This window comes from Vicia villosa, linkage group LG4 (genome assembly GCF_029867415.1).
Source record: "Vicia villosa cultivar HV-30 ecotype Madison, WI linkage group LG4, Vvil1.0, whole genome shotgun sequence".
Lineage (NCBI taxonomy): Eukaryota > Viridiplantae > Streptophyta > Magnoliopsida > Fabales > Fabaceae > Vicia > Vicia villosa.
The window spans coordinates 21599338-21671426 of NC_081183.1; the positions used below are offsets into that span (position 1 = coordinate 21599338).

Sequence of the window (72089 nt, forward strand, 5' to 3'; positions counted from 1 at the left end):
GATGGAGGTAAGGGGTGCTAATACCTTCCCCTTGCTTAACCGACTCCCGAACCCGAATTTGGTTACGAAGACCATCTTCATCCATTTCATTTCATTTGTGGGTTTTATCAATATTTTCCCATTCCCATTGGAATAAATAAAATTTGGTGGCGACTCTGTTTGTTACAATTTCGTGGCGATCATTTTTTGACCCGCGACAGCTGGCGACTCTGCTGGGGATTGAGGTATGTCCACCCTAATTTAGTTGTTGTTTATTTCATTTGTTAGCTTTGTCTACTTTTTCAATTTCCTGTATATATTTCCTTTATCTTGTTTATTTACTTGTGAGATTTGGGAGTATTACTTTTTGAGTGAAGCTCTCAACCCGAGCTTGGAAAAACAAGAGAGAAACATAAGTTAGGAGGTGGTTGTGTAGTGCTAGTCCCCAAGGTGAACACCTTGAATGGCTAATACGAAAACCCCACTTGGAGGAGACTTATTCATGAAATTTTTCATAAGATGGCTAGCCCATCGCATGACGAAAATCTGATTTCGTCGTTAACTCCAAGGACCTTTAGAACCCTTTCCACCTATGGTGATGTAGACATCTCTACTATCAAAAACCTTAGAACCATCATGTGAGGGGATTTTTGGGTAAAATAACTTTGAACTATCCCATCATAAAGAGCCTTCCTCATTAGGTTGTGTTTTTTCCAGATTACATCCATCTATTTTATAGCATCGTATTGCATTTCATAATGTATGTATGCCATTGCATCTCATAAGTATCACTCTTGCATAAACAATCATCATGCATTTGCATTCATTAAACATGCATTTCCCAGAATCCAGTATTCATACCTTTCATCCTCCAACACAATTCACAAGGCAAGTTTGATTACCCGACACTGTATTGGACTTAGAGCATGTCTCAGAAGATGTTGAGTGAACTCCAAAGAGACAAGAAATGAATTCAGAAGATCAGTGGTCATTATCATGGAAATTCTTCAAAGCATTAAACACCAAGAAGGGTCAACCTCATGCCCTGAAAGGTGCCAAGACACTGAAGACATGCCTAAATCCAGTTATCAAATGAGAAAGTTCATCCTTGTTTGTATTGTGTTGTATTGCATTTGAATTCTGTCATCTTAAATCGTAATTTTAATGAAATGAGCATTGCATCTGTTTTGAATCAATCATGACATGTTCTCTTGCTTTACTTCCGTATCACTTACACAAATTCAAAAATACAAAAAAAAATTGCTTTTTCCACTTCATTTCCTTTATCAGCTCTTGTAAGCAAAGATTGGAGGGAGGATGACGATAAACGAAATACCCAATTTGCATCAGTGTGCTTTCAAATAAAACTTTGTTGATGATGTACAGGCATTCTTTCAAATCCCCAAACACTGGAGATATAAGGATGATAATCCCTCGTTAACCCATTTGAGCCTTAGAAGTAGGTGTTTTCTTTCTGCACGAAATCGAAACCCTTAATCAAAAACCTGGGGCAGGGTAGTTCTTCAGTTAAAGTGATTAATACATCAGATTTCCAAGAGAATCAATTCATGGGAACCATTCCCGACCATAGGTTCAACCACATCCTCTCTTCGTACACAATGTCGAAGTAGTAGTGAACATCCAAAGCTTACAACAGTTGTTTCCCTTGAAACATCAATATGGCAGTCACAATTCTCAAATTCTCATGTCGTTGTAAAAATGTCATACAAGTTTGTTAAAAAAAAAATCAAGGAAAATCCCGCTAAGTCAAAACCTAAAAAGGAGACTTAGGAAAAATTAGGGACACAAAAGTCAAAATAAAAAGAGATCAAAAGATCATTGTAAAAAAAAAAAGAGAAAGCAAGAACAAACTTGTGTGACTTCCAAAGAAGAATAGGTGACTGCCACCTTAGAATCCATTGGTCCTCAAACATCGTATGCAATTACTTTTGGAAGTCGATAGTTAACTGAACTTAGGATTGGAGTACATCACGAAGAATGGGTGGGTTAAAATCAAATTTTGAGCCTATATCCTTTGTTTCTTAAACCGTGAACCTGGCCACGTTACAACCTTCAAAAGTCCTAATTGAAGCAAGGTTTCTTTTGAAAGCATACTAAAGCAAGGTTGCGTAAACCTGACTCCTGAATCTTTGCTAATCATTTTGTTTTGATACCACGCTATCACATCATCTTTCACACCTTGAATTTCAAACTTCCATTGCATCCTCATAAGGATTCGTCCATTGTGTACCACAATTTCGTTTCAATAAATAATTTGTTTTCAAAACTTGCATGCACGTCGCATTAAAATTACCATTTTGAATTGAATAGTTTCATCTGCAAATCTGCACTTTCCATCAAGGAAGTTCCAAAAATGGAAATTATTTGAAGATCCCATAGTGGAACCATCAAGGTTGCATCACTTCACGAGCCCTTCACTGGGGCAATTCATTTCAAAGTTCCCAAGGAATGGGGCATGTCATCTTAGGATCATCAGTTTGAATCCAAAACTTTGTTGAAGCAAATTTCTCCATAGACTCAGCATTCTGGGGCAAGTCAAGGCCAAGACCTTTCATTCAAGCATTCCAAGCAGACTATGCCATACCAAGTAGTCCTCAAACTCAGAATTGGTGTCGGGAATTATGCTTGCACAAACTTCCTACCGCAAGACCTTTTCCACTTCACAAAAAAAAATCATGACCCTCCACTAGGACACGTGTCAAAACACTCCAACCATATATTTCATTCATTGCATGCATTCATTAATCATGCATATCATTCATGGGGAAACCTCCCACAAAATCAAATCAAAATTTCAATCTTGCTCGGTCTTTTCCATTGAAAACCAAGCCTGGTCCACCATGGATACCCAAAAAAATTCACTGCCCATTGGCACCCATTCAGGAAATTCATTACTTGCATTGATTAATCATCATTTCACGTGCATCAATTTGCACAAAAGAAAAGAAAAATAAAAAATGTCTCATACATCAGCACAAAGCATGCATAGGGGATCATTATCTTCTTGTTATCTTGAGTCAACCCATTGGTTGAGAATAATCCGTCTCTTATTGTCAGCTCATTGGTTGAAATTTATCATTTGCCTCCTCAACTCATTGGTTGAATTTAGGTCTTTAATTTTCCAGCTAAATCGAGTCAACTCATTGGTTGAAATCAATTTCTTCATACCCTCGTCAGCTCATTGGTTGATAGCAACTTTATTTTTGTTCTGATCGCACTCAACTCATTAGTTGCGGACGACGTGTCGATTTTCATCAGCTCATTGGTTGATGTCAGTTATGTCTTTTAAAGTCAACTCATTGGTTGATACCGAATTGTTGTTTACCTACATTAGCTCATTGGTCGATGTTGGTTGTTTCCTTGTTTTAGTCAACCCATTGGTTGATAACAAATTGTTGTTTACTTACATTAACTTAGTGGTTGATGTTAGTTATGTCGTTTTTTCAACTCATTGGTTGATAACGAATTGTTGTTTACTTACATTAACTTATAGTGGTTGATGTTAGTTATGTCTTTTTTTCAACTCATTGGTTGATAACGAATTGTTGTTTACTTACATTAACTTAGTGGTTGATGCTAGTTATGTCTTTTTCAACTCAATGGTTGATAACGAATTGTTGTTTACCTTCATTAACTCGTTGGTTGATGTTGGTGTTTCCTGTTTTTAATCGTACTCGACTCATTAGTTGAGAATGATGTGTCGACTTTCATCAGCTTAGTGGTTGATGTCAGTTTTGTCTTTAGTCAACTCATTGGTTGATAACGAATTGTTGTTTACCTACATTAGCTCATTGGTCGATGTTGGTTGTTTCCTTGTTTTAGTCAACTCATTGGTTGATAACGAATTGTTGTTTACCTACATTAACTCATTGGTTGATGTTGGCGTTTCTTGTTCTAATCATACTCGACTCATTGGTTGAGAACGATGTGTCGACTTTCATCAGCTTAGTGGTTGATGTTAGTTTTGTCTTTTTTTCAACTCATTGGTTGATAATGAATTGTTGTTTACCTTCATTAACTCGTTGGTTAATGTTGGTTGTTCCCTTATTTTAATCAAATCAACTCATTGGTTGAGAACGATTTTTGGTGCCATTGCATTTCCCCAACAAGTTGCTCTCGTTGGAACTCCTTCGCACGATCATTTAACAATCCCCACATAATTTTCATTTCATCTTCATGCATCCATGCGTTCATGACATTTCATCGCATCAAAGGGCAAAATTCAGGTCACTTAGTATTTAATTACCTTTAGCCTTTGATATCTCGAAGATCAAAGTCGTTCGAGCTATCTGGCTAAAGATAATTAAATAGGGGCATCTGTCAACCCCAATTTTTGCCCCTTCTCATTTTTAGTTCATATTCCGATTCTATATTTTCTTGTTTACTTCTTAAGTTATCCTGTTCATTAAATATTTCGTTTTAAGCAAGAATTTTGGTTTCACTTGTTTCAATTGCATCTAAGTTCATATTTTTTCCTGATACTTTTGTTTTGACTTTTGACTTGTTGCATTGGTTAACTAATTCCATTTTTTATTTATTATTTTTATTTTTAAATTAGTTTTAGTGATGTATTACTACCAATTTCAAATAGATTTAATAGGAATCATTTAAGATAAAAAAAAATAATAGTAATGATAATAACCTTTTACTCTTTTAGTACAAGGACAAAAATATACATAGTTTTAATTACATTTCAATCATCAATAGAAAAATCAATAAAAAGATAAAATAGAAGAGAGGGGCCCATTGTTGTTCTTCAACGTATACATTTCCACCGAGCATCTTCAATTGGCACATCACTATCATCCCTGCATAGAACAACAAAAGAAAACTGTAAGCTGATGCTCTGCTCCACAAACTCGCTGCATAACCAGTCCAAATGTTACACTCAAATACCACAACAAGAGCCTGCACTCAAAAAGCAACAAAACAGTTAACCAAAAGTGTTCAAATCCTATCACAATTTCCCCCCAAAAGCATTGGGATCCTCTATATAAAAAAGAACAGAAGTAACAGAAGGGGGGGCACGAACGATAACATAAGAAAACTCTGCCCAGAAAATTACTTCCTCACCGCCCTTAACCTTCATTCACACCATCCTCACAGCAAATAACCCTTCAACAACCTTTACCGAACCAACTTGAACACCACTCACCATTGTGAGTTTCACCTTCTCAAAACCTTAACACACCTCACAACATTCATAAACCTCTCACCCACCTTCAACTATCGACCTTACTCACATTTGTTCAGCAAACCAACACAGCGGCCTTTAATCCTCACACCTAACCTAAATTTCAGCCCAGAATCAAAGCAAACAACCAAACAGAATCAGAATCATAATTCACAGCACAAACAACAAACTTCATTCATCATCGAACAACAACAACAATTAAACACACAGAAGCTCAGAAGAAGAAGACTTGAGCAGAGTAAAGCGAGTGAGACGAGAGAGATTGAAGAAGAGATAGAATCGGTTAAAGCGTAGAGGTATACCTGGAATTCTTGTTCTTGCTCCTATTTTTTATTCTCGCATTCCATGTAACTGTAATCGAAACATAATGAGAAATTAGGGCTTAGGGTTTATGATTGTCTGTGTTTGATCGTTGTCGAACCGATAGCGATTGAGTGAATCGAGAAAAAAAAGAAAAATCTGAGAGAGAGATCGAGAAAGCAGAGAGATTGAGTGAATCGCGAGAGAGATGAAGAGATGTCTTTGTTGTTTGTTCACCGCGAGAGGGAGAGATTAGTTTTTTTTCCACGTTTATCAATGAACAAAAGCAAGTGAGAGTAGAAAGATTGGAAAGGGTCAGCAACTTTTTTTAATTTTTATTTCAGGGTTTGAGGCCATCTTGGGCCTAACCCGAACCGTTTCCATGGGTCAGCCTGGTTTCTATAGAATCAGCTCACCACCATTCCTTTATTTGAACCCCTGCGCCTTGGGTTCTCATCAGGCCCGTTTGCTTGATTTTTGCTAAAAAAACTCTTATTACCTCTTTCTTTCTTGGATTAATTAATTAAAATTTGTTTGTTAATTAATTCTTTTAATTGAATATTAACTATCTTAATTGATTAATTAAATTTATTTAATTAATTAATTTTATTGGTTAATCCTTAATTATTTTGATTAATTATATCGAATGCTTTTAGTTAATTAATCAATCTTTCAATTCAAAAATAAACAAAACCTTAGTCCAATGCCGAGTTGTTTCAAATTCCAAATCTTATCAAAATAATTTTCATTCAAATAAACACTCGATTCAATGTCGAGTCCTTTTCAAAACTTTTCACAAGAAAAACTTCAAAAAATAATTTAAATTTCTTATTTCATTTTTCGCCCAAGCGCGAAGTCTTTTCATTGCCCAAGTGCAAATTTCACCCAAGTGTGAATCTCATTTCAAAAATTGTCTTTTCCGCTCAAGTGCGATTAGACCAATTTCATAAACCCTAAAACGCTTGATCCAACGTCAAGTTGTTAATCTTCTTTTTTTTAACTACATCAAAGTGATCAAGTGACAAGAAGTGAACACCTCTTGAATACCTTCGATCCTTTGAATCAAACATTAAAATTCCTTTCTTAATCAAAGAGATCAAGTGACAAGAAGTGAACACCTCTTGAATACCTTGATCTTTTGAATAAAAATACATTAATCAAATCAAGAGAACAAGTGACAAGAAGTGAACACCTCTTGAATACCTTGATCTTTTGAATAAAAATACATTAATCAAATCAAGAGAACAAGTGACAAGAAGTGAACACCTCTTGAATACCTTGATCTTTTGAATAAAGATACATTAATCAAATCAAGAGAACAAGTGACAAGAAGTGAACACCTCTTGAATACCTTGATCTTTTGAATAAAAATACATTAATCAAATCAAGAGAACAAGTGACAAGAAGTGAACACCTCTTGAATACCTTGATCTTTTGAATAAAAATACATCAATCAAATCAATAGATCAAGTGACAAGTGTTGCACCCCAAAATTTGCCCTCTTTCTCCGTGCTTTTAGTTATCAAGGACGTTTATTTCGTCGCTTAAAAATCAAGAAAAATTAAAGAGTTTCCATTGGTTTGAGACTATTAAGTCAAGAGGTTTGTGAGGTGAATTGCAAATGAAATGAATCATGGTACAAGGTTGTGAACTTAAAGAGAGCATCGTGTTCAAGGCGCCATTATGCTTTCAATTTATTGGTGGTTTATAGTACAAGTTTGAGTGAGATTGATGAATTGAATTGGATTAGAGGTTCATTGAGGTTTGCGAGTGGATCAAAGGTTATTCATTGAAAAATATTCATTCAAGTTTCGATTACATCATTTATTCAAAGTCAAGATTAAGTCAAGATGCTAGACCATTAGGTTGAAGTTCAATATTCAAATTCAAGTGTTAATTCCATGTCCATTCCATTACAAGAAATATTCAAATATACCATATTCAAAAATCCACATAAAATTACAATACATTTCAATACAGCCCATTGACACAAAATCCATACATCCATGATCCAATATTCAAGTCCATCCATTACCAATTAAATTGAATTACAAAAGAAAAGCCCAATGGATGTTGAAAAAACTTGCGGCTGCATCAGAAAGCCAATGAACCGATTCCATTTTCTTTGAACATTCAACCAACCTGCAGCAAGAGAGAACAAAAAAATCGATAACAGAATAACAGAACAAAAACCAATTCAGAACCTTTCCAATTCAATCGCAAGAAATCAGAACAGAAATTCACCACCAGAAAGCTCTCTCGGATTCATTCATCAACCATTCAATCTTCATCTGTAACAAAACTTTGAAATTCATCATCTTCACATTCAGAATTCTCCGGCATAACAAAAAGAGAAAAACCAGTTGGAACTCACCGCTAACCGAAGGTAACTAATCTCTTGAACCTTCATCCTCTTCATCGAGATTCACCTTCATCTTCATCCAATGCTTCAACCTTCAAGAAACCTTCATATGCATCAACGACATCCTTGCAACTTTCACTTCTCCTTCGATCTTCCTTCCAACAGAACTGCACAATCATCACCTCTTCGCCAATATCCACCTTCGCAACAATCAACAACTATCATACATCATCATCGCCAATAACAGAGGAAACTGAGAAGAGAACAAATTGGAATCGAAAACTGATAATAGAAATATCGGTTAACAAACCTTGCAGTTTCGTCATCTTCACCACTGCGATTCGCTTCGGTAACTGCAATGATTTCTACAATACAACTCGTTCATCTTCATCTTCATCGCATCATCAATGAGCAAGAACGAACAACGATATAATCTTTGAATCGCTCGTCATCTCGACCTTCACCACACTTCAATCCTCATCACGCTTCAATTTCAGTCATTACCATCGGTGTTCATCATCACTGTTCTCTGCTACGAACAACACGCATCAACACAACGACGTCACCACGAGTACGAGAGATGACCGGGAAGAGAGATAAGAGTTTGAAGATGGACGCTGTTAGAGTCTCGATCGAAGACGGGGGAAACGAGAGAGGGCGCCGGAGATTTGAACGGAGATGGGAGTTCCGGCCGCCGTTGAGTGTCATTCGTGGGAGAGGAGCTATCAGGTTGCCCTAATCCCTTTTCAATTCTCCTTTTGATTAATGTGTGATTAAGTGAAATTAATTGAAATGATCTGAGTATTATTTGATGAAAATCTGATTAGTGAAATAATAAAAATTGGAATAAAGATTTGATGACAATAATCAATGTGGATCTGAACCATACAATTGGGCTTCTGAACATTCATGCAATTCGCACCCCCCTTAAGCCCATAGCGCCTCCATTTTTGGTGCTGATCTGAACAAAAAAAACATTCTTCGGGCCACTTCTGATTGGGCCCTGCGCCCTTATTGCTATTCATGACATCTGTTTTCACAATAAACCTCCCTGTGTACATATTTTCCACATTATATTTCATTGTTTTTCATAGTTTTGTTTCTTATTTCTTTTTAAGTGATAAAAACATGAAAATCATATATTTTGTTGTTAGTTTTTGCATGATAAAAAGATAATAAAAACATGTATTCTTTTCTAGTTAGAATTAGATTTTTGTTTCCTATATTTGTTTTAGATGATAAAAAATAACCAAAAACATGTATTATTTTCTTGTTAGAATTTAGATGCTTTGTTACCTAGTTTCATTCTAATTCTTTGATAAAAATGTTACAAAAAACAATTTAAACTTTTTAGACTTTTGTTTAGGATTTGTTTAGAATTTAATTTCTCTTATTTTTTATGCCTGGCGGATGTCTACTTCCTTGTTATTACTGATTTGGTTGTTGAGATGTGCGAGGTGCTTCGAGAAAGCCTTTGATTGCGATTCGACTTGCTTCGTGTTCCACTTTATTTGTGGGACACAAATTCGCTTCCAGTGCGATTGATTTGAGTCGTGTTCCACTTTATTTGTGGGGCACGAACCTATTCCCGATGCGATTCACCTGATCTCTCATTCATTGAGATGTATATTCCTGTATTGTCTGGATTGTATTTCTTGCAGGTTGCTTGTGTGGTTGTGTTTGATACGCACCACATAGCGGTGGTGATTTATTTTCACACCGCATCGCTTTGATGCTTATGCTGGACTCCTGGCTTTGATGGATGTTAGATTACGTGAAGTTTCTTCTCTGCTTACGCTTGCTAGCTCACTGCGGATTTGCTATCCGCTCGGTATCTCCTTGCCCCTTTTATCGCTTTCTCGCATCATCCTTTAACATGAGAAGTAGGACTTAGACATGCATCTGGCCAAGCCCTCGAAAGAGGCTCTATTTTTGTTGGTGTGTTTATATTTGTGCTTTGCGGCAGGGAGTCACGGTGTAATAAGTCCTATACGGCACTCCGTTAAGTCCTCATGGAAGGCACGCGGAAAGGGTTAGCAATCAACCCCCGCCTAGTCTCATCGAGTCTGCTCAATATGCGCACGCTACGCGTTGCTCGCTTCTGAACCTGCACAAGATCTTGTTATCGAGTATGTCAGGAAAAGGGTTCATGCAATCGGACCCCCGCCTTTCTCATAGCTCGCGTTGCTCGACGTTGATGCTCGATGTACGCACGCACCGTTTTCCTTTATGATCCGTGACGGCTTGGTTGCTGAGAGGGGTCCGCCCTCTTGTCTATGGCCCGATCATTTTCGCGAGGTCTAATGCTTGGTTGACTTGGGTTGAGCTGCTCCCCTTGGCTATGGCGGGACCGCTTTTCTACCATTCGGTCAGTACCGTTGGTTTGTTTGCTTTACGAGCGGATGCTCGTTTGTGTGCTTATTGTGTGCTTTCCCTTTTCCCCCGTAGGTTGCTAGTTTAGTTTAGACTTGTACCCTTTGTATGATAACATTAGGTAGCAAGCTTTCCCCCTTAGCTTAGGTCTTCCTCATGCATTCTTTAAAACACAAACCACACTCTTTGATTTTCTTTTCTTAAGAGCTTGTTATTACCGCTCCATTCCCAAGCGTAAGCCTCCAAAGGTCGAGCAGCGGAGTGTGAATGTAACTTGTTCACCTAAAAAATATAAAACAAACAGAACTAGTTAGCCGAGCTACGGTAGCTCTGATTCTGCAAAACAGATACGTAGGCAGCGGGGTAGGGCCCGTGCGAGCATAATCCTTTCTTTTCCCTACATTCTGCATTCATTTTAGTCCAGATTAGCGTAGATTTGTTACACACCCATAGATTTAGACACTAGCGTGGATACCATCGAGTACGATGGGCGCGAGGGGTGCTAATACCTTCCCCTCGCGTAACCGACTCCCTTACCTTTTTTCTCTGGTCGTGAGACCGTTGTTTTGTTTTGTGGTTTGCTGACATTCCCTTCCTTTTCAGGATAAATATGTTAGTGGCGACTCTGTTAATTTTCGCGGTAGCGACAGCTGGCGACTCTGCTGGGGACGTCTCGACCTGTTGCTGGTCCGGACCTAGCGAGTCGATCCTAGCGCTTGTGTGTTTATCTTTGGGTGTTTTTACTGCTTTGCATATTTACCTGTTTGCATTGCATTCTATGTGCGCTTTTACTTTTCTGCATCATATTCTGGACTGTCTGGATTTCTATCTGTGGGTGGGTGTTTCAAGAGGTAAAAGGCCCAATACCCAGGCTATGAGTGATACCATAGGAACTAGGACTAGAGTGGCCGTGACGGACAGAAGGCGTATGCCTGATTGATCTGATCACGTATCCACGGGCAGAGCTTGGTGGAATGAGGCAATATCGTATGATAGCGCCTACATTCGATCCTCTGTTGGCTTTTTGACCTACCTTGGCCTAGATTTACCCGTGAGTGGGGCGGGAATCAATCATTGCTTAACAGGTACATTGATGGTGACTTTGGATCTTGTTCGTGGGTTACCGCTGATCTGGTTCGTGGGTTACCGCTGTTCTTGTTCGAGGGTTACCGCTGTTCTCGTTCGAGTGTTCTATTGGTTCCTGTTCGTGGGGTACTATGGTTCTTGTTCGAGTGGTAATCTATGTTCTATTCCAGCGTGATGGTGACTATGGTTTTGATTCTACTGGTTATGTTCCGTGATCTACGGGGTGTTCCGAAATGGTGCCGAACTTTTGAACCTAGATCGTGTAACTTTGAGGAGATCCAGACATGTCCGGTGGGAGACATCAAAAGTCCTACCACTTTGCATCATTGCATATTTACTTTTGAAAAATGATGTACAAAAAATAACTGGCATACATGTTCCTTCTATTTCAAAGGAATCATATCTTTAAGCCTCGTGTCGAGCTCTTCCATGTTTTGCTTGCTAAAAAATCAAAACACGAGGATTCCTTGGAAATTGAATGAACATGGCATTGCACGCATATCATGCATCTCATACATTTCATGCATAACAGGTGTTCAGGATTGAGGATTTCTTATTCAGACTTGGTATTCTCACCAAACTCAGAGACTTGACTTGTTCTTACTATGTGTTCAAAGATCAGTCATGAAACAACTTTGTGGGGATTTTGCCAAGATGAAAGCTTAGTTGGGGTTCTTTTTGAAGACTTGTCTTATGCTCATTTGCTTCCATGATTGCTTTATTTGCAACTGGTTAAACTCCATACTGTGTGGATGTCTACAAATTCTATGCTTGATGACGATGACACTAGGTGTGAGTTCTATTCTGGGGAACCTGGTCGTGATGTTAGGATCTGCAAGTCTTTGAAGTTGTTTGGGGCTCCCGCACGAGGGATAAGCAAGACATTGTCTATCTTGAGCATTGCACCATTTGCATTGCTCGAATCCCTAAAGCACTTACAAATTCCGCATGACTTCGCCAGAATCTCCTGCCAGATAGTAATCAAGAGTGATCTACCGAGACGCCTCTCATTCTCAAGGATCTGCTTCACATCCTGAGTCACCTCCTCTTCCTGGAGTTTCCTTGTCTGTAGCCTTCACTTGTCAACCGAGACGGAAAGAGTAAGAGAAACAAGCTGATGTACTCCCAGTGCCTTGTATCCAAGTTACTTCCTTGCTTGTTGGAATTTCAGTTGATTAAGATTCATGCTTTGGATCTTTCCCACTACAGATAGCTCTCTTGGTTTCGATGACAATACTCGGTGTGTTCCATGCTGGGGCACTTGATCATAATGTCAAGCCTTACAAGGTGTTGAGGTACAAAGATTCTAGGACTTGCTCGATGCAAAGATGTTTGAGTTTATTCATCATGGTTGCTACTGGTCAATCCCATTTCATATGCCACAAGTAGGATGATTGATCCTCCTCAATGAATAACTCATGAGAATCACTTGCAACTTGTACTGCCAGAGGCTTCCTTCCCAACAACTCTTGTGTGTTCCAAGTAACGACTTTGATGACCAAGCGCAGAGATTATTGTTGTTCACTGATAGCAATACAAAGATCCTCCATTCGTGATGATGTTTTCTCTTTCAGCAGCCATATTTGGGGCTCCCGACCGAGGGATAAGCAAGACTCCGTGTTCTTGAGTTCGCATCTTTGGCAACTCAAATCCCTAAAGCATTCACAAACTTCAGTCGCTGTTTTTTGGGGCTCCCGACCGAGGGATAAGCAAGACGCCTTGTATCTTGAGTTTGTGCACCACTTGCATGACTCAAATCCCTAAAGCTGAGCACTTGCAACTATTATATAGCCTCGCCAAAATCTTCTTCTAGGAAGTAATCTGAAGTGTTCTACAGGAACATATGTTGATGTTTGGTGTGTTCTCCATGCTGGGGCTCCTGGTTATCTGATTGAGGATTGTCATCCGTTCAAAGACAAGGTTCAAGACCTGATTGATTCAAAGGCTGTCACATTCGCACCTGAAGGCCAGAATTGAAATTCTCCTCTATCTCACTGGATCTTCTGAAGCAATAAGTCAATACGGAGAGGATCTCCTCAACATTGGCAATTCCTAATTCATCACGCATGTTCATGTTTAAGCTTTCTTGCTTTGTTCAATACTGTTGCATGCAAAACTTGTCTATTTTTGAACTATAATCATAATGCATTGGATATGTTTGTCTTGAAAAAATCCATTCGCTTTTGCTCTTATATGTTTTCTATGCTTGTTGTGATACTCAACTCTTGTTAACAAAGCGTGATAACTCTGAAGGGAGGATGATGAACATAATACCAATAACCTCAAACGGTATGCTTTTGAGTAGAACCCTGTTGATGATGTACAGGCATTGTTTCAAATTCCCAAACACTGGAGATATAAGGGAGATAGACCCTCGTTAACCCCTCTGAGCCTTCGAAGTAGGAGTTTCTTTTCTAAAAAAACCCTAACATTCAACCCAGGGGCGGGTAGTATTCAGTTAACCTGATTGAGCATTCAAAATTCATCAGGAGCATGCATCTAAAGATACAACAATGGTTATCTTTCAACAGATTGAGGAAATTCAAATCCACAACGATTATCCCTCACCTCAGGAGGTTGAGACATCAAAATTATCCCTCGCCTCCGGAGGTTGAGATCAACATCAAAGTCGCTGTGGTTTATCCCTCACATCATGAGGTCAAAGGATGACGATACCACAATGGTAATTCTTCATCTACCAAGAATTCAGGCAGTCACGATCACTTCCAATAAAGCAAAGGTAGTGCGGGATCACACGACTTGTCAAAAAAAAAAAGAAAGAAAAAAAAAGAAAGGAAAAAAAGAAAGAAAAAAAAAAGAAAAAAAAAGAGAATGAAAAAAGGAAAAAAGAGGAAATAATAATGAAATTGTTAATCAAGTACAAAGTCGTGTGATGTTAAATCAGGGGATCAAGAAAGGTGAAGTGATTGCTGTGTCCAAATACCTCTTTGACTCCTTAACTATCTCAAGTTCTTCTTGAAAGATGAATGCTCGTGTCAAGTTAACTGAACTTAGGACTGGAGAACATCACGAAGGGGGTGGGCACCAAATAATTTGAGCCTAAAAATTTTTTTTTCTTAAACCGTGAACCTGGCCACGTTACAACCCTTAAAAGTCCTAATTGAAGCAGGGTTAATTTGAAAGCAGACTGTAAACGAGAATACGGTAAGCTGACTCCTAGGAGTTTTGCTAAACGCTTGAGTTGGTATCGCACCATCTTTCTTTCACCAAAAAAAACTCGATGTTACGACATCCTTTCATAAAGTTTCTTTAAACTTCGAGACAAACATACTCTTTGCATTAGAATTATATTTCTCATAATAAACATTCTTTGCATGTGAATAAGTGCTTAACATCAAGAAAGTTTCCATCATGAACTTCAGATGAAAAGTTTATTCCTCCCGAAAGGCAAGTTATCTTCAGAACTCCGTTGAGCTGAAGCAAGAATATCTCAAAGTCTGATCACCATCAGGGGCACAAAAGCATTCGATTACTCTATCGAGTAAGTTTTCAATCAATCTGAGGCAATCAGGTCAAGATTCGAAGAATCTCTCTAAGTGCTAAGCAATCAGGGGCATTCATCCAAATGCATTTGAAGCTACCTACAACTCTGATCAATCAGGGGCATGGTTCCAAAATTCATGATACTGGGGCAAGACACTATGCATTGGCATTCTATCCTCATCAGGAGGTATTCAGTTTAAAGTTCAGATGTGAGCTAAACAACTTATGAACTTGAGAACCGGTAGGGTTTTCATCCTCAGCAGTTAGAAGCTGAAAGTCCATTACTTGTTGGCATCCTTACAATCAATACGAATATTCAGAACACTATGAAAGCCAATGCTTGTTTGGCCCCTTTGAAGTCAACACTTGCTTAACCTCTTAAGCCCGCTCCCTGATAGCACTCACTCGGAAAGTCAATGCCTGTTTGATACTCCGGCCGATACTTGGTTGGTGTTCTAATCATTGCTTGCCTATCATCTCTTTGAATCCATTGCTTGTTTGGAAAGTTTCAAAGCCAAGATGTCTGACAATCTGTTTGCTCTTGCATTTGCCTATTGTGGGTGAACATTATTGTTCTCTTCCATGTGAGGAAAACCCGTGGACGTCATGCTATATCCTGGGGCATTTTCATCTGTTTACCTCGCAGGTACATCCTTTCGAGTATAACGTGTCAGCGCATTGGCGGATCTAGCCAAGTGAGAGATTCTCATTCCCCAGCTGAGTGCATCTGTATGAGGTTTTCTTTGTTCCAAGATTCTCATCTCCTCAGCAAAGCACATCTCAATGCAATCTTCGTGCTTCAGAAGCCTCATTCCCCAGTGGAGTGTCTTCTCCCCAGTTGAATCATGATTGAATGGTATTTGATTCCCCAGCAAGCTCTTAATGAGGTTCCTTGCCCAAATGCCTCTCTTTCCCCAGTAGAGCGCCTCTCTCTCCAACAGATTGACATGTTTTCCCCAAGAGAGTCATCTTATTCCCCAGTGGAGTTTCCTTAACAAGAGGTTCTTATGCTAAGTTCCTTATCCCCAACGGATCTCTCATCTCCTTAGTGGATTGTTATGCAGAAATACTCATCTTCCCCACTGAACCTTTCCTCAGCAGAGGTTCACATGTATCCTCAGCATAATCTGTTTCCGTCAAGGATTTCCCCAGCGGAATGCATTCTATGCAAACAAGTCGGTTACTCCTCATCAGAGTTATCTCCATGACTTGCTCTTATCTCCACGTCCCCAGAGTGTCGAGAATTTGCTTCTCCAGTGAAGTTGCTAGGGTATTCCCCAAGCAGTCAATTGGGATGTTCATATTCCCCAAGCAGGATTCATTCCCCAAGCAGAGCTCACGTCTAGATTTGATCGTCTCCAGCAGATTTCTGATCCATCTTTGCCAGCTCGCAGTTGTGACTTTTGGTCACTCATTTTGTTCTCCCCGCAGAGTTCCATACTCTCTCAAGGACTTCTTCAGCAATTCAGTGCTCCTCCTTTGTTTCCCCAAGCAGCGTCCAAATCATGCATCATTCGCATTGCATTTTCAAAAGAGTATAACGTCTTCCTTATCGGGAACGTTATTCCACAAACATTCATACATACATCATGCATAAATCATATCATATCTTTTTCTTTCTGCAGGAAAGTTATCAAGATACAAATGCCTCCCAGAGAGCAACTCGCCTAATCATTACAGGCGCTTATCCTGATGACTAAATCAGAAGAAGTTTGTCTCCCTCTCCCTGACATTGTCAGACCAGATGAAAGTCATGCTTATTCCCGATGTCCCCAGATCGGTTGAAGATATTTGTCCCTATCCTAATATCCAGATTAGTTGAAGGAATCGCCTCCGGATCTCCCGAGATCTTCCGAAGGAGCTAGCCCACTGATGCCTCAGATCAGTCGGAGATATCTCCTGATGATTTAATTCATCAGAAGAGGACTGTCTATTATTCCTGATATCGCCAGGTCAGTTGAAGACACTCCTATTCCCGATGTCCCCAGATCGGTTCAGGATATTTGTTCTTATCCTGAAATTCAGTTCAGTTGAAAGAACCGCCTCCGGATCTCTAAGATCTTCCGAAGGAGCAAGCCCTCTGATGCCTCAGATCAGTCGGAAATATCCATTCCCTGACGATTTAGTTCGTTCAGAAGAAGATATGTCTGCTCAGTCCTGATGTCCCCAGATCAGTAGAAGACAATCTTGATTCCCGATGTCCCCAGATCGGTTGAGGAGGTCCATTTTCTTCCTGATGTCCCCAGATCAGTAGAAGGCACAATCCTGATGTTTCCGATCAGTTGAGGACTTCCACCCACCTGACGATTTATTTTCGTCGGAAGAAGACTTGCTTGCTCAGTCCTGATGTCCCCAGATCAGTTGAAAGCATTCTTTAAAATTCCCGATGCCCCCAGATCGGTTGAGGATATCCATTTTCTTCCTGATGTCCCCAGATCAGTAGAAGGCACAATCCTGATGTTTCCGATCAGTTGAGGATATCCACCCACCTGACGATTTATTTTCGCCAGAAGAAGACATGTCTGCTCAGTCCTGATGTCCCCAGATCAGTTGAAGACATTCTTATTTCCGATATTCAGGTCGGCCAAAGACGTCTATTTCGCTTTGATACACAGATCAACCGAAGATGTCGACCTTCTCTTGGTGCTCAGACCAATTGAAGTTTTTTCCCTCAGCAATGGGGTTGCCTGTTCCTTCTTATCGCAAGTTGGAGCTTATTTAATTATCCAGGTCAATTGAAGTTTTTTCTCCCTGCTTGCGGGGTGGTACATTCCTTCTTATTACAAGTTGGAATCTTTTATTGATCAAGAGCGCAAATTTTCGAGTTCATTCTGGTATTCAATCTCTTTCCACCACGACGGTTCAAAACTTTCGTTTTTCACTCGTCAGGTTCAAGAAGTTTGAATAGGGGCAGCTGTTGCACCCCAAAATTTGCCCTCTTTCTCCGTGCTTTAAGTTATCAAGGACGTTTATTTCGTCGCTTAAAAATCAAGAAAAATTAAAGAGTTTCCATTGGTTTGAGACTATTAAGTCAAGAGGTTTGTGAGGTGAATTGCAAATGAAATGAATCATGGTACAAGGTTGTGAACTTAAAGAGAGCATCGTGTTCAAGGCGCCATTATGCTTTCAATTTATTGGTGGTTTATAGTACAAGTTTGAGTGAGATTGATGAATTGAATTGGATTAGAGGTTCATTGAGGTTTGCGAGTGGATCAAAGGTTATTCATTGAAAAATATTCATTCAAGTTTCGATTACATCATTTATTCAAAGTCAAGATTAAGTCAAGATGCTAGACCATTAGGTTGAAGTTCAATATTCAAATTCAAGTGTTAATTCCATGTCCATTCCATTACAAGAAATATTCAAATATACCATATTCAAAAATCCACATAAAATTACAATACATTTCAATACAGCCCATTGACACAAAATCCATACATCCATGATCCAATATTCAAGTCCATCCATTACCAATTAAATTGAATTACAAAAGAAAAGCCCAATGGATGTTGAAAAAACTTGCGGCTGCATCAGAAAGCCAATGAACCGATTCCATTTTCTTTGAACATTCAACCAACCTGCAGCAAGAGAGAACAAAAAAATCGATAACAGAATAACAGAACAAAAACCAATTCAGAACCTTTCCAATTCAATCGCAAGAAATCAGAACAGAAATTCACCACCAGAAAGCTCTCTCGGATTCATTCATCAACCATTCAATCTTCATCTGTAACAAAACTTTGAAATTCATCATCTTCACATTCAGAATTCTCCGGCATAACAAAAAGAGAAAAACCAGTTGGAACTCACCGCTAACCGAAGGTAACTAATCTCTTGAACCTTCATCCTCTTCATCGAGATTCACCTTCATCTTCATCCAATGCTTCAACCTTCAAGAAACCTTCATATGCATCAACGACATCCTTGCAACTTTCACTTCTCCTTCGATCTTCCTTCCAACAGAACTGCACAATCATCACCTCTTCGCCAATATCCACCTTCGCAACAATCAACAACTATCATACATCATCATCGCCAATAACAGAGGAAACTGAGAAGAGAACAAATTGGAATCGAAAACTGATAATAGAAATATCGGTTAACAAACCTTGCAGTTTCGTCATCTTCACCACTGCGATTCGCTTCGGTAACTGCAATGATTTCTACAATACAACTCGTTCATCTTCATCTTCATCGCATCATCAATGAGCAAGAACGAACAACGATATAATCTTTGAATCGCTCGTCATCTCGACCTTCACCACACTTCAATCCTCATCACGCTTCAATTTCAGTCATTACCATCGGTGTTCATCATCACTGTTCTCTGCTACGAACAACACGCATCAACACAACGACGTCACCACGAGTACGAGAGATGACCGGGAAGAGAGATAAGAGTTTGAAGAGGGACGCTGTTAGAGTCTCGATCGAAGACGGGGGACACGAGAGAGGGCGCCGGAGATTTGAACGGAGATGGGAGTTCCGGCCGCCGTTGAGTGTCATTCGTGGGAGAGGAGCTATCAGGTTGCCCTAATCCCTTTTCAATTCTCCTTTTGATTAATGTGTGATTAAGTGAAATTAATTGAAATGATCTGAGTATTATTTGATGAAAATCTGATTAGTGAAATAATAAAAATTGGAATAAAGATTTGATGACAATAATCAATGTGGATCTGAACCATACAATTGGGCTTCTGAACATTCATGCAATTCGCACCCCCCTTAAGCCCATAGCGCCTCCATTTTTGGTGCTGATCTGAACAAAAAAAACATTCTTCGGGCCACTTCTGATTGGGCCCTGCGCCCTTATTGCTATTCATGACATCTGTTTTCACAATAAACCTCCCTGTGTACATATTTTCCACATTATATTTCATTGTTTTTCATAGTTTTGTTTCTTATTTCTTTTTAAGTGATAAAAACATGAAAATCATATATTTTGTTGTTAGTTTTTGCATGATAAAAAGATAATAAAAACATGTATTCTTTTCTAGTTAGAATTAGATTTTTGTTTCCTATATTTGTTTTAGATGATAAAAAATAACCAAAAACATGTATTATTTTCTTGTTAGAATTTAGATGCTTTGTTACCTAGTTTCATTCTAATTCTTTGATAAAAATGTTACAAAAAACAATTTAAACTTTTTAGACTTTTGTTTAGGATTTGTTTAGAATTTAATTTCTCTTATTTTTTATGCCTGGCGGATGTCTACTTCCTTGTTATTACTGATTTGGTTGTTGAGATGTGCGAGGTGCTTCGAGAAAGCCTTTGATTGCGATTCGACTTGCTTCGTGTTCCACTTTATTTGTGGGACACAAATTCGCTTCCAGTGCGATTGATTTGAGTCGTGTTCCACTTTATTTGTGGGGCACGAACCTATTCCCGATGCGATTCACCTGATCTCTCATTCATTGAGATGTATATTCCTGTATTGTCTGGATTGTATTTCTTGCAGGTTGCTTGTGTGGTTGTGTTTGATACGCACCACATAGCGGTGGTGATTTATTTTCACACCGCATCGCTTTGATGCTTATGCTGGACTCCTGGCTTTGATGGATGTTAGATTACGTGAAGTTTCTTCTCTGCTTACGCTTGCTAGCTCACTGCGGATTTGCTATCCGCTCGGTATCTCCTTGCCCCTTTTATCGCTTTCTCGCATCATCCTTTAACATGAGAAGTAGGACTTAGACATGCATCTGGCCAAGCCCTCGAAAGAGGCTCTGTTTTTGTTGGTGTGTTTATATTTGTGCTTTGCGGCAGGGAGTCACGGTGTAATAAGTCCTATACGGCACTCCGTTAAGTCCTCATGGAAGGCACGCGGAAAGGGTTAGCAATCAACCCCCGCCTAGTCTCATCGAGTCTGTTCAATATGTGCACGCTACGCGTTGCTCGCTTCTGAACCTGCACAAGATCTTGTTATCGAGTATGTCAGGAAAAGGGTTCATGCAATCGGACCCCCGCCTTTCTTATAGCTCGCGTTGCTCGACGTTGATGCTCGGTGTACGCACGCACCGTTTTCCTTTATGATCCGTGACGGCTTGGTTGCTGAGAGGGGTCCGCCCTCTTGTCTATGGCCCGATCATTTTCGCGAGGTCTAATGCTTGGTTGACTTGGGTTGAGCTGCTCCCCTTGGCTATGGCGGGACCGCTTTTCTACCATTCGGTCAGTACCGTTGGTTTGTTTGCTTTACGAGCGGATGCTCGTTTGTGTGCTTATTGTGTGCTTTCCCTTTTCCCCCGTAGGTTGCTAGTTTAGTTTAGACTTGTACCCTTTGTATGATAACATTAGGTAGCAAGCTTTCCCCCTTAGCTTAGGTCTTCCTCATGCATTCTTTAAAACACAAACCACACTCTTTGATTTTCTTTTCTTAAGAGCTTGTTATTTCCGCTCCATTACCAAGCGTAAGCCTCCAAAGGTCGAGCAGCGGAGTGTGAATGTAACTTGTTCACCTAAAAAATATAAAACAAACAGAACTAGTTAGCCGAGCTACGGTAGCTCTGATTCTGCAAAACAGATACGTAGGCAGCGGGGTAGGGCCCGTGCGAGCATAATCCTTTCTTTTCCCTACATTCTGCATTCATTTTAGTCCAGATTAGCGTAGATTTGTTACACACCCATAGATTTAGACACTAGCGTGGATACCATCGAGTACGATGGGCGCGAGGGGTGCTAATACCTTCCCCTCGCGTAACCGACTCCCTTACCTTTTTTCTTTGGTCGTGAGACCGTTGTTTTGTTTTGTGGTTTGCTGACATTCCCTTCCTTTTCAGGATAAATATGTTAGTGGCGACTCTGTTAATTTTCGCGGTAGCGACAACAAGAAGTGAACACCTCTTGAATACCTTGATCTTTTGAATTAAAATACATTAATTAACTTGGACAACAAGTGACAATGGGACTCGCTCCTGTTGAATACCTTGGATAAAGGACGCGCTAGGTGAACACCTTGCTCAAATACTTTACTAAACGTCCGCAAACATCCATCCTAAGATCAATTAACAAACTAGTAGTTCTTTCGAACTACAATCGCTCTGATTCTTCCATTGAAGATATGTAGGCACAAGACTCAAATGTCTTGGCGAGCACCCTAAATAAAAAATATAATTCCGTAGTTCTTTCGAACTACAATCGCTCTGATTCTTCCATTGAAGATATGTAGGCACAAGACTCAAATGTCTTGGCGAGCACACTAAAAAAAATATATAATTTCGTAGGCTCGAACTACGATTGCTCTGACTTTCCCCATTGGGAATACGTAGGTACAAGACACAAACGTCTTGGCGAGCATAATAAATAAAAAAAAACTTTTTCTTTTTCCTCCATAATAAAAAACCAAAAACATGTTCTTTTCTCTTAATGAAATAAACGTAGACTTAAGCTAACACTCGATTGCGAAACAACTAAATGGGTCCCATCGAGTACGATGGAGGTAAGGGGTGCTAATACCTTCCCCTTGCTTAACCGACTCCCGAACCCGAATTTGGTTACGAAGACCATCTTCATCCATTTCATTTCATTTGTGGGTTTTATCAATATTTTCCCATTCCCATTGGAATAAATAAAATTTGGTGGCGACTCTGTTTGTTACAATTTCGTGGCGATCATTTTTTGACCCGCGACAGAGTCAGAAGAGGAAACTGCAAAACATGTCACAGTTCTAACAAGTGTCTATGCATCTGATGATGATTCTAGTGATGATGAGCTAACTTTTGATGAGCTTGCTACCTCATACAAGAAGTTGTGTATCAAGAATGCTGAAGTTTGCAAACAAGTGGAGGAGCAAAAGATAACCATAAAGGAGTTGGAAACAGAGAAAAATAAACATCTTGCAACCATAGACTCTCTCAGTAGTGAACTGAGGATGTTGAACTACAAACTTGATCAAATGACTAAATCTTTCAGAATGCTGAATAATGGAGCTGACACTCTGGAAGAAATTCTGGAGTTTGGGCAAGGAGCAGGAGATATGCCTGGAGTAAGATTTGTGGCCAAAACGGAATCCACTTCTGGAATCAGGAGATCAAAACCTGAAGCTTGCTTAACAAACCAGATGTCAGCACCAATGTCAGAACATCAAGGAAACAGAAGAATGGGACATACAAAGAAGAAATTCCAAAGATGGAGGTGTCACCACTGTGGAAAATTTGGTCATATAAATCCATTCTGTTTCAGATTAGTTGGATATCTAAACCAAACACATCAAGCCATACCTAAACATGATACTCTTGACAGAAAGCAACAGTGGGAGGCTAAGAATGTTGCTCTAGTAGCACACACTTCTCTAAGAATGCCTGCCAAGGAAGAGTGGTACCTTGACAGTGGTTGCTCAAATCATATGACTGGGAGAAAGAACTTATTAGTGGACATCAAATTTGATGGAAACAATTATGTGACTCTTTGTGATGGAGAAATAAGAGAAGTCAAAGTTGTTGGAAAGACAGGATGTCGTGGTGTTCCTAATCTGAATAATATCTTGCTTGTACAAGGACTGGCCGCAAATCTTATAAGTATCAGCCAACTGTGTGATGAAGGGTTCAATGTCAGGTTCAGTAAAGAAGAATGTATTGTCACAAATGGAGAAAATGAAGAAGTCGTGAAGGGATTTAGGTCTAAGGATAACTGCTACCTATGGGAGCCTAACACCTCAAACTACCCCTCTGCCTACTCCATGATCAGAGAAGAAATCAAGGTTGACTATCAAGAAGCTGATGAATCTAATGAATATGATAAAGAATCATATGTTGGAGACCTCACCATTAGTGAACTGGCTCCTGGATTTCTTGAGACATGTCTAATGAATGAGAAACTGTGTGCAAAAGTACGGGAGTATTGGAATACTAATAGATTCCTACTAGAAGAAAGAGTAAGTCTCATGGCAAATATTGATGATCTGGAAAGAAAGTTAGAGGACATAAGATCTAACGAACAAGAAACCAGAAAGATGGATGTTCTAAAAGAAACTAAGCCAATCATCTCAAGAGCATGTGAAGATGTCACAACAGATGTCTTGACATCAAAATTTTCTAATGAGTCAAGTATGAGCAATGAATCAAAAGGCTCCTCTAAATGCAATGTTAGAAAGAATGTTGTAACATCAGTTGACAACTCTATAAAAATTCAGATCATCAAAAATTGGGTGACTACTGATCTCTCTATTGCTGATGGTGCCACCAAGACCATAAATGAAAATCACTCTGAAAAAATGAAAGGTATGTTAGATATTTTCTGCCAAACAGAATTATAGCAATCAATCTTATTAGGGGAATACACTTTGGGCTTTTTAAATATCCATTATTTGAAACTTCCCCTATTTAGTTGGTGTGTCAAGTTCCCTCCTACTCCTATTTTCTTACAAAAAACGGCAACCTACTCTATTGGTTTCATCAATACCTTTCTGAATTTGAACCCCTCTGACGCACCCCACAATCCTGTCATAAGAAGCCCTCTCAAGAATCTTAAGATGTCTCAACAACCGAATGCTTCCTCCCCTAAGAAAGTGTCTCCCATCTCTGACTCTGCAATACCTATTGAGTCGACTAGCCCTAATCGGGCTCTCAATGTACATCCCTTAAGGATGATTAGCGCTGATGATGTAACGATTACAAAGCAATGAACATCGCATGCAAGAAGACCTGAGGAGAGTGTTCGTACTAAGGGCTCCAATCCAACTTCTTCCAACCCTCGTGAGGAATTTACTAAAGAAGGAACAAGATATATTCATAACTCCATAGCTAAGATTGTCAAATGGATCTTGGATGAAAATCATCAGGTCCCTGGAATATCTATTCCTTTACAAACCGTGATTCCTAATCCTCCCAAGAGAAAACGTAATGATAACGATGTTCACACTGCTGGTAGTGACATTCACATTCCTGAAGAAGATAACAATGAAGAGGTTCAAAAAGGTGTTGATAACACCAATGTCACTGAGGATGTCAATGACATTGAAAATTCTAGAGCTAATGATAGTCCAAGGGCAGATGCTGGAACACGTATAAATATTGTGGATGTAGATGAGTACTCTGACAATGATTTGGTTGCTACTGTGAATCCTAGTATAGCCGAAAGGCTCATGACCAGGAGAAAAGGCAAAGTTGTGAGTCAGAAGTCTCCTTTGAAGAAAGCTGATGTTAAAAGCCCTTCCAAAGACCCTGTCAAGAAGAAAAGTACCTCTATAGGACTTATAAAGAGCAGAGTTGTGGCTAAAAGTGTTGGTATTGGTCCCTCAAAATCTTGGAGCAAGGTTGTTCTAAAGAAGAGGAAGGGAAGAGCTATTGAAGAATCCGAGTCTGATGTTGAAGTGAATGTCCATTACATTCCATTAAAGAAGAAGCTCACAACTAGCAAGCCTGCTTCTAGTATCACTACGCCAAAAAGACATTTAGACAGCACACCTTAGACAGCGCTTTTATAAAAAAGCGCTGCTATAAGTAAAATAAAAAATAAAACACGGAAACTATATATGAAAATGACTAAAAGCGCTGCTAAATGGTTGACCTTAGATAGCGCTTCTAAAAAGCGCTGCTAAAAGGGTTGCTTTAGAAAGCGCTTTTTAAAAAGTGCAGGTAAAGGACCATATTAGTCAGCGCTTCTCAAAAGTGCTGTCTAAAGTCAATTTTAAATTTTAAAAAAAATATCTTAAAAGCGCTGCTAAATAAAAATTGAAAAGTTATAAAAGAATTAATAATAAAATAATAAATAAAAAAATTAAATAGAAGTTGAAAAGGGCATAGGGTTCAGAGAAACATTTCACGTTTCTGAAAACCCTTCTTCACTCTCAAACAAAGAGCGGCGACCGACTATCTCTCTCCGGTCGAGTCGCTGCAATCCGATCCTCATCCATCTTTGTTCCAGCCCAGCTCTCGCTCGATCTCCAACGTTCCCCTCCATCTCGGTTCTTCATCAACTCTAATCGTTTTGCATGTTTGTTTGCTGAATGATTTTGTTGGTTTGATGTTGTTGAACGTGATGTCTCACGATTTGGCGATGGTCTTGTTACTGGGTTTGCTATTTGAGAGCAGATGATGATGCTGAGGTTGAACGACGTCGTTCGTTGTTGTTGAAACGATATTGAACGATGATGAGATGCGATGAAGATTCTGAGTTGAGTTGCTTGAGACTTGCTGGGTTCGATGATTGTTGGTGATGATTCGGTGAGATATTTCAACTTTTTGTATATTTTCTTAAGTACTACCACATAACAAAAATATTACAGTGCTGACAGGTCTTCTCACGATGAAAGCGTTGTTGGACAAAGTAGCGCTGCGGTTTCGCGGATTCAAAGCTTTGAATTGTGCGAAGATCCTTCTTTCTGGAAAGATTATAATGTGCAGGTGTTTGAAAGGGAAACCTAATTTCCAGTTTTCACTACTCTGTGATGAAAGTTAATATCATAAATTTGTGTTTAAATTCTTGATTTATACTTTATCTATGCATACAGTTTAGGAATGGGTTAGGGTTATAACTTGGTTTAAGTTGATTGAGTTTGTTTTTGTTTAATTTTTTGTGAGCTAGGTTATAATTAGAATGCGTCCGCTTAGCAATAACGAGATATCCGTTCAAGGTAATAACAAGTGTGTTAGACAAGAGAGTTGTCAGACAATTTCTTGGACTGGACCTCTGGAGGCACCGTTTACTTTTGATATGGTTGCAGATGAGAATGTTAGCCAGGTAAATTTTTGTTGGTTGCATTCATTTTGGTTGGAATTAGAACTATTGTGCATTGTGCAAGTTAATTATCAATGTTGTGGTTGTATTGCTTTTTCATTTTTTCAAGCTTGATTTTCACATTATCTTGATGCAACAGGAGAACCTCTTTAAAGTAGCTGGTGTGCTAATGGTAGATAACTGCAAGTGAGTCATTATCTTATCTTTCAAAATTTTAACAATTTTATTATATAGAGAATAATTGTTTGTGCATTTAGACGGGAAGTGGACACCATGCTTGGTGACATTGAAGGGGGAACTAGAAGACACATTGTCAACTGTGGGATGACACCAAGAATTTTTGAGCACTTGGTTTCAAGAATTCAGAAGGTATAGTTTGTTATGGTATTCATTTAGATCGTTCATTTTCTCCATTTCTCCATTTAAGAAAGTTTCGTTTTTGATATATGGGTCTTATTTTTTTGCACCCTTAGGAATGTTGGGTACTAGCTTCAACTTTTCGCGTGGTCGTGGTGAGGATCGGTTTTATAATCCGCCGCAAGCTCGCCGGCTGTTACACACGGCGGAGAATGAGAGGATTTGGAGAGCTCACAGCGATGTGACGGTCAGTAGGTCGGTGGTGAGAGAGAAATCGATGGATTCGATTGAGAAGGAGAATGGAAAGGTTTTTGAAATCGGTTACACCGTCGGTGCATGCTCAGCATCTTTCTAAGGTTGTTCTTTTTTTTCTATTTTAGTTACTAGAGCTTATTTAATGCTTTCTTTTTTAAACTGTTTTTAGTTGATTTAGTATGTTTAATTGTTGGAATAACTGAATTTTTTTTTAATGTTTGTGTCTTTGTTTGTGACCGATGCATTGAATGAGGAAGTAGAACACTAAGCCCATGAATAATGAATTTTAATAAATAAATACTGCTGTGACATAAAGTTAAGCTTTGTGTTAGGGTGTAATGGCAACACATGGCTTTGAGAAATCAATGAATGAATTACACATGGCCGTGACTGGTCAAGTAAAGCCAGTACGAGAAATAGAAAGTATTATATAGTGAAGTTTTTATGGAAGATAGTCATATTTAATACATTATCAAATGTTATATGTTGTTAATTAAAAGTTTTAAAATGCCAGTGATATTTCTAAAGTTTTTTTTTTGTAAAATCAAATTAAATACTATAACAATACACTACAAGTAAGCACTAGTTTACTTGATTATTATTGTAATGTTTTTGTCTTCATTTTTTGATAGAGAATATTAATGACATCTATGAGTTTCTTTAATAAAAAACTGTAATGAGGATGTGTATTGTCTTTCAATCAGGTACAACTTGACGAAGCTCACTTATGATGAGAGAAGGATAAAGTTGATTGCTCGCTTGGAGGCACTAAATTCTGCCGTGGATGAAGACGAGGATGATGAGTGAATTTGAGTTGGGAGTGGAGTCAATTGTCAAGTTGGATTTTTATTTGTATTGTCTTTCATTTATATTTACACTTTGTGGTTTTCTGCCACAATTTTAACCATGTGTTTGTTATCAAGTTGTTCTTAGTTATTGTTGATACAAAAGTATCTAAGGTGGTTCATGTTTTTTTTATTTTAATTTTAAAATCTGGTGAAAATTTATTCTATATATTGGCAGGGCTTTTTGTAAGTGAAAATAAGTATTATATATTCTGGTGTAAATTGTGGTTAAAAACAGGTGCATATAAAATGTATAATACAAACAGCGCTATTTTAAGTAATTTATATAAAAAAAATTGTATAGTTTAGACAGCGCTTTACACTAAAAGCGCTGCCTAAAGAAGCTTTTTTAAAATTTTTGGGTTTAGGAAAGTGCTGGCATAGGGGGGCCTTTAGCAGCGCTTTCAATCTAAAAGCGCTGTCTTAAGGGGGTCTTTAGCAGCGCTTTCAATCTAAAAGCGCTGTCTTAAGGGGGTCTTTAGCAGCGCTTTCAAACTAAAAGCGCTGGCTTAAGGGGGCCTTTAGCAGCGCTTTCAAACTAAAAGCGCTGGCTTAAGGGGGCCTTTAGCAGCGCTTTCGCTTTAAAAAAAGCGCTGTCTTTACCTACAGCAGCGCTGGAATAGACAGCACTTTAAAGCGCTGTCTAAAGCCAAAAAAAGCGCTGTCTAAGGTCTTGTTTGGTGTAGTGTATACCTGAAGTTTCCATTGACTATGTATCCTTCCACTTTGCTGCAATTGCAAACAAGTGGAAATTTGTGTATCAAAAGAGATTGGCCCTTGAGAGGGAACTGGCTCAAAATGCACGTGATTGTAAGGACATAATGGACTTGATTGAGGCTGCTGGCCTAATTAAAACTGTTGTCTATTTGAGTAAATGCTATGAAACGCTGGTGAAAGAGTTCATAGTAAACCTCTCTGAAGAGTGTGCTGACAAGAGATCCAAGGAATTCATAAAAGTGTCTGTAAGAGGAAAATGTGTTAACTTCTCGTCCAATGTGATCAACAACCTATTGGGAAGGTCTGATGAAGCTTAACCTGAGCTCGAAGTCTGTGAAAACAAGGTATGTCAAGTTATCACTACAAACCAAGTCAGAAGCTGGCCCTTGAAAGGAAAATTGTCTACTAGTAAACTAAGCATAAAGTATGCAATGCTGCATAAGATTGGGGCAGCTAATTGGGTGCCAACAAATCACAAGTCTATTGTCTCAACTTATCTTGGAAGATTTATCTATGTTGTTGGTACAAAAGCAAAGTTTGACTATGGTACCTACATTTTTGAGCAAACCATGAAGCATGCTGATAGCTACAGTGTAAAAGGCCCTATAGCATTTCCTTCTCTCATATGTGACATCATCTTAAACCAACACCCTGACATCTTGGTTGAATGTGATTCTATCTCAAGGGACGCATGTCCCAGACATTGCCATGACATCGCCTGAGACATCCAAGAGTGGATCATAAGCCAGTAAGGATGAATTCATAGCAATGATGAAAGAGACATGCAAAGAGCTGGAGGCAAGGAAGAAATCTCTTGAGCAAATGATCAGCACGCTAGAGAAGGATGGTAAACGATTTTGCAGGCGCTGCAGGGACAGAAGCACAAGATAAACAGGAAGAGAGAGGAGATTCTGAAGAAGAAGTTGAAGAAGGAAATTCCAGTCCAACTGATGGTTCAGATGAAGAAGCTGAAGAAAGTGGTGCAGACAACTCTGGTGGGTCTGAATCTGAAGAATAAAGACAGCTGGTGGTGGTGATAGTTTCTTGTTTTTTTCTTCTGGTATGTACTTATTTGCATATAAAGATTGCTTTCTTTGGCAACTTTTGTGGCCAAACAAGGGGAGTAGTAATGTCACCCTAAAACAAGAAGTATGTGTGATCAACAATTCTAATGATTTATTTTGTGTTGATCTGATATGATTGATATGATTGTTTGTAGTATAGAAGATATGATTGTGTGTAGTATAGAAAATTATTTCTGGTATACTTGATGGCTGCTCATGTGGTATGGTTGTAGTGCTGTGTAGAAGTAGCAGTAGTTGTGGTTGTTATATGCATACTGATGGTAGTAGTAGGAGTGTATGTTGTTTGTGTGGTATGTGGTACTGTATTAGCTCTGATTGTGTATGGTTGTGTGTTTTCTGCTGCAAGTGTTTCTCTGATATGGTGTGACAGGTTGTTTTAGCCAAAAAAATTCCAAAGGGGGAGATTGTAGGTCTTTTCATGTTGGCTGCATTTGTGGTAAAACATACCTGGGTGTTTAATGTCTTGACCAATGTCATAACATGATTTATATGGTGTTATGCAGGCTGCATATGTTTAAGCTAATATAGGTTTTGTTAGTGAATGTCATGACCGATGTCATGACATCTGTGTCTTACAGCATGAGCTGTTATGTTTTATTAGTATGTTTCCTGATTTCTCTCAATCTACAATTTAGGAAACATTTTATCTTGTGCTTAATATTTATCCTAGAAGATTTCGTTAACAGCACATTCTGTAACAACCTGATGACATGTAAATTAGGTTAACTTGGTTAACCCTAATTTGGTTCTTGAAAAGCTCGAGGCCCAAGAGCTACATATAAGAAGACTACAATCTTAATTTGGAACGCATAGAGAAAGTTTGTTAATTGTGAAGAACCGTAGTTCGGTGTCTTGTGTTTGGTCTCTTGTACTCAAAGCAATTGTCTTTTGATGATTGTATTAGAATAGGGTGTGTTTGTACTTTGTCACTCTAAGCTTTTAAGCACGAGTGTGTGTCTCTTGATTGAACCTTTTAAGCAGATCAATGTGTGTTTTGAAGTGTGTCTTCTCTCTTATTTGTTTAATGTATGTTTGTAATCACTACTATGATTGAAGAGGAGTAAGTGAAGATACTCAGGTCTAGGATTAGATTGGAATTGCATTGGGTAAGTCTTAAGTGAGAAGTTGTAAACGGGGGAGTTTAACTCTGAATTAATACTGCTTATATTGGATTCCTCCCTGGCTTGGTAGCCCCCAGAGTAGGTATTGTTGTATACCGAACTGGGTGAAAAATTTGCTGTGTTCTTTAATGTTTTATGCATTTCTGTTTTAACGTTTCATTCTGTGTAATCGTGGATGTCATAACATCAAGTACAGCATCGCGTGTGAGTTACTAGAATTTTCACTTTTCTTTCAAATTGTCCGGAAACTCTGAGAAATAAATTGAAGTTAAACCGGCCTTGTTGTTTTCAAAATGAAACCTCCCCAACGAAAAAGAGTCCCATTAAAGAACCCAACTGCGAAACTCCCTCTTCTGCACCTCCATCCAACCTTCTTATCGGTGATTTGAACCATCGTTCATGTGAAAAACTACAACCCTAATTTTTTAATTTATTTAAATTATTTTTTCCATCTTAAAATGGTGATCTATAAATTTATAAATAATTGTTCTCTATTTTCATTATTTAAATTTGAAGTAAATATCAATTTTATCACAAATTTGTTTACAATCAATTGAAATGTAGTTCTTTTAAATCATTTTATCAATTCAATCAATATCCCACATTTATCTTATGCTTTATTAAAATCTATAATAAATTAATAATATATAATAGTTAATTATATAATGCCTATGGATATTTTAATTTCTAAGAGTGAACGATTGCAACAACACTGGCATAATAAAATGATAAGCATTTGAGAGGATCAAATTAATTTAATGTTCAGAAATTATAGGTTGAAGTTTGCGAATACATGGAATATTTTAAAACTTTTTTCTTACTATTATTTACCAACATACACATGTCCCTCCTATACACTTTGGATGTTTTGGACGCATGCAATGAGTCATTTCTCTACGACATTCTCTATTAGATTGGCATATGATAACTCCTGTTATGTCAAATTAAAAAATTTAATAATAACAAATTAAAGATTAAGAATAAATTTTGAAAACAAATTGAAAAATTGAACTTACCATCGATTACAACAATAAATATGAAAACAAAAATAATCAAGAAATAAACAAACTTAAGAATATGTGCCATATGTTCTCTCATTTGCATGTTGAAGTATACATTTGTATAACTACTTTATAGTGTGAGAAATTACATTTTCAAATTTGAATTATTGTTTAATGTCTCTTGATGGTTATTAGAATTCATTATAATATTTAAATATTTATTTTTGTTTCTCTCTAGTTCTTTTAATAATTAAAGTATTAGTACTGTTTACCCCATTTTAAAAGATAACACATCACTATTTGTTTTAGTAGGAGGGAGTGGACATATTGTCCTTAAGGGAGTAAAAAGAGGGAGCTAAAATTGTAATTGGCCTTTATCTGTTCATGATAGACAAGGAAAAAAAATTAAAATACAAAAATTATAGGGTTGATTGGTGAAAAAGATATTTGAAGAAATAATGCATCAATAAGGTGTAAACATATACTTATTTACTAATTAAATGTTTCATTGGAGGATGGATCAAACATACAAAATATCAATGTCTTAAAAATCGAATCGAAGATTGAACCGATAAAATATTCAGTTTAAAATTTAATTGGTTCAATTAATTAAATTTACGATCGAACTGTTTATTTAATATACTAATAATATGAAACTAAATTTCATAGATATGCCATAATTTAATTATACACTTCATTTCAACCTTCGTTAAAGAATAATTTGAATAATGACATTTAAAGAATGGTAATAAAATCGTGATACATCTTGGTAGCACCAGGATGAATACTCAATCCGCTACGGTGTCCTTCTTCAAGAATACCCTTCCTAAGCTCAGCAACTTTAGGAACACAAACTCGATCACTAAACTTCATTATAGCATTCTCGTCAATTTGGAAATCACCTCCCTTGCCTTGGTTGATCAAAGTTAACCGATCAACTAAACCAATATCAGATTTCGGGCCCATTCTAATCTCATCAAGAATACTAGTCAGTTTCAGCATACCTAATTTAACACTATTAGGAGTGCCTTCACATACCAAACTCAAGTCTCTAAATTGTTCAATCAAATCCAATTCCCGCACCATTAACATAGACATATGTAGGGACTTCCTACTCAACGCATCGGCAACGACGTTTGCCTTACCCGGATGGTAATTCAACCAAAAATAATAATCTTTAAGGAATTTTAACCACCTCATTTGTCTCATATTAAGCTCTTTCTAATCAAAGAGATACTTCAGACTCTTATGATTACTAAATACCTCAAATCTCGAACCATACAGATAATGTCTCCATAATTTTAACACAAAGACCACAACTGCCAACTCTAAATCATGAGTCGGATAATTTCATTCATGAACCTTAAGTTGTCTTGAAGCATAAGCTACTACTTGTCCTGTCTGCATTAACAGACCTCCCAACCCCATCAACAAAGCATCACAATACACAACAAACAGTTTCAAAGGATCTGGCAAAATCAAAATAGGAGCAGTTGTCAATCTTCTCTTAAGCTCTTGAAAATTAGCTTCACATTGCGAAGTCCAAATAAGAGCTTGACATTTCCTAGTCAACTGCGTCAATGGTAGCGACAACTTAGAAAATCCCTCAATGAACTTACGATAATAACCAGGAAAACCAAGAAAACTTCTAATCTCAGAAACAAACTTAGGAGCTTCCTATTGAGATACAACCTCAATCTTTGAAGGATCAAGCGAAATACCTTCATTTGGAATCACATGTCCAAGGAAACTCACTTCTTTCAACAAAAATTCATACTTAGAAAATTTAGCAAACAATTTCTTCTCTTTCAACACTGATAAAATATTCCTCAATTGCTGAGCGTGATCATCTCCACTCTTTGAATAGATCAAAATATCATCGATAAACACAACCACAAACTTGTCAAGATATTCATTAAATATTCTATTCACATACCCCATAAATACACCAGGTGCACTAGTCACACCGAAAGGCATAATAGAATACTCATAGTGTCCATACGTCATTCTAAAAGTAGTTTTCTGAATATCTTCCACCTTCACACGAATCTGATGATACCCAAACCTCAAATTTATCTTACTGAACATACGTGCCCCCAACAACTGATCCATCAAATCGTCAATCCTCGAAAGTGGATACTTGTTCTTAATCATCACCTTGTTGAGTTGTCTATAATCAACACACAACCTCATAGAACCTTCCGAACGCTCAAAACAGTGTCTAAAACGAACTTACGGTTTTAAAGATATGAATTTTTGAAATTATTTTTTTTAAAAGCATCAAGTGTAACCGGTTACCGTCCATACCGTACCCGATTACACATTAACGTCAATAATTCGCTATTCTCAACATTCAGCCTGTAATCGGTTACAACATAGAGTGTACCCGGTTACAGCATCCAAAAATCCCCAGTTTAACTATTTTTCACTGTTGTAATCGGTTACACCTCCGCTGTTACCCGGTTACAGCGTACCCAGTAGTAGAAATTCCATTTTTGACAGCACTTCCTTTTATCCAATTCAAACTAAATCGTACCAAAACAATTGCAACCTCAAAATAACACCAATTCACATATTCTAACACCTTTCTTTTTCTTGACCAACAAAAAAAGCGCACCTCACAGCGACACACTCGGACGAATAAACCTTTTCTCAAATAAATCCTCAAGATGACTCATAAACCCTTTCAACTCAGAAGCTGACATCCGATATGGAGCCATTGAAACAGGACTAGTTCCAGGAACTAAGTCGATCGCAACTCCCCTTCACGTTCTAGCGGTAAATCACTTACATCCTCAAGAAATACCTCCGTAAAATCGCAAACTATTGGCAATTCTTCATTTGTTCTCTTCTGATGAACATCCAACTGTTTTGGCCATAACTCCTAAACCGTAAATCAGAATGACGCCCCGTTCAAAGCGTTGGAAAGGTAACAAAAAGATATACAATCATGGAAAAGCACAGGCCGCGGTTGCGGACCCTCCCTCCGCGGGAGCCAAGCCAACTGACCCTCAGACTGCCACGATCCCACGATCTTCTCAATTCTCAAAGGCCAGGGGCGCAGACCCCTCCTCCGCGGGCGCGGACTTCACGTTTTGTTTTTAGCTCAAAAGAATTTGGAGGGAACTCCTATAAAAGCACGCTTCTCAACTTCTCTATAAATAGGAGTTTTCGTTTCATTTAGAAATCATCCAAGGTTAGTTACTACTTAAGCCATATACCATCAGTATTTGTAAAGTGACAATCCCTTCAAATCAAAGAGTTATCACGGTGTAGATCGAGTCTTTAATTGGGTTTGGAGCACCTTGGTTGAAGTTCATCATACCGCCATTTACATTTCCTCGCCATTTACTTTCCGCTTGTACCAGATTCAAAGACTCCGATTGGAGCAGGTTTTATTTAATTGCTTTATTTTATTGTCTTTCTTTTACTTTATTTATTTTCCCGCTCTTACCATGCCTACACGTTTTTATAGGCTCACTTTTATTTCCATGTCTGGCTAAATTTATAAAGGTTAGAATGTAAGGATCATCGTCAAGATCGTGTTCGAAATGTTATATTAATAGAAATACTATTGGGGATGTTTTAGCCTTTAATTCAAGTTTACTGTGTTTAAATGTTTATGGGTAAGATCGAAAGTCGTCCATACTTAAGATCAAACTTGATTAGTTTTTAACCGAATAAAAAGAGCGAAAGCAGTTTGTTTGGTTAATTTGGGATCTTTGACACATTTTTAGAAAACGATTTTGAATCTATTTTCGGACAGGTTTATGGGTTTGAAATCTACTTCTTGGTCAAAAGCCAAAGAATCTCTTTAAGTTAAATTTTCCAAGTTAAAATCACTTTTCTACTAAGACAAGTAATTGATTTCTTAAAAATAGGTTCACTACTTTAACACAATGCGCACTGTTCATATGTGACAAATGAATGGGTAGACTTAAAGAGTAAAATCGGTTCTTAGTACCCGAAAGGGACAAGTTCCCGTTAAATTGTTCCTTTCTATAAGTAGAAAATATTTCCCCATAAGTAATTCTATCCATGTGTGACTGGAACACTGTCTGATTTACGTGAATTACATTCGAACCTGTTGCTTTTATTTGCTATTTACTTTATTCCTTTATTTTCTTGCACTGCACTCATATCAAATATTCTCAACCGCCTTAGATAAACACCTTAGCAATAGAGTAGATAGATTGACGATTGGTCTCTATGATTCGATAATCTTATATATTACTTTGATAGGCTGTGCACTTGCGGTTTTATTTTAGACTCTGTTTACAGACCCGTCAAGAAATTTGTGAGCTACAGTTTGAATAAATTTAATAATGATACATGGTTGAATTCGTGTTAAAATTATGAACATATTTGATCTTTACATAATTGAGAATGGTTTCTTAAATCTCAAACAAGATTTCTGAAGATCGTGTGAACCAAGGTTGGAGATTGAAGTTCATTCTGAACTTAGAACACTTTTTTATTATATATTTACGCGTGCATTTGGTTAACAGTTATAGTGAGTTGGTCCAGTGGTAAGTGATCTAACCTGTGAGTGTTAGGGCGTGGGTTCAAGTCCTCCCAAGCCCAAATAATTTTTTTTACCACTTGTTTCTTTTACCTTTTTAATAAACTTTGATTTTTTATTTGAAATAGTAAATTACATCATTTCCACTTGACTTTTTTGCATACTTCTCATTTATCTTGTCTATTTTGAGAATATAATTTAAAATCACAAAAATATTTATTATTTAATCATTTTAAAATTAAATAAAAAAACAAGTGTTTTACATCATTTAAAAGACTTTTAAATCAATTTCTTTGAATAGTTTTCACCAAGTAGCTTGTATATACTTTTGTGTGAATCAACTAGGATTAGGGCAAGCTCCCCTTGAGAATATTAACATGCTCCCTTAGTCAATCCCCTTAGGATTTTGTTTTAATCAACTTTTAATTAATTAGGTTTAGGTGTACGTAAACCCTACAACCCTAACTTTGTGATCTCTTGATCCTTTGACCTTTAAAATATCATGTTAATATAACTCGTTGCTATGATCATTCTTTGTTTATATCCTTGTATATATACTTGTTTATTTACATTCTTGTACATTTATAATTTGGTTATGTTATTATCTTTGTATATATACATTGTTTACTAATGCACATGCATGCGATATTTATCCATCCCTCATCCATCATATTCATTCATATATGAAATGATCTTGAGGTTTGTCATCCTTTTATTCATCAAACTTTTATCTTTAAGCTTATACATCTAATCTCACAAATTTCACTGCTACACCAATGGGAAAAAAATTCTAACTTGTCATTTTGAAAATGTTATTATTGGGAATCAAACCCAAGATCAAAGCCACTTTTAATTGTCAATTGTCAGATGGGAAACAATAGTACAAAATGTTTTATGAAATAAGTGTGAGTTGAAGTCCTACATTGCTTAGAAAAATGGAGGTTGGACATTAATAAGTGAGAGAATGCATACACTCATTGTCTTAAGGTTTTTGGTGAATATGTAGTGTCTGTCTCACTTCTCTGGGTGAGTATTTGACCCTTAATGATGATCCATCAATAGTATCAGGGCCTGGTTCGAGTAAAGGATCGACTCTTTGTATCAAAAATATTCCAACCATGGTGGTAGTATGGCGCCTTGTACCGTTTAAGTATCCGTTGCGTGGTAAGGTTGTCAATCAATGGTGGTACTAGTATGTGGAGAAAAATGAATGGAATGACACTTGAGAGAAAGATTGTTGAGAAACAAGTGTGAGTTGTGTAAGTCCCACATTGCTTATTAGATGAATATATAATTCAATGGGAATGTTTTCTTATATAATGACATTTCTTTTGTTAGACAATTTTTTTTTGTATGAATAGGTCTAACTTATTCATTCAAAATAATAGTTAAAAAGAATAAAAAATTATAGAGAATTCTTTTTTCTTCATTTGTTATTCTTCTCAAAATAATAGTTATTTATTTCATCAAATTTAATTTATCATAATAAAGTGGATATTTTAATTTCTAAAAGTGAACTAATGCAACAACACTGACATAAGACATAATAATTTGAGTGGATCAAATTTATTTGAAGGTTAAGAGAAAATAAATATTTGAGTGGATCAAATTTATTTTAAGGTTCTGAGAAAATAGGATGAAGTTTATGCTTACAATTAATAACATATACATGTCTTTGCTACACACCTTGGCCTTTTAGGACGCTTGCAATCAGGCATTTGTTGACGACATTCTTTATTAGACTCACATCTGATAACTTTTGTGATGTCAAATTAAAAAAATTATATAATAAGAAATGGAACATTGTATACAATATTAAGAATAAATTTTGAAAATAAATTGGAAAATTGAACTTACGATCTGTTACAGTGATACCATCTGATACAAATACGAATATGATAAGAAAAATAATTATTACATTGACAAACTTAATAATATGTGCCATATGTTCTCTCTTTTGCATTTTGAAGTATATAATTATATAATTATTTTATAGTGTGAAAAGTTACATTCTTTAAATTAGAATTATTGGTTAGTGTCTTTTGATGGTTGTCTGAATTCATCCTATATTTTAATAATATTATTCTATTTTCTCTTTCTTTCCTTATTATAATTAAAAGTTTTAAAATCACATGATATTTTTACACGCACACGAAATTGTTTTTTCCATTTTAAAATCACATGATTTCACTACACATGCACCAAAGGTTGCATTTTAACTCATGTATATAAATGACAAGGTTAAATAACAATTTATATACATGAAAAATATAAATAAAATTAGATTGTAATACCATCAAAATTTTAAAGGATTCTACTATAAATGTTTATCCTTTTAATATAAAGTGTATAGAACATTTCATCTCTAAATGCTTTGGATGTTGTCATACATAAATTTTGACCCCCATAAGATATCACATCATATAGTATTTTACATGCTTCATCAATTCAAGGCAGGTTGAAGGTTTAGAAAACACTTAGAAGAGGGTTGAATAAGTTTTTCCTTTTTCTTTCACAATAACAATAGACAAAACACAGTTATTTTTATCCTGGTTCGTTTGCAACTCAAACTACTCCAGTCCACCCGCCAAGGTGATTTCGCCTCTATCAATCGAGGACTTAATCCAATATAATTAAAACTGATTACAAATACACAACCAACTGTTGTGACTAACGATACAATGCACAAGCCAACAGCAAGTGACTAACACCTCTAAGACAAACTAGTCCTTGCCCTTTTGAGAAATCTGACCCAACTGGTCTCTCAAGGAATTAACTTTTAATAATAGTGTTTCAGATTGCTTCTACTAAGCTTTAATCACAACTGTGTTATTTCACTAAGTTTATAGTACAATAAGTATGAACTCAGTATATTAAAATGAAAATATTTTTCTTCAGCGTAAGAGTTCACGTTGGCTTTTGATAATTTTCCATCGTATTTATTTTTCAAATGATCTTCTATTTATACCCTCAAGTATTTGTCCGTTGTCTTGATCTTTGGAGAGAGCATTAAATGTTTGCGTGTTTGCTTTTTGTTTTTGTGTCTCTCAATGAACTGCATGTGTGTTGCTTCTTCAATCAATCATGGGAAATGTTCCATTTGAGTGTTTCGCCCATCTTTTAATCATTATGTTTTTAACGGCATCTTATCTTAATTCAGAACTTTGCATCTTTCATAACTTATGTTCTTACTTGTGAATATAACTTCTATTAGAATTTGACTACAACGGTTGGTGCATTCAGAAGCTACTTCATTATAACTTCAGCGGCTTTTCCTTTCAGCGTTTGTTCAGCTTTACATAAAGTTCATGTTTTGATGGTACTTGTATTAGAACATCTTCTGAAATGAGAACCATATAATTAGAGTACCACATTTACTTATACAAAATTTATTTAATTGTTATCATGAAAACACTAAGATATGATTAGAACCAAACTATGTTCTAACACAGATACCCAAACCAGTCACTTGTTCACCAAGTCCTCACATTAGGGTTTCAAGCTAGGACATTCAGGAAAAGGATCAATCAATGACTGAAATCATCCTCAGTATATCATAAGAGATCAAGATGCTTCATTCATCCCCACGTGATCTCAAATATAAAGGCATCAAGCCTTAAGTTCATCAGAAACACCAAACTAGGGTTTTGGATTCATCAGGAACTATAGTTAAGATTTTCATCTGGAAGGGACTTCAAGATTCAAAAAAATCATTCAGAGAGCTCAAGTATCTTCATATGATTTTCCTCATAAAATTCTGAGCCAATGCGTGCTTCAATTCATGATCAACAATTTCCAAATTCATCTGGAACCCAATTAGGGTTTTTGACCTAATTCACATGGGAGGTGGACTTTTAGTCAATACATGATTCCATGGCGTAAATCATGGTTCAATAATCTCCAATGCTTCATTATGGTCCACTCACATCACTCATTTGACTGGAAAAGCTTGATTCATCAAATACTTAGAAGATTTCAATTCATTTGGAAAAAGATAACAGTTTGAGATCACCTTTAACTTTTGTGAAATTTGTTCAACTATGGACTCTTAAGGATAAAAATAACGAACATGTGGTTATTAGAGCTATTTCATCAAGAAAAATCAAGAAAATTAATCAAGAATAAAAAAGTCAACATTTTAGGGTTTTGACTTTTTAATGAAGAATTGCATATTCTTCATTCAAACTTTGAAAAGTCATAACTTCTTCATCCCTTGACAAAAAATTTTCTTCTAAATCTCATTTTGAAGAGAAAATCAAGATCTACAACTTTGACATGGTGAAAAAATTCGCAAAAAAGTAAATGATTTTTAAGTTAGAAGCTTGTGAACATTTTTCCAACACTTAGAAAAATTTTCTAAGTCTTTTTTACCAACTTTTTCACCAACTTCCAAGCAATTTTTCACTTTGATCCAAGATGAATTCATTCAAGCCACCAACAAGAGAGTTGAAGTACATCCTCCAAGCTTTCCAAAAATTCCCAAATCATCATTTGATTTTACTTGAGGAAGAAGTTATGAATTTTCAAAGAAGGCTCCATAAAACTAGTTTCAAACTTAACTAGTCTTGCTCTTCACCAATTTTCCACAAGTTCTACATTCAATTAGCACATGTTTATGAATTGTCATCAACCAAGAACAAGTGAATCATTTTGGAATCATTTCACAAGAATATCAAAGTACCATTTTTTCACTTATCATGTGAAAAAGTAATCATTACCAATTTTAAATCATTGCAAAATTTGGTGATTCATCAAGTTTATCTCCAAATGCCAAATTGATCCCTCACAGAATCAGATTTGAACTTGTAATTAGAGGAATGATAATTTTGTAGAATTGAATCCTAACCAAGCCAAAAACTCATCATTACATAAAAGGAATATTCCATAACTTATTCACTAAGTTATTCAACTTCAAGCTCATTTTCTCTCAAGACAATCTTAACTCATTTGCCTATAAATTGAGAGTTCATCTTCATTCAAAATCACACCAAAGCAACTTCAATTCTTGCTTTCTCTAACTTCTCTCTTTTCTCGTTTTTCAAAAGTTCATGGAGTAAAGAAGTGAATTCTTCAAACCAGAGCTTCTCCTTTGAAACTGAGCATTCATACACTTCATACACATCATGTAGAAGTGATCCAAGTCCTTGTGGGAGTTTTGAAACATTAGAATTATCATCTCCATATTCAAATTTGTGTGGCTGCATTTGAGGTCGTGTGGAGCAATTCAGAAGGTTCTAGGCTAATGTGAGCATCCAAACATCTTCCATAATCATCATAGATGCTTCCCAGATCATAATCTTGCAACTAGAACATTTACATCAAGATTTTGGATTTTCACTTTGAAGGTTAGTAGCTCAAATTTGAACCCTATAATTCATGCAACATAACTGATTCAACAAGTTTCCATCATCTTTCTGCATGTATATATATCATTAACCCTAACTTAATTGAATGAATTCATGCATATACCCGATTTCATGTTAAATTTCAGTTTTAGGGTTCATTATTGTTCATACGTGAAATTTTGAATTTAACTTAAAACAAATAAAATTAAATGATACCATCATATCCTTGTTAAAAATCAAGCAAGTTTCGTGTTTATAACTTTGCAAATGGTTGAGAAACGAGAGATGTAACACCCCATAATTTCAGTTTATTAATTTAATTTGGATTTAAATTAAATAATTGGAATTTTAGTATTTTATTTGGATTTAATTAGAAAGGATGGAATAGGAGTTATTGAGCTTATGGTGTGATGTTAGTAAAATAGGGGTGCTATTGGTTAGGCCTTTTTACTAAGTTGTATTCATTTTTATTTTATTTTCATAAAATAAGAAAAGAGCCAAGAGAAGGGAAAGAGGAAGAACACGTGAAAAGGGCAAGAGAAGAGAAAGAGGCAAGAACGTGAAACCGGAAGGAGAGTATTCAAGAGATTCATCGAGGTAAGGGGGTCTCTTCCTTTTAGTATCTCTTATGTGATCTTAGGTAATAGGTAGATTGATGTATGGTTTGATTCAATTAGATATTGGGATTGTTAGGTTAGGATGTTATAATTTGGATTGATTTGATGATGATTGTGAGAACTATTTGGTTAATAATGAGTTTAAATGATGTTTTGTGGTGTATGATTGGATGTATGATGATTATATGCCTGTATGTGATGTCTGGGATCGATTTTGGACTGAAACTAGGTGGAATCGCAGGGTCTGTCGCAGACCTGAGAATTTCTGAAATCGCAGGTCCGCCGAGCGGAGGTCCCAACGTAGTTCTCTTCTGTCTAACGTCGCTAGAGGTCCACTGAGCGGAGGTCTGAAGGAATTCGCTTGTGCCATGCATCGCTGAGCGAACCTTGCTGAACGAGAATTTTTCTAAAACTTAAAATAGCGTATCTTTTGATCAGTGAATCCTTTCTTAGTGCCGTTTTAGGCGTTGTGAAAGTAATTGAATGTTTTATATGATGAATGATGAATATAGGCGGTGGCCGAATTTATTTCTTTAAAACTCGATTTAATTACTTGATGAGAATTGAACATTGTGTGCATATGAAATAGGTGTGACAATGTAATTGATGTGATGATGAATTGGTTGCGATTAATATTATGATTGTGATGAATGCATGACTATTTGAATGATATTGGAAACATGTACATACTTATTCGGTGATGTGGTGTTGAGATGAGTTAGTCATCGTGATTCGGCGATGTTTTTAAGTATGTTATGTGTGTTTCATTCATTCATATGCATTTGATGATGGATCCCGTTGATGAGTGGATCGTTGGTGGCTAATTACCATTGTGCGGAGATTAGTAAGCAGTCATCGTGTGCCCATGGGGGTGTGAACGATGAGTTTAATCGTGTTCCCATGTGGGGTGTGAGCGATTTGAAGGGCAGTATCATAGAGAGAAGTCTTGTGAATGTGATTCACGAATTTTGGTACCACATGCATAGTGTCAGTTGTGTCATATGCATTTTGTCATAACATGATTGTATGGATTTCTGTGTTTTGTGTTGTAATCTATTATTGTGTGAATTGATGATTAATAGATGTGAATCTGACTATGTATAATTGGGTGAACGGTATATTATGATGCTTGTTGCTTATGAATTGCATAATATTTACTAATTGAGAATGAGACTCACCCTTACATGTTGTCATTTTCAGATTGAGGAGTAGCGGCATTAGTGCTCGTTGAGGATGACTCGTAGTGTTTATCCGTTTATGTTGGGTCGTGTCGGTCATGCTCTGATCTTGTAACACTGGGGGACGATAGTTATAGAGTTTTATGAGATTACTCTATTTTATTTGGTGTTGGATTATATTTCCTTTTGGTTATATTGATGATGTTTCTTATTCCGCTGTGATAAACATGATTGTGTTTTTGGTAAATCGTTCCCTAATGAAGCATGACTTGACCATGGTTGGTTTATTTATTTTAAATAATTGTGGCACCCTTGCGTTATGTTTTTACTATGATATATTTATTTAAATTTCCGCGGGATTTAGAAGGGTGTTACAATAGTGGTATCGGAGCATAGTCGGTCGTTTAAGTTAGAGTCTCGTGTCAGTTAACCCCTTGTATGCAATTAGTGTAAGGTTGACACTATCGATACTTTTTGTTCTAATGAATATTGTTTTATATTTAGCAGAACAATGGCCGGAAGAGGAGGAAGAAACGATGATGCAATTGTTGAGGCTCTAGGCATGTTTGCTGGTGTACTGGGAGGGAATGCCAATGGAGCTGGTATTGGTGCTGATATGCAGCTGAACAGTTTTCTGAGGAACAATCCTCCGTTGTTCAAGGGTACGCATGATCCTGAAGGTGCTCAGAAGTGGCTTAAGGAGATCGAGAGGATTTTCAGAGTCATTGATTGTGCTGAGAACCTGAAAGTGAGGTATGGTACTCATATGTTGTCTGAAGAGGCTGATGACTGGGGGATGGCTACTAGGGCTGAATTGGATGCTGATGGTGTAGCTATTTCCTGGGCTGTGTTTAAGAGAGAGTTTCTGAGGAGGTATTTTCCTGAGGACATTCGGGGCACGAAAGAAATTGAAATTTTGGAGCTGACTCAGTCTAATATGACGGTACCAGAGTATGCTTCGAAATTTGTTGAGTTGGCGAAGTACTATGTTCACTACAACAATGATGAAGCTAGTGAATTCTCGAAGTGCATCAAGTTTGAGAATGATCTTCGTGATGAGATCAAACAAGGAATCAGGTACCAGAGAATTCGGCGATTTGTCGATTTGGTGGACTGTAGTAGGATCTTCGAAGAGGATAACCTTAAGCTGAAGTCATCTAACTCTCGCGAGTTGGTTGACAAGAAAGGTAAGAAGCCTATGGATAGGGGTAAGCCATATGGTAGAGGAAATCCTAGAGCTGGGGATTGGAAGAGGCCTAGTGGGGGAGATTCAAGTGCTCCCGTTAGGTGCTACAATTGTGGTCAGACTGGGCATAGAAGGAATGAGTGCAAGAGTGGAGAGAAGAAATGCTTCAAGTGAGGTAAGGCGGGTCATCTTGCGTCTGATTGTAAGATGAGGATCGTGACTTGCTACAATTGCGGCGAAGAGGGTCACATCATTCCATACTGGTGGGAAGGTCTTTGCTTTGTCCGAGTCAGAGACTACTCCAAAAGATCGTCTGATTAAAGGTGCGTGTTTTATCCATGACACACCTTTAGTTGCCATTATTGATACTGGAGTGACTCAATCGTTCATTTCATTGGATTGTGCTAAACGATTGGGATTAGAAATATCTGTTATTCATGGAAGTATGGTTATTGACACTCCTGCGTCGGGTTCAGTAACTACTTCTTTTGCTTGTTTGAACTGTCCTATTGACATATTTGGTAGAAATTTTGGAATGGACTTAGTGTGCCTTCCTCTTGAACAACTTGACGTCATTTTGGGGATGAACTAGTTGCAATTTAATCGAGTTCATATCAATTGTTTTACGAAGACAGTTATCTTTCCTGAAGAGGTTAGTGTTGAGGATTTGACATTGTCGGTCAAACAGATGAATTTGGCTGTCAATGATGGAGCGGTGGTATTTATGTTGTGCTCTTCAATGGACGTAAAAGGGGGCGATAATACTTGTGAACTACGAGTAGTGAATGAGTATCCGAAAGTATTTCCAGAAGATGTTAGTGAGTTGCCACCTAAAAGAGAAGTGGAGTCGCTATAGAATTGATTCCTGGAACTAGTCCCGTGTCGATGGCACCGTATCGCATGTCGGCATTGGAGTTGGCTGAATTGAAGAAACAATTAGAGAAATTGTTAGAAAAGAAGTTTATTCGTCCCAGTGTGTCACCGTGGGGTGCGCCAGTACTGTTGGTTAAGAAGAAAGAAGGTTCAATGAGGCTATGTGTTGATTATAGACAACTGAACAAGGTGAAAATCAAGAATCGATACCCTTTGCCGAGGATTGATGATTTGATGGACCAGTTGGTTGGAGCTTGTGTGTTTAGCAAGATTGATCTGAGGTCAGGATATCACCAAATTCGTGTGAAGGCGGAAGATATTCAGAAGACAGCATTCCGAACGAGGTATGGACATTATGAATATTATGTTATGCCATTTGGTGTTACTAATGCACCTGGTGTTTTCATGGAGTATATGAACAAGATATTTCATCTGTACCTTGACAAGTTTGTGGTAGTGTTCATTGATGACATTCTAATTTACTCGAAGAGTGATGAAGAACATGCAGAGCATTTGAGAGTGGTATTGGAGCTATTGAAGGAGAAGAAGCTGTATGCGAAATTTTCTAAATGTGAATTCTGGTTGAAGGAAGTAAGTTTTCTTGGCCATGTAATTTCGAAGAATGGTATCGCGGTGGATCCTATGAAGGTAAAAGCAGTATCTCAGTGGGAGACGCCGAAGAATGCTTCAGAGATTCATAGTTTTCTTGGTCTGGCAGGTTACTATAGAAAGTTCATTGAGGGATTTTCGAAGTTGGCATTACCAATGACTAAGTTAACAAGGAAAGGACAAGTATTTGTGTGGGATTCAGAATGTGATAAAGGTTTTCAAGAATTGAAAAAGAGATTGACAAGTGCTCCGATCTTAATTTTGCCTAATCCAGCGAAGTCTTTCAATGTGTACTGTGATGCTTCACTGATGGGTTTAGGTGGTGTTTTTATGCAAGATAAGCAGGTAGTAGCTTATGCTTCAAGACAGTTGAAAATCCATGAAAAGAATTATTCGACTCATGATTTGGAATTGGCGGCTGTGGTGTTTGTATTGAAGCTGTGGAGACATTATCTCTATGGTTCTCGATTTGAGGTATTCAGCGATCATAAGAGTTTGAAATATCTCTTCGATCAGAAGGAACTTAATATGAGGCAGAGGAGATGGTTAGAATTTCTGAAGGACTATGATTTCGGTTTGAATTACCATCCTGGTAAAGCAAATGTTGTTGCTGATGCATTAAGTAGGAAGTCATTGCATATGTCTATGCTAATGGTGCGAGAATTGGATTTAATTGAGCAATTCCGAGACTTGAGTTTAGTATGCGAAAGTACATCTAATAGTGTTAAATTGGGGATGTTGAGGTTGACTAATAGTATCCTTGAGGAAATTAGAAACGGACAGAAATCTGACGTTGGCTTGGTGGATAAGTTGACATTAATTAACCTAGGTCGAGGAGGTGAATTCCGAATTGACGAGAATGGCGTTATGAGGTTTGGAGACTGAGTGTGTGTGCCCGAAGTTACTGAGATCAGAAAGAGTCTGGAAGAAGGACACCGAAGTGGATTGAGTATTCATCCTGGTGCTACCAAGATGTATCATGATTTGAATAAGTTGTTTTGGTGGCCTGGAATGAAGAAGGAAAATGCTGAGTTTGTTTATGCTTGCTTAATTTTTCAGAACTCGAAAATTGAGCATCAGAAACCGTCTAGACTGATGGAACCATTGTTTATTCCGGATTGGAAGTGGGATGGAATTTCTATGGACTTTGTATCTGTTTTACCTAGAACGGTCAAGAATTGTGATTATATTTGGGTTATTGTAGACCGGTTGACGAAATCTGCTCACTTTATTCCAATAGGAATGGATTATCCGATGGAGAAGTTGGCTCAGTTGAATGTTGAGAAGATAGTGAGTTTGCATGGTGTTCCGGCTAGTATCGTGTCGGATAGAGATCTGAGGTTTACTTCTAAGTTTTGGATAGGATTGCAAGAAGCCTTAGGTACTAAGTTGAGGTTGAGTTCTGCTTATCATCCGCAGACAGATGGTCAGACGGAGAGAACGATTCAATCGTTAGAGGATTTGTTGCGAGCTTGTGTATTGGAGAAAGGTGGTGCTTGGGATAGTTATTTACCTTTGATTGAGTTTACCTACAACAATAGTTATCATTCGAGTATTAGTATGGCTCCGTTTGAAGCATTGTATGGTAGGAGATGTAGAACGCCGTTGTGTTGGTACGAATTTGGGGAGAATGCAGTGGTTGGACCAAAGATTGTGCATCAAACTACGAAAAATATCCAGATGATTCAGGAGAAGATGAGAGCTTCTCAGAGTCGTCAGAAAAGTTACCATGACAAAAGAAAGAAGGATATTAAATTTAAGGAGGGAGATCGTGTGTTCATGCGAGTTACTCCGATGACTGGCATTGGAAGAGCCTTGAAGTCGAAGAAGTTAACTCCGCGTTTCATTGGTCCATTTCAGATTACTAAGAAGACTGGGAAGGTTGCTTATCAGATTGCTTTACCGCCTGCACTCGCTAGTTTGCATGATGCGTTCCATGTATCTCAGTTGAGGAAATACATTGCGGATCCGTCTCACGAGATTCGGGTAGATGATATACAGGTGCGAGATAATCTGACTGTAGAGACATTACCTATGAGGATTGAAGATCGTAAAGTGAAGCAGTTGTGAGGTAAAGAGATAGCAACGGTGAAAGCGGTTTGGGGAGGACCAGCCGGTGGAAATGTTACATGGGAGTTAGAGAGCCAGATGAAGGACTCTTACCCGGAACTTTTCGTCTAAGGTATGTTTTCGAGGACGAAAACTCTTTTAGTGGGGGAGAGTTGTAACACCCCATAATTTCAGTTTATTAATTTAATTTGGATTTAAATTAAATAATTGAAATTTTAGTATTTTATTTGGATTTAATTAGAAAGGATGGAATAGGAGCTATTGGGCTTATGGTGTGATGTTAGTAAAAAAGGGGTGCTACTGGTTAGGCCTTAAAATAAAAATGGAGCCAAGAGAAGGGAAAGAGGAAGAACACGTGAAAAGGGCAAGAGAAGTGAAAGAGGCAAGAACGTGAAACTGGAAGGAGAGCATTCAAGAGATTCATCGAGGTAAGGGGGGGCTATTCCTTTTAGTATCTCTTATGTGATCTTAGGTAATAGGTAGATTGATGTATGGTTTGATTCAATTAGATATTGGGATTGTTAGGTTAGGGTGTTATAATTTGGATTGATTTGATGATGATTGTGTGAACTATTTGGTTAATAATGAGTTTAAATGATGTTTTGTGGTGTATGATTGGATGTATGATGATTATATCCTTGTATGTGATGTCTGGGATCGATTTTGGACTGAAACTAGGTGGAATCGCAGGGTCTGTCGCAGACCTGAGAATTTCTGAAATCGCAGGTCCACTGAGCGGAGGTCCCAACGTAGTTCGCTTCTGTCTAACATCGCTAGAGGTCCTCTGAGCGGAGGTCTGAAGGACTTCGCTTCTGCCTTGCGTCGCTGAGCGAACCTTGCTGAACGAGAATTTTTCTAAAACTTAAAATAATGTATCTTTTGATCCCTGAATCCTTTCTTAGTGTCGTTTTGGGCGTTGTGCAAGCAATTGAATGTTTTATATGATGAATGATGAATATGGGCGGTGGCCGACTTTATTTCTTTAAAACTCGATTTAATTACTTGATGAGAATTGGACATTGTGTGCATATGAGATATGTGTGACAATGTAATTGATGTGATGATGAATTGGTTGCGATTAATATTATGATTGTGATGAATGCATGACTATTTGAATGATAATGAAAACATGTACATACTTATTCGGTGATGTAGTGTGGAGATGATATTTTCATCGTGATTCGGCGATGTTTGTAAGTATGTTATGTGTGTTTCATTCATTCATATGCATTTGATGATGGATCCCGTTGATGAGTGGATCGTTGGTGGCTAATTTCCATTATGCGGAGATTAGTACTCAGTCATCGTGTGCCCATGGGGGTGTGAGCGATGAGGTTAATCAGGTGCCCATGTGGGGTGTGAGAGATTTGAAGGGCAGCATCATAGAGAGAAGTCCTGTGAATGTGATTCACGAATTTTGGTACCACATGCATAGTGTCAGTTGTGTCATATGCATTTTGTCATAACATGATTGTATGGATTTCTGTGTTTTGTGTTGTAATCTATTATTATGTGAATTGATGAATAATAGATGTGAATATGAATATGTATAATTGGGTGAACGGTATATTATGATGCTTGTTGCTTATGAATTGCATAATATTTACTAATTGAGAATGAGACTCACCCTTACATGTTGTCATTTTCAGATTGAGGAGTAGCGGCATTAGTGCTCGGTGAGGATGACTCATAAAGTTTATCCGTTTATGTTGGGTCGTGTCGGTCATGCTCTGATCTTGTAACACTGGGGGACGATAGTTATAGAGTTTTATGAGATTACTCTATTTTATTTGGTGTTGGATTATATTTCCTTTTGGTTATATTGATGATGTTTCTTATTCCGCTGTGATAAACATGATTGTGTTTTTGGTAAATCGTTCCCTAATGAAGCATGACTTGACCATGGTTGGTTTATTTATTTTAAATAATTGTGGCACCCTTGCGTTATGTTTTTACTCTGATATATTTATTTAAATTTCCGTGGGGTTTAGAAGGGTGTTACGAGAGAGATGGAAATTCAAATTTTTCTTGAGCTTCAGGTTGAAGACGACCATGGCGCCTTTTTCAAATTTTTCTGGGAAATCAGTTTATAATATTATTAATTAAATGTGTTTTATAAACTCAATACATCGTCTGCCCTAGTGGTTCAACGCGCGCCTCTAGTCCTCTTATCATGCCCAAGGTATGGAGTTCGATCCCCCCTCCGACCTTTTTATTTCATTCATTTTTCAAAATTATTTTCCGAACTTGTTTTCACTTAAAACCAAATGGAGTCAACTCTCTTTCAAGCCACGCGCGTGGCTCAGTTGGTGTTGTTTTGAGCCTTGAACCTCAAAGATGTGGGTTCAACCCCTTGGAGGACCAAAACCTCTTTTTTACCATTATTTTTCATCATTTCTTTTCAAACTCCACTTAATTAATTCACCAATCAAACTTAATCATTTTCACATGATTTCTTGCACACTACTCATTTATCATATATATTTCATGATTATACAAAAATCACAAAAAAATTATTTATTGAATATATTTTTATTAGGTTTAAAATTAATCCTATTTAGTATGTTTTAAATACTTAAAAAATGATTTTCCTTTGATTTTTTCAAAACCTAATCAATTTCAAATAATCATGTGAATAAAAACTAATTTCCTAAGTCTTAATTAAGTGTAGATAATATTTCTTATCTTAACTTACTCTGTTTTTTGTCAAATAAATTGTTTTATAAAACTCTCGATTATATAGACGCTTAGGGTTTTCAGTCAACAAACCCTTCAAAATCTTCAAAGTAAAAAACACTTTCTTTCATTTCAAATTAATCATGGGCATCTCTTTGAGCTATAAGTCCCAACCCCTTTGTTTTCATAAATAAAATCATTTTTCATCTGTTTCTCATAAACATTAATCATCTTGGGCATCTCCTTGGGCTGTAAGCACCATTTGTTTTTAATAAAATATTTTTCTGTATATATTGGGTCTCTCCTTGAGTATAAGTCTCATCCCTTTTATTTCATTCACCTATTTTCAAAATATTCATCTGTTTTCAACAGTCATCTTGGGCTTCTCCTTGAGTTGTAAGTCCCAATCATCTTTCAATATCCTGGGCTTCTTCTTGAGCTGTAAGTTCCAAACATCCTTCATATGTTTTTTCATAAACAGTATTCTTGGGCCTCTAATAGAGTGTAACTCTCATCCCTTTCTTATTTTCAATAAAACAGTGACATTAAATCTAAATTTGGTAGCTAAATTTTGGTCACTAAATTTGTCATGAAAGCTTAGCCACTAGCACTTTTTCAACCAAAATGTGATAGTCGCTAAATTGGTTGCAAAAAGTTATAGTGACCAATTTTTAAGCTTTTTCGATCTCTAATTATGTAGAAGTAAAGAAAGTTGTACAAATTGTTTCCGAACACTAAAGAATAAAAAGAATGTACACTCAATTAAAACTTTAATTAATTCGATAAAAAATTAACTCAAGATGATCAAATTATTAATTTTTGTGAAAGGAAGACAAGCAATTGAATAAGAAAGCAATACAACCTGTGTCCGAAAACTTGGGAATAAAAGGGATGTAAATCTAATTAGTCCTTATTTAATCTAATCTTGATTATTTTATATAAAAAAGAATAAAAATGATGGAGTCATTATCTTACATAATTTGATCATATCTAGAGTTTCGCAACTCCAATCGAGGTGGGACCAACAGCAAATAAAAGCTCACAAAAGGAGCTAGCTAGTTGCAATATCTAAAGAAAACTAAACAACAAAGGTATGCAGTCCTTACCATAGATAATACAAACATCATACATAAACAATAACGCACGTACATCATGACATATGTCAGGTAACTTGAGCATTTCTTGAGTTTTGTAACTCTGATTGAGGTGGAACCAGCGAAAAATGAAAGCTAACAAAAAGTGCTAGCTAGTCCTAGTAAATAAACAGAACATAAATTGTATGAAAATGATTTCCACGGGCAGCAGATAGTATGTTTTAGAAGTTGTGATCATTGCCATTAGTTATCATCCTAAACATGTAGTTATGAAGTGTATAAATGTTAACTCAAACAAATAATATAAATTGAAACAACATAAATTATTTAAGATTATAGACACATTTAATAAATATAACTCAACCATATATAAATGAATAAAAATTCAAGAAGTGGGAAAAAATGTTTCCAACAATGAAGCATTTGAAGATGGAAGATGTTGGTGTTATTTGTCAAACCAATTAACAGCTTCTTCTTCCAACTCTCATAATAAAAAAAACACTTTTCCTCACAAAATTTTGAGCACATCTTTACTATAGAAAACCTCTCATGTTTCCTCACGGAATGACATATATTTACAATGGAATGCTAGATTTTTGGCATATGCAGGCTTTGGTGAGGTAATAATGCTATCAAAATTGTGCCTTAAGTCATCCACAATGCATCATGCAAGGCAACAAATGTATCACCAAAATGACTAGACAAAAGAAGAGGAAATGTGAAAGTAAAAAAAATGACTACCACGAAAGAGGAAGATTCCTTAATTAATGTTTAAAAGTAACCTTAACAACTTTTCTAATTAGTCTACGATCAGGATTAAAGATTTTGTCATTTTTTTTTGAAGAAATAAAAACTATTATTAACACTTCAAAAAACAGTTAATTACAAGAGGAGACAAATGGAGTCTCCAAAGCAAAAAGACCTATAACATCAAATTCCTAGCAATAAACTCCTTGTATTTCCTATAGCTCCATCCTCTATGAATGATAGCTTCTTTAATATTATGTACAACTTTTCCTATATCATGGGTATTGCCAAAGCAAACATCATTACGGAACCGCCAGCATTGGTACACACACTCAGCAGCAGCCATCTTTAGAATACCCGCTTTGGTACCCTTCCCCTTTCCACTCCTGGTAAGCCATTGTAGCTCTTGTGACCACTCAAGAGGTGTATGCCCTATGTGAAGCCAGTCCAATATTTCAGCCCATATGTTCTTCATGGTACTACAGCCATAAAACAGATGCTCCATAGTTTCATTATGGTTGCAGAAACAGCATTTGGTATCATTGATGAGTCCAAACTTTGCAAGTCTTTCTCTAGTGGCCAGCCTTTTGTGACAAGCAAGCCAAAGACAACAGAGTGCACGAGGCCTGGCTATATTTCCTGCAAAAAGAACAGACCAACTCACATTAGTGTGGTTTCTATTCAGATCCCGTTAGATTTTTCCCATCCTGAATTTGCTCTCGTGCAGAGTTTGATTCCAAGTGTTGAGGATCGCAGGGATTACAGCTCTAGCTTTCAGAATTCCCTTCACTATCCAAGAGGAGTCGTGTTTCAGATCCATCTCCATGACATCCTGCTCTCTTATATAGTAAGAGTGCATCCAGAGGACCCATAAGCTATCAGTTTTCTTCCTCAAATCCCATAGCAATTTGAGCATTGTGACTTTATTCCAAACATCCAAATCAATGATGTGCAGTCCACCTTTTTCTCTAGGTTTACAAACATCCTTCCAAGCTATGGGGCTCTTTCTGCTGGGCATAGCTCCTCCAGTCCAGATGAAAACTCTGCACGCATTATTGATCCGCTTGATAACATGCTTAGGTATAGGGAAGCACTGAAGCCAATAGCTAGTTATAGCAAAACTAATGGCTTTCACAAGCTGCACTCTTCCAGCAAGACTGAGAAGTTTAGAGCTCCAGTGATGGATTCTCTTGAGGATCCTGTCTATAAGAGGCAGATAATGAGCAATAGACAGTTTCTTACTAGTTAGAGGGACTCCAAGGTACCTGAAAGGCAGCTGGCCCAGGTTGAAACCAGTAGTAGTAAGAATTTGATCCTTTGTGTTGTCATCCACTGCCCCCATGTATACAAAACATTTGCTGGGATTGACAACCAGCCCAGTGGAGTTAGAAAAGACCATTTTGTCATTTTTTCTTTGCCTTTGAATTTGAATATTTGATTTTTTGTTAGAAAACACTAAAATCTTAAATGAATAATTTTTTAGATTTTGTAGATTAAAACAAATAGTAATTTTTATAGTAAATGAAAAATGAAAAAATAAACTGAAATATTTTTGTATTTTGAAGTTAATCGATGGAATTTTGGAGGAGGATATGTAGGTATAAATATTCTCTGGAAAGGAAAGGTAGTCAATCTAGTGAACATCTATGCTCCTTGTAACATCAAGACTAGGAGAGCTCTTTGGAGGTCTTTGCTTGAGAGAAAGGATAGGAATACCATGGAGGATTGGTTTCTTGGCGGTGATTTCAACGAAATTACGAGTGGAGGGGAAAGATTAGGTGTAGGTGACTTTATATTAAAAGAGGTATGGAAGATTTCTGGGAGTTTATCGGTAGAATGAGGGTGGTTGATATTCCTTGTGTGGGAGGTAAGTATACTTGGTTCAAAGACAATGGTAAAGCCATGAGTAGATTAGATAGATTTTTGGTGACAAGAAATTTGATGGATACTTGAGGTGTGGTGGATCAACGAATATGCAAAAGGGATCTCTCGGACCATGCGCCCATTCAACTAATTTCCGGTTATCTTAATTGGGGGCCAAAGCCGTTTAGATTCAATAATTCTTGGTTTAAACATGAGAAGTTCAAAAGTTTCATTCATGCGGAATGGCCGAAGTTGAAGGTTCACGGTAGGGGGGGACTTTGTGTTGTTTGATAAGCTTAAAAGATTGAAAGTAATTCATAGGAAATGGATTCAGGAGGTTTTTGGATGGATCGATTTAAAGGTGTATGAAGAGGTGGACGGCATCAATGAGATGGCTAACTTGTTGGTAGAGAATTTTGGGGGCGACATTGACGGGTTGGTGGAAGAGAGAAGAAAAGCAATTGACGAAGTGCGGAAGACATTTTTTTGAAAGAGAGTATGTTAAGGCTTAAGTCGAGGCAATTATGGTTGAAGAAGGGAGATAAGAATTCAAGTTTTTTCCACAATAGTCTCAAGAAGAGGTATAGGAGGAACGCAATTTCGATGTTGGAGAGAGTGGAAGGTATGGTGGAAGGGGTGGTCGAGGTAAAAAGGAAGGTTAAAAGACATTTTGAGCATTTTCAAAGAAGAATATTTTGCTAGGTCGGTCCCGGAAGGTTTGAACCTAAATACATTAAGTTGTGAATATAGAGAATGGTTGGAAAGGGAGCCTACGATCGACGAGATAAAGGAGGCGGTTTGGGATTGCGATGGAAACAAAAGTCCGGGACCGGACGGCTATACTCTTGAATTTTTCCAAGTTTGTTGGGATAGTCTCAAGGAAGATGTGGTTAGATTCGTAAGGGATTTTTTCATTAAGGGTGGCTCACTAAGGGTTGTACCTCGTATGTTTTAGCGTTAATTCCTAAAGTTTAAAACCCGCAATCCTTATTCGAGTTTAGGCCGATTTGCTTGGTAGGGTGTTTGTATAAGATAATTGCAAAGTTATTGGCTAGTAGGATGAGAAATGTTTTGGGAAAGTTGGTTTCTTGCAACCAAACGGTTTTCGTCCCGGGTAGAAACATAGCGGACAGAGTATTAGTTGTGAATGAGGTTTTGGATCTAGCAAAAAGAGAAAAAAGGAGTTGTGTGGTTTTCAAGGTGGATTTCGAAAAAGCTTATGATAGGGTAAGTTGGAATTTCTTGAAGTATGTTTTGATAAAGATGGGCTTCGGGGATAATTGGCTAAGATGGATGGAAGGTACTATTTTTTCTAGAGATATGTCCGTTCTCATTAACGGAAGCATCACAAAGGAATTTAAAGTGGAGAAGGGGTTGCATCAAGGCGACCCTTTATCTCCCTTTTTGTTCGTTTTGGTCACGGAGATTCTTACGGCTTTGATGAGAAAGGCTATCCTCAACGGAGATTTCCATGATTTCAAGATTAACGAAATGAAGGAGGTTAGTATGCTCCAATTTTCGGATGACACCTTAATTATTGGGGAAGGAGACACGTCTAATTTGTGGAGTATGAAAGCGGTATTAAGGGGCTTCGAGGTTATGTCCGGTTTACAGATCAATTTTAATAAGAGAAATATTTATGGAATCAATGTGGGGAATTGGTATCTTGATGCGGCATCTTCTTTTCTCTCGTGTAGAGTAGATAGCCTCCCGTTTAGGTTTCTTGGTGTCAAGTTAGGAGATAGTTCGAGGAAAATTTCTATGTGGCGGGATTTGATTTCGGTGATGAAGCATAGATTGGCTGTTTGGAAGGGAGTCCATTTAAACATAACTGGAAGAGTTTGTTTGATTAACTCCGTGTTAAATTCCATACCTATTTATTCTCTCTCTTTTTACAAGGCACCGTCTAAGGTTCTAAATGAGATTACGGTGATTCAAAGGAAATTCTTATGGGGTGGGAGTGATCTTAAAAGAACTATTAATTGGGTTCGTTTGGAAATAGTGTGTAAATCTTGTGAATATGGAGGGCTTGGAGTAAAGAATGTGGAGGTCATGAATGCGGAGTTATTAAGCAAGTGGAAGTGGAAAATTCTATCGGAAGAAGAGGTTGTTTGGCGGCGTATTCTAGAATCTAGATACGACAATGTGAGGAGGAAAGTGTTAATCGGCGACAAATCCGTAGTAGAGAAAAGGGATTCAATTTGGTGGCGAGATCTTTTATTATCTGACAATTATGAATTATTGTTGATTCATAATTTTACAGGTGCGGTATCGTGTGATGTAGGGAACGACAGGAAAGTACCAATCTGGTTCGGATGCTGGGATGATTTGCAGCCTCTGATGGAGCTGTTCCCAGACCTCTATGTGCAGGCAACGGCGGAATCAGAATGGGTGCTACAGAATCCCAACAGTAGCAGCATCAGAATCAGATGGCAGCAGCTCCGGATTCTCTTGGATCGCGTTGTTCTAAAAGTTGACAGAAAGGATGCATTTCGGTGGAGAATTAATACGGAGGAGGTATTCACAGTTCAATCTTGTTACTACAGGTTCTTTTCAAAATTGTCTGGACCTCCTATCATTGCTAATGTAGTTAAAGCTTCAGCATACATTTGGAAGATACAAGCCCCTACTAAAACTCTTTTCTTTGGTTGGAAGCTCATTCATGATAGACTTGCAACCAAAGACCACCTTTACAAGAAGGGAATTTTGGTTTTTTCCGAGATGAATTACGTCTTTTGTTCGATGGAGGAGGAGCGTTTATCACACCTTTTAGGAGGTTGTCAAGTGGTGAAAGAGATTTGGTTGAAGGTGTTCGAGTGGTTAGGATTTATAATGAATTTTTCGTTGGTGGATTTCATCACTTTCCCTTTTATCTACGATAAAGTGAACTATTTAGCTAAAAGAAAGATTATAGGAGCTATTTGGCTTGCTACGTATACGTGCTGGCACATTTGGTTGATTCGCAATGTGATCATTTTCAAGAATGAAAAGTTTAGTTTCCTAGATTGTATAACGGAAGTTATGTTTAACTCTTGGAAGTGGTTATTATCTAGCGATAAGATAGCGAATAAATGTAATTTCCTTGTTTGGCACTTGTTACCGCTTACTTGTTTCGAGTAGCGGGGCGTGGGCGTGGGCGTGGGCGTTTTGTAATGGGAGGAGCACCCTTATGCTTCGTCTTAGTTCAATATATTTCATTGCCTATTAAAAAAACAATAAAAATTGAAAAATTCATTTTAATCGTAATGTAATTATTAACCAAAGGATAAGTAAGTAAGGTCTTTAGACAATGTGCCAGGATAAAATTTTATCAAATACTCTTAGAATTGCTTGTTGATAATTTTACTCATTCTTCAAGAGTTCAATTTTCCAAGATATTTTCAACTAGTTTCTACACATGAAATAAAGAGAATACAATTGTTATCTTATTATCTTGTTATCATCTAAATTAAAATTAGAAATCATTCTTCTTCAAACCTCCTTGGTTCAACATATTCTTCTACTTTTATATGATGATGAAAATAGGCATTTTGAACAGCTTTTAAAATTTTAAAATATCTGAAACAACAAATGCAAATAAGCTAGAAAGCTACCCTTAAAACTACGTCAAAATTATGTCAAGAAATATGTGAAAAATAATATTTCTCGTTATGACTTGAGGCAATCTTATAAATATACAAAGTTGAAAATATTTTTGAAAAAACAAGAGTAAATTATTTCTCTTTTAAATCAAATATTTCACCCCTTTTTTCATTAAACAAAAAAAATTTGTAATAGTATTTGAGAAGATGCTAATAATTTAAATGAGTATAATACAAGAAAAAATAGAAACTAACAACAAAACATGATAAACAGAAACACAAAATCTAAGATTAAAATAAATAAAACAAAAAACGCATGAAGAAAGAAAGAATTATCTAAATATATTGGATAGTATTTCTTAAATGAAGGCTATGTTTTATTTCATAGGTTTTTGGTTTGATAATAATATGTAAATTTATACATAAGTAACTAACTTGTGGATTGTATGTGAGTACTTGCATTCGATAACTTGTGGAAATTATTCAAATTCACGTGTGGTCATAGATTCAGTTGCAGGTGTAAAAAAAGTTGAGTTGATTGAATGTCAAGATTGAGGTGGAGAGTTAGGTTAGATGAAAGACTTCTTTTAAAAGGTGGATTGCTATTATTTCAAGGGTTGGAGAATCTAGTTTCTAGTGATAAAACGTGTGAATATTGTTTTGGATCTTGAGAATTTGATTGACTATTTTCTTGTAATTTATTTCTTATAACAATTCATGAAAGTATGGTAAATTGGAGAGTTTATCTCTCTCTCTCTCTCTCTTTGAGAATAAAACTGTTTGATACACTTAGGTAAACATGTTATTTTTACTCTCTTCTATTTTTTTATTCATGTTTGTTGTGGCTTTCTAACACTATGTTCATGTTATTTTGCAGAAGGTAATTTTTTGTCATTGTTTTTGTATAATTTATGATTATTACTAATAAAATTAAGGATTAAATATGTTTTGGGTTCTTATAAATATCTCAAATTTTATTTTTAGTTTCTATTAAAAAAATGACATACTTTTGTCCTTACAAAATTTTTATACATGTAGTTTTAAAGATTAAAGAAACTTTTAGAAGCACGAGCAGGTTCTGGACGAATTTAAAGATTAAAGAGAATATGCTAGTCCAACGATCGCGGATTAAGTGGCTTAATGACGGGGATTGTAACAGTGATAAGGAGTTTCAGATTTTCGTGGAAAAGGAATGGAAAAATCTGAATGTTTTGGGGTAAGGCGATTTTGTGCTGAAGGAAAAAATGAGGTTGTTAAAGACGAGACTTAGATGGTGGAATAGCAACATTTTCGGAAGGATTGACTTGGACATAGAGAATGATGTTAGCGTAATCAATAGGGTGGATGAGTTTGAAGGGCCTGACGAGAATGATCTTGACAGCCGTTATAGAAGCACGAGCAGGTTCTGGACGAATTTAAAGATTAAAGAGAATATGCTAGTCCAACGATCGCGGATTAAGTGGATTAATGACGGGGATTGTAACAGTAACTACTTTCATAGAGTTATGAAGCAAAGACTCCGGAGAAACCACATAGACGGAACGATTATCAACGGAGACACGGAGGAATCGGTGGATAACGTTAAAAGAGGAGTGGTTCAGCATTTTGCTAAGAGGTTTATGGAGGAGGCTCCTGTGAGACCTGTTTTAGAAGGCGCTGTATTCAACAGTCTAAGCATTGAGGACAGAATTGCGGTTGAATTAAAGTTCACTGAGGCGGAGGTCAAGGAAGCAATATGGAACTGTGATGGTTCAAAATCCCCGGGCCCCGACGGTTACTCCATCTTATTTATAAAGTGGTGCTGGCCGTTTACCAAGGAAGATATTATGTCTTGTTTTGGAGATTTTCACACCGGGGCTGTTTTGTCTAAATCGATTACTTCATCTTTTCTCGCTCTAATTCCTAAGATGAACAATCCTATGGACTTAGACGATTTTAGACCTATATGCTTGGTTGGATGCATACACAAAATTGTATCAAAGGTGTTAGCGGGAAGGTTAAAGAAGATTGTTGGAGGGGTTATTTCTAATAGTCAAAGTGCGTTTATACCGGGTAGGCAACTTCTTGATGGCGTTGTCATAGCCAATGAATTAGTTGATTATGTCGTTAAAGAAAGAAAGGAATGTCTCTTATTTAAGGTCAATTTTGAGAAAGCATTCGACAAAGTGAGTTGGTCGTTTCTTCGATTCATGCTTAGAAAGATGGGGTTCGGGGAGCTTTGGATGGGGTGGATGGAAGCGTTGATATTCTCGAGCGATATGTCGATTATGGTGAACGGGAGTCCCACTATAGAGTTTAAGGTGGAGAAGGGTATGCGTCAAGGTGATCCTTTATCGCCCTTTCTTTATGTTATCGCGGCAGAAGGTTTGAAGTGGTTGTTTAATAGGGCGGTGGTTAATGGTACATATCCGGGGATTAACATCCACGGGAAGTGTTTCGTTGATGTGCTCCAATTCGCGGACGACACGCTTATGGTGGGAGACGGAGGGTGGAATCACTTGTGGCCATTAAATCGGTACTTACTAGTTTTCAAATTGTTTCGGGTTGGGGAATCAATTTTCACAAGAGCAAACTTATTGGTATAAACTTAAGCGAGAATTTCCTCGAGATAGCTAAATCTTTCTTATCTTGCAAGAGGGAGGACACGGCGTTCTATTTCTTGGGAATTCCGGTAGACACAATCCTAGAAAGATTTCAACAGAAGCAATATCGTTAGCAAGATCAAAAGTAGGCTTCTCGGGTGGAAGAATCGGTATCTATCTCTAGGCGGTAGGATAGCTCTTTTAAAGGCGGTTTTGGGAAGTCTAGCCATTTTTACCTTATCTTTTCATAGAGCCCCCAAGAGAGTGGTAAAGGAGATAAACATTATCCAAAGCAAGTTTTTGTGGGGAGGCACGGCGGATAAACTGTGTATTCATTGGTTTAGTTGGAATTCGGTATGTCTTCCAATTGAACGTGGAGGCCTTGGAATTAGAAGAATTGAGGAATTTAATATAGCTCTATTGAGCAAGTGGAAGTGGAGATTATTGAGGGAGAAGGAAGCTTTACGGTACAAAGTTTTGAAGGCTCGGTACGAAGATGTGTCGATTCTAGTGATGAACGGAGGGGGGCAGAACAGTAGGAGGAGGACTTTTTCGACGTGGTGACAGGACATTCAGGCCTTGGACAGTGTCGCTCCTGAAAATTTCTTTGCTCAAAACTGTCGTGTCAGTGTGGGGAACGGATAGGAGACGTCCTTTTGGCACGCGTGGTGGACGAATGAAGGAATTCTAAAAGATTTGTACCCAACGTTGTTCTCTTTTTCTGTTTTGCACGAAGTTTCCGTGGCTTCAATGGGAGGATGGTCGAATAATAGTTGGAGATGGTCGGATCTTGGTATCCCGCAAAGAGTTATAGACGAACAAAATTTGGCAATTCCGTACAGCATGATGTTAACCTCCCTGTCGCACCACTGTCCGCTGGGAGCAGGCGCTGCTCTTCATGAAAATGTTATTCAGGATGACTCTCCGCCCGGCAGCAACCAACCTAGTTTCGTGATTGATCATATGGCTGTTAAAGATGTTGTTTCATGGATGCTGGATAGCAGTGGAGTATTCTCGGTTTCTAGCTGCTATCATCACGTTTGTGCAAAACACATCCCTATGGGTCCTGTGGAAAAGTACGATAAAGTTATAAAGCTTATTTGGAAGATGCTTGTTCCAATGAAGGTGAAGGCTTTTGCTTGGAGGAGCTTTTTTAATAGGATCCCGTCTCGTGTCGCTTTGGAGTTTCGTGGTCTATCTTCTACGACCATATGTTGTTTTTTGTAACGCCCACATAATTTTAATATTAATTTAATCGGAATATTGAATTAATAATTAGAATTATTAAGGATTTTGTGAAAATAATGAATAAATAATGGTTTTGGCATTTGGGCCATATGAGGAAATAGTAAAAGAAGGAGGGGTGATTTAATAATCATTTTTACTAATTTTATCATTTGTTTTCATAAAACATTTGGTTTGGGGAAAACAAAGAAAGAACGTGAAAGAACAGAAGTCTGAAGAACGAGGAACGTGAAGGAGAACGGTAGAGGGAGAGACCAAGAATCAAGAAATTTGTCTAAGGTAAGGGGGGACTTGTCTGATTATCATCTATTATCGGGTTAGGGGTTGATATTTCTGAATAGATGTAGCATTCGGGTCAATTGAGTCATATGATAGGTTTAGGGATTGAGTCAAATAGTATGATGTTTGATCCCTATATTTGAATCCATGATATCTATGTTGTTATGGTCTCAATTGATGCGTGATTGATGTATTATGAGGTGTTTTTCGTGTTGTTTGTGCATTCTATTTCCCTAGGTTCGTACTGGTATGAATTGGGTGAGTTTGGAATGTGTAGAATGTTGTTTTCTGCAGGTTGGGGTTTCTGAAATTACCGGTTCGCGCCGCGTACATAGGGTGCGCCGCGAACAGTTGGACAGAATGCCAGGAACTTGTGATACGCACAGGTCGCGCCGCGTACCCGTGTTGGCGCCGCGAAGGCGTAACTTTTTCCTCGCTTCGCGCCGCGTGTAGATGTTTGCGCCGCGAATAGCTTGGCAGAGAGCCAAGGATTTTTGGGACGCTCAGTTCGCGCCGCGAACTGAGATGGCGCCGCGTGCTGTTGATTGTTTTGAGATATTTGAAAAGTTCAAAGATGCATAACTTTTTAACCGTTGGTCCGTTTAGTGTGTCGTTTTGAGCTAAACGAACCTTATAGAATAATCTATATGATGATGATTGAATGATCTTAGAATGATGAGAATACATGTATGCTATTTCTTATTGATGATGATGATTGGTGCAAATACGTGTATGTTTTCCATGTGATGATGATAGAATTATGATTGAATGATGTTAATATATATGAACACACTTGATGATGATGATGATATTGATGATGATGATGATGGTGATGATGGTATAAGTATGTTATATATGTTGCATTCATTCATATTCATTGACGATACTGTATCCATAAGGGTGTGTTGGATCAGTAAAGGGCATGATTCCCATTGTGTGGAATCTGTGCTGGCAGGGCCGTATCTGGATGATGTTGGATCGGTCATGGGTTATTCCCATTGGATGATGTTGGTACCACATGCATAGTGTCAGTTCATTCATATGCATAATTTATAACATGATTGGATGTATTCCAGTGTTGTAAATGTTGATGATGCGTTGGTTGTTGCTTGACTTGTTTTGAATGTCTGTTTATGAAACAATTGGGTGAATGATGCAACTGTGACGTGTTATTGCTTTATAACCTTATAACATTTGTTAATTATGACGAGACTCACCCTTACATGTTGTCATTTTCAGATTGAGGATAGCGGTTGTTCGACTCGGTGAGGATTAGCTCATGAGTCAGTGTTTTTAGTTAGCGTCAGGTGTCATGCTCTGATAGTTGTAACACTGGGAACGCTTGTTTTGGAGTTTTGATTGTAACTCTATATTTATTTGTTTTGGTTGAAGTCTGATACATTAGTGATATAATGTTGATTTAATGAAGTATTTCCGCTGTGTAAAACATGAATTTGATTAATGAGTTATGATCTCAGGTGTTTTCAGTGAATGCATGACTTATACTGACGTGTGCTTCTTTTTTTTTTCATTTTTTTATGAATTGTGATACCTCTCCACATGTTACTCTGATTTAATAATTGTTTATTTGCCGCGGGTTAATAGAGGGGTGTTACATTTTTGTGGTGATTTTGCTGAATCAATTGAGCACCTATTTTTTGGATTGTGTTGTTGCTTCTCTGGTTTGGAAGGATATGGCGGATTGGATCGGGTGGAAGGTGGAAAAGTTTACTAGCATTAAGGAGAGCTTCATGAGGTGGTATGGCTACTGCAAACATAAGAAAATGAGGAAAAGAAGAGAAGGGGTTTTGTGGATGGCTACTTGCTGGAACATTTGGCTGGTCACAAATGGTATCCTGTTCAGAAACGATACGTGGAATGTCAACGACATCGTGTGGAATGCTAAGATTTTGGCTTGGAAGTGGTTAGTCATTGGAAAAATTAGCCTTACCAATTGTAACTTTTATAGCTTTTGCAAAGATCCTTTGCTTTTCTTGTCGTAAGTTGTAATTGGTGGATAATTTCTTCTCAGGGTGTTTTGTTTATCGCCCTTGCTCTTTTTTGTAAGTTCGTGTGAGAACTTGGATTCTCTTTCATCAATGAATTTCTTGTTTAAAAAAAAAAAAGACTGAAACTACGTGCATAATAACTTTAAAGAAACCAAAACATCTAATTTTTTTATATGGACTAAAATCAAATTTTGTAATTTATAAGGATTAAAAATATATTTAACCTTAAAATTAATATTACTTTTAAATTTCAAGATAGTACTGTCTAGTTAAATATTTCAATTTCAAAACACTCTTTTTTAATATTTAATTACGACAAAAAATAGCCAGTTAATTTGATTTCATCTGTGGAACTAAATGCATAAAACTAAATATCTCTTACTAACTCAATGTAGACTAGTTTAGTTTCCTACTTGAAGAAGTTTACCCAGCCCATATTTTAAAATAAGGTTTGTGTTAAATCCATTAGTACCAAGTTGCTTGATATCCACCACACTTTCATAGAGAATAGTAAGATTTTCATAATTAAAAAACATAATTGGTGATATCTTAACAATTTTTTGAACGTATTGTTGTAAGAGATAGATGCGTGATTATGAAAAGGCAAAAGATTTAGCATGTGCAAAGAAAGTGTATGATCAAGTATGTGAATTAAAGAGTAAGTGCATTTATGCAAATAATCATGAGATATAAAAATAAAGCATAGAGTATACTTAAAGTAACCATGAGGTGATTTTGGAAATTCAAAGATCATTATCGATCCAAAACTTGTAAGTACAAAAGAAGTTCAATAGATACCTCATGGAGGATGATTCAAATAATATTCGATGATGAGATCCTGATAATTTATTCATGCCACCAGATTTCTCATCTTTAAGTATGTGTCATATAACTTTTAATTATTTACTTGATTATTAGGGGATCTACTTTAGGGCGAAATTCTTTGTATTTTCACTATAGGCACTATTAGTGAAGGGATTGCCACCAGAATCTATTCTTCAAAGGATGATGATTTAGGGCCCGTTTATTTTAGTTTTTTAAAAAAAATTAATTTTTATAGTGTTAGACGTTAGGCTTCAGGTTCTAAAGGGGGGTGAATAGAACCTCAGAATTTATTCGGATTTACTTTAAAAATATTGCGAAAGCATTTTCGGATCGACCTGCGTCTATTCCGAACCGCTATTGGAAGTATTATATATGTTTTTAAACCACAAACTTATTTTGATGTGATGATAAAAACTTTTAGAGAATCAACAAGTTACAACTTAATAACTCGTTTACGTGATCACTTGATAACTTGTTTTCAATGGCTTTGATATATGATAGAAGCAATATATCAAACACTTGGTGATAATGTCCAAATTGACTTATGAATCAATGTGTGGTGACTTGTGATGTTTATGCAGAATCTTATCACACAAGTTTAACACTTGATACGTTAATCAATTTGCAATTATGACCAGAAATAAGCGTAACAATAACGAAAAGATAAATGCAATAAGAACACGATATTTGTTCAGGCAGTTCGTCGATCATCCTCGCTACGACTACATCTGCCCCCAATTCCAAACCGGAATTGGGATGTCTTTCATTATGATTGAAAACAGTTTGTACAAAGAAGATAACAAAGCAATAATGATAAACCGATTATGTTGATTCTTTGTATCTTCTTCCCCTTGATCTCGAGTCAGATCAAGTATCCTCCAAGAGCTTATCGTTGATTCTCTTTCTGCAGTGTTGTGAATTGCTCGAACCTTTGTTCTTCAATCTTCACTCTCAGCTGAATCCTTGATGAAGCCTCTTGATATAAACCACCAAAATTCACCAATCTTGGAGGACAAAATTCGCAGATTTTATTCACCAAAAACCCCACAAATCTTCACCCACTGGGAACCTTCAATTCCTTTCCATGGACGTTATCGATCTTGATCACAAACCCTCAACGCAAGAATGATTATGTGAAATTGTGTTGGAGATGAGATGAAGAACGAAGATGAGAAGCCTTTGTGTATCTTTCATTTGTTGGTGTTGAATATAAATAATTAACAGAAAAAGATTTATATAGGTGTTGGAACAGTTGATGCAGAGCAAACACATAATTTTGCAAGTTTTGAGGAGATAGGTCGACCTACTTCATTGATTGGGTCGACCTAAATGGAGCAGATTCAACCAAGTTATGATTGTTGTCAGTTGGGTCGACCTGTTGGGGCTTTGGGTCGACCTAAGATCAGTTGGAAATGGTTCTTATGATTTTTCTTCAGTTTAGGTCGACCTAGGTACTTGGTTGAGTCGACCTAAATGGGACAGAAGTGAATCTTCTTTATTTGCTTCAGTTTGAGTCGACCTAAGGACTAGCTGGGTTGACCTAACTGATACAAAACCTTATGCTGAGTAAATGAAGCTTTATAGGTTGACCTGGGCATGTGGTGGGTCGACCTAAAGTGTCTTAGATAGCCAAAATCCTACTTTTCCTTGAGTCATTCACTTGTGCTTTGGTATTTGTTCACTTATGATGTTTGCCATGAATCGAAAACTTCTTGATGAGTGTAGGCTTGTACTTGTATACTCCCCCTTTTTGATGATGGCAAACATCGTTTGAACGACGTAAACTCCCTCGTGCTTGAAAGCGTAAGCTCCCCCGTACTAAGCTCCCCCGTACTCATACTCTCTCATATACTCCCTCTTTGACAATATCGAAAAAATAGAAACAAATAGGGTAATAGGAGAAAACACACATAATAATTATAACAAGATAATAATGAACATACAATAGTAGGATAAGCATAAGGTTCAAGTTTAAGAAGCGTTATGATTACAACAAAAAAGAAAACTGAAAGTCATATGATAATGGAGACATAAAGTTGATATGATATGAAATGCAAATGCTATGAACTGATGCAAATGCAATGTCCTCTAACGTCTGCCGCGCCTTCCTCTTCCTCGTTGAAAGCCTTGAGGTCTATCCTCTTCAACCTGCTCAAGTAGATCAAGAACGGTTATGTTGAGTATGTTGAAGCTTTGACTCAAACTAACATGCCTGTTTGTTGCTGTCTCTTCAAAGCGATTCTGTCTTTCAGTGAGATTTGAGGCAAAAGTCTCAAAATCACTCTTATGCTCTTGAGCCAAGCGATCCAGATTTTCATATTGAATTTGTTGCTCATTGTATCGTTCCACTTGAACTTGTTGCATATGCTGAAGTTGGAGTTGTTGTGACTCAAAATGTTGTTGTTGAAGAAGCTGCATGTTCTCTAGCATGGAAATGATGTTGGATTGGTCCGGTTGTGACGGAGCTGTGTATCCCCAAGGAATTTCCTCTTCTTGAGGAGGTACATATTTCCAATTCAAGTCTTCAACATGAGGAACATCTTCCATGACATGGTCATCATCAATAGGCATATCAAGGTCATGTTCTTCCTCCTTATTTCCTCCATGGGAACCGAATTCAGCAGGATCATCATAGTTATAGATGATTTTTCCAGTTACCTTTTGGATGAGATAGTATGCTTTCCTATTAGGATCCCAATGATATCCCATGAGAGTCAAAGTGGTTTGGGAGAATTCTTGAGGATGTTTGATTCGGGTGTAGGGCAGCCCATCAATTGTCAAACCAAAGTGGTTCACAATTTTCTGAATAAACGATCCATAGAAATAGAGCAGTAGTCTTCTCCTTGACCTCATAGAATTTGGTGGCAAAGAAGTAAGGCCAGTGCACACGAGTTCTATTTTCCAGCAAATACATCAGCACAATCTCATTTCGTTCAATCCTAGAGTATCCACCCGACCGTGGTCGAATGACACGGGAGATAATCCAATTCAATAGCCTAGAATTTCTCTTTAGGTGCCCGGCGGTGATAGCTTCATTTGGTTTATCAAGAACGGTGGGGTCCTTGAGAATTGATTTCATGTAGGCTAGATGATCATAGTTTGCCGGAAGATCACCATCTTCGAAACGGTATTCATCACCTTCTAAGTTAAGGCAAAAATTGCTCACCCAAACTTGTTCATTCACAAAGTGGGGGCGTGAACCCATCTTAAACCGGAAATAACAGCCATCTCCCTTTTGTAACCCTGCATAGAATGCCCGAACGGTATCCTCATGATATGGAGTATCGCACTCCAACAATGGATGGATATGTTGATGTTGAATGAGACTAGTTACTTCAGGGATATTCATAATGGTAGCATAAACCATCTTTACCCAACTACAATAGCATTCTCTATCTTATGCTCAAAGTTACCTACAGAAAATGTCACATGTAGAAACAACTTCTCCTCCACTTGTTTCAATCCCACCTTTGCAGACAAACAGCTAGGAACACACCGAGTACCGACAGTGTTTAACACACATGATGCATACCAAAGGAATAATTAACAATAAGACACTGACCACAACGACCGACTATGCTCTGATACCACTATTGTAACACCCTTCTAATCCTCCGCGGGGTATACAATAAATTCAGAGTAAACATGTAAAAAGCATGCTACAACCCCTTAAATAAAATAAAAACATATATTTGTCATTCTTTTTACGAGGAACATAATCACGTATCTCAACCAAACATGTTTAACACAGCGGAATAGAATCTCATACTTGGATAATGTAAACCTCTATTATCATCACCAAAAATCACCGTCTCAATCAACTAAAATTATCCAAATAAATAAATAAAAGAAGATTTTATTTAAAATAACTCTAAAACAACGTTCCCAGTGTTACAAGACCAGAGCATGACACCGACACAACTGAAAACTAAACGGATTAGCTTATAAGCTATCCTCACCAAGCACAACGCCACTACTCCTTAATCTTAAAATGATCAACAGTAAGGGTGAGACATATTCACAATTAAACTATATTATGAGTTCATAAACAACAAAACATCATAAATAAATTGTTCACCCTATTGCAACATATTATAGGTTTCAGAAATTATTCACCAATAGTTACGAATGCAATCAGACACAGCCCACATCACCACGATATAACACTGGAAATCTTCCAATCATGTTATAACAACACATATACAAATGCAAAGACTCTATGCATGTGGTACCAATCATGGGATTAACCCATCTCACCGATCTAAACACCACCGTGGAAATCTTCCAATCATATTATAACAACACATATACAAATGGAATGTGTTACTACGCTACCCTTGTTTTTGTGATATAATATCTGTTGATGTAACATTATTCAAAATAAATCCGTTAGACCCGAAATAATTATTTTAACGGTATTGTTTACTTAATTTTTTTTGCTTGAGGACAAGCAAAGGTTTAAGTGTGGGAGATTTTGATCACACACAAATACATTGTTTATTTGACTTGATTAATGCATGTTTTCTAGTTATTTTGATTTGAATTTGCACTATTATGTTGGTATTTAGTTTGTTTTTAGGTACTTAGTAATTTTAGAGGCGTGTGCGATGAAACAAAGCAAAACAGGCGAAAAAATAGAAGAAATTGAGCAATTTGCATGCGAGACGTTATCCGACTGTTTTGCCATAACTCCTAAACCGTAAATCAAAATGACGCCTCGTTAAAAAAGATCTACAATCATGGAAAATAACAGGCCGCGGGTGCAGACCCTCCCTCCGTGGGCGCTAAGCCAACTGACCCTCAGATTGCCACGATCCCACGATCTTCTTAATACACAAAGGCCGCGGGCGCGGACCCCCCCCCCCTTCCGCGGGCGTGGACTTCTCTATTTGTTTTTCGTTCAAAAGAAGTTGGAGGGAACTCCTGTAAAAGCACGCTTCTCAACTCCTCTATAAATAGGAGTTTTCGTTTCATTTGGCAATCATCCAAGCTTAGTTACTACTTAAGCCATATACCATCAGTATCTGTAAAGTGACAACATTGAAGAGTTGTCACGGTGTAGATTGAGTCTTTAATTGGGTTTGGAGCACTTTGGTTGAAGTTCATCATACCGCCATTTACATTTCCTTGCCGTTTACTTTCCGCTTGTACCAAACTCAGAGACTCCGATTAGAGCAGGTTTTATTTAATTGCTTTATTTTAATGTCTTGCTTTTACTTTATTTATTTTCCCGCTCTTACCATGCCTACGCGTTTTTATAGGCTCACTTAACTGCTTTATTTTACTGTCTCACTTTTACTTTATTTATTTTCCCGCTCTTATTATGCCTACACGTTTTTATAGGCTCGCTTTTATTTCCATGTATGGCTAAATTTATAAAGGTTAGAATGTAAGGATCATCGTCAAGATCGTGTTCCAAATGTTATATTAATAGAAATACTATTAGGGATGTTCTAACCTTTAATTCAAGTTTACTTTGTTTATATGTTTATGGGTAAGATCGAAAGCCGTCCATACTTAAGATCAAACTTGATTAGTTTTTAACCGAACAAAAAGGGCAAAAGCAGTTTGTTTGGTTAATTAGGGATCTTTGACACATTTTTAGAAAATGATTTTGAAACTATTTTCGGACGCATTTATGGGTTTGAAATCTGACTCTTGGCCAAAATCCAAAGAATCTCTTTAAGTTAAATTTTCCAAGTTAAAATCACTTTTCTACTAAGACAAGTAATTGATTTTTTAAAAATAGGTTCACTACTTTAATGCAATGTGCACTGTTCATATGTGACAAATGAATGGGTAGACTTAAAGAGTAAACTCGGTTCTTAGTACGGGAAAGAGACGAGTTCCCGTTAAATTGTTCTTTTCAATAAGTAGAAAATATTGCCCCATAAGTAATTCTATCCATGTGTTACTGAAACATTGTATGATTTACGTGAATTACATTCGAACCTGTTGCTTTTATCTGCTATTTACTTAATTCCTTTATTTTCTTGCACTGCACTCATATCAAATATTCTCAGCCGCCTTAGATAAACACCTTAGTAATAGAGTTGATAGATTGACGATTGGTCTTTGTGGTTCGATAATCTTATATATTACTTTGATAGGCTGTGCACTTACAGTTTTATTTTAGACTCTATTTACAGACCCGTCAAGAAGTTTGTGAGCTACAGTTTGAATAAATTTAATAATGATACATGGTTGAATTCGTGTTAAAATTCTGAACATATTTGGTCTTTACATCATTGAGAATGGTTTCTTAAATCTCAAACACGCTTTCTGAAGATCATGTGAACCAAGGTTGAAGATTGAAGTTCATTCTGAACTTAGAACACTTTTTTTATTATATATTTACGCGTGCATTTGGTTAACAGTTATAGCGCGTTGGTCCAGTGGTAAGTGTTTTAAAATGTGAGTGTTAGGGCGTGGGTTCAAGTCCTCCCAAGGCCAAATAATTTTTTTTACCACTCGTTTCTTTTACCTTTTTAATAAACTTTGATTTTTTATTTGAAATTGTAAATTACGTCATTTCCATTTGATTTTTTGCATACATCTCATTTATCTTGTCTATTTTGAGAATATAACTTAAAATCACAAAAATATTTATTATTTAATCATTTTAAAATTAAATAAAAAAACAACTGTTTTACATCATTTAAAAGACTTTTAAATCAATTTCTTTTAATAGTTTTCACCAAGTAGCTTGTATATACTTTTGTGTGAATCAACAAGGATTAGGGCAAGCTCCCCTTGAGAATATTAACATATTCCCTTAGTCAATCCCCTTAGGGTTTTGTTTTAATCAACTTTTAATTAATTAGGTTTAGGTGTACATAAACCCTAAAACCCTAACTTTGTGATCTCTTGATCCTTTGACCTTTAGCAATACCATATTAATATAATTCGTTGCTAT

General features: G+C 37.1%; 1 protein-coding gene and 1 long non-coding RNA gene across 4 annotated transcripts; one reads left to right on the forward strand and one right to left on the reverse strand.

Annotated features, from left to right (window-relative positions):
• Nucleotides 1-25548: 25548 nt before the first annotated feature.
• Nucleotides 25549-28087, forward strand: LOC131598956 (kinesin-like protein KIN-12E). 3 transcript variants are annotated; one of them, XM_058871494.1, is made up of 7 exons: nucleotides 25549-25977; nucleotides 26049-26157; nucleotides 26339-26494; nucleotides 26631-26677; nucleotides 26749-26860; nucleotides 26965-27204; nucleotides 27808-28087. In XM_058871494.1, the coding sequence occupies exons 1-6, from the start codon at nucleotides 25970-25972 to the stop codon at nucleotides 27091-27093; spliced, it is 561 nt and encodes a 186-aa protein (XP_058727477.1). In that variant the 5' UTR covers nucleotides 25549-25969; the 3' UTR covers nucleotides 27094-27204; nucleotides 27808-28087. The 3 variants fall into 3 exon arrangements, with proteins under 3 accessions (XP_058727477.1, XP_058727476.1, XP_058727478.1); XM_058871493.1 differs by having other exon boundaries at nucleotides 25550-25977; nucleotides 26040-26157; XM_058871495.1 differs by having other exon boundaries at nucleotides 25550-25977; nucleotides 26049-26207.
• Nucleotides 28088-37931: 9844 nt separating this feature from the next.
• Nucleotides 37932-38372, reverse strand: LOC131594626 (uncharacterized). Its single transcript, XR_009281432.1, has 2 exons — nucleotides 38252-38372; nucleotides 37932-38150 (listed from the first exon to the last, which is right to left on the reverse strand). It is a non-coding gene; the product is annotated as an uncharacterized LOC131594626 (long non-coding RNA).
• Nucleotides 38373-72089: the final 33717 nt, after the last annotated feature.

Coding starts and splice junctions, on each gene's coding strand:
- LOC131598956 (XM_058871493.1), top strand. Junction 26,678..26,748: donor CTAATGGTAGATAACTGCAA/GTGAGTCATTAT, acceptor TTGTGCATTTAG/ACGGGAAGTGGACACCATGC. Junction 26,861..26,964: donor TGGTTTCAAGAATTCAGAAG/GTATAGTTTGTT, acceptor TTGCACCCTTAG/GAATGTTGGGTACTAGCTTC.